The 72089-nt window shown below is 38.9% G+C and overlaps 4 protein-coding genes across 7 annotated transcripts in view; 1 reads left to right on the top strand and 3 right to left on the bottom strand.

The window, feature by feature from the left end:
- Nucleotides 1–8228, bottom strand: part of lama5 (laminin, alpha 5) — a 73479-nt gene extending 65251 nt beyond the window's left edge. For both annotated transcript variants that reach the window (XM_058643255.1, XM_058643256.1), the window contains exons 1-2: nt 7713–8228; nt 1710–1862 (exon numbers count right to left, since the gene is read on the bottom strand). In XM_058643255.1, the coding sequence (XP_058499238.1) occupies nt 1710–1862; nt 7713–8000 (441 nt within the window). In that variant the 5' untranslated portion in view covers nt 8001–8228. The remainder of the gene's footprint in view (nt 1–1709; nt 1863–7712) is intronic.
- An 8403-nt stretch (nt 8229–16631) lies between these two features.
- On the bottom strand, nt 16632–19913 carry rps21 (ribosomal protein S21). Of its 3 annotated transcripts, none has more exons than XM_058641963.1 (6): nt 19775–19913; nt 19260–19345; nt 19015–19078; nt 17646–17717; nt 17114–17169; nt 16632–16710 (listed from the first exon to the last, which is right to left on the bottom strand). In XM_058641963.1, the coding sequence occupies exons 2-6, from the start codon at nt 19307–19309 to the stop codon at nt 16701–16703; spliced, it is 252 nt and encodes an 83-aa protein (XP_058497946.1). In that variant the 5' UTR covers nt 19310–19345; nt 19775–19913; the 3' UTR covers nt 16632–16700. The 3 variants fall into 3 exon arrangements, with proteins under 3 accessions (XP_058497946.1, XP_058497947.1, XP_058497948.1); XM_058641964.1 differs by having other exon boundaries at nt 19735–19803; XM_058641965.1 differs by lacking the exon at nt 16632–16710 and having other exon boundaries at nt 17110–17169.
- Nucleotides 19914–26830: 6917 nt separating this feature from the next.
- Nucleotides 26831–49309, bottom strand: LOC131468464 (cryptochrome-1-like). Its single transcript, XM_058642740.1, has 15 exons — nt 49144–49309; nt 47257–47420; nt 39375–39483; nt 39051–39193; nt 38318–38502; nt 36390–36478; nt 36167–36307; nt 35410–35721; nt 35043–35194; nt 31334–31536; nt 31110–31220; nt 30860–31030; nt 30628–30708; nt 29724–29851; nt 26831–28869 (listed from the first exon to the last, which is right to left on the bottom strand). Exons 2-15 carry the CDS (start codon nt 47412–47414, stop codon nt 28861–28863), a joined length of 1992 nt encoding a protein of 663 aa, XP_058498723.1. The 5' UTR covers nt 47415–47420; nt 49144–49309; the 3' UTR covers nt 26831–28860.
- Nucleotides 49310–56916: 7607 nt separating this feature from the next.
- Nucleotides 56917–60483, top strand: tmem81 (transmembrane protein 81). Its single transcript, XM_058643669.1, has 6 exons — nt 56917–56929; nt 57496–57748; nt 57847–58001; nt 58536–58651; nt 59285–59484; nt 59629–60483. The coding sequence occupies exons 2-6, from the start codon at nt 57512–57514 to the stop codon at nt 59725–59727; spliced, it is 807 nt and encodes a 268-aa protein (XP_058499652.1). The 5' UTR covers nt 56917–56929; nt 57496–57511; the 3' UTR covers nt 59728–60483.
- The last annotated feature ends 11606 nt before the right edge of the window (nt 60484–72089 follow it).

The raw sequence follows: 72089 nt of genomic DNA, 5'->3' as shown, positions 1-72089 counted from the left end.
AATTATTATTCTGCTTCTACTTTATTGCAGCTCTTCTGGTTTCAGGCATCTTACGTCACTTATTCCCAGTCTAGTCATTCCCACATGGGTTATTAAGTCTGAGTCACAGTCCAATTCATCACAAAGGTGATGGCTGGGGCTGAGGTAAAGGCTTGGTGCAGGCAAGTACAGTTCCTCTGCACCAAAGTGGAAAAAAAAAGCAAAGGTTTCAGCCCCTGATATTGATATTGATGACTGCATAATCTATATATATACTCAGATATATATATACATATATATATATATATATATATATATATATATATGGGGGGGGGGGGGGGTAATTTAACAAGCCCTCCTCTGTGGTAGAGACAGGTTAACTGACATTCCAATCTCTCCCTCCTCTCTTTGTCTTTCATTCAGAGGTGGGGGGTTGAGGCATGAAACACACACACACACACACACACTTAGCCCACCTACATTCTTTCAAGACAAATCTGAAACCTGGTAACTAGACCCTTCACTTCTGCTTTTTTGGTCCCTTTCCTCTAAGATGCCACGCTACCATGAAAACATTACTACATGATGCAGATTATAAAAATAAACACCAACAATGGAGATTGAGCAATAAAATAAAACTCAAAGAAAGGTCAGCTGATACCTGTTGGGGTTGGTACATTTAGGATCTACGGTACAAGTCTTTTTTATTGATTATTTTATTAGTGCTACAAGGTAAACAGGCTTATTGAAGCTTTTACGACCTGCACACCAACCTGTCACTGCTCCCTTTTTCTCTATGGAAACTTAACCTCTGAGAGAGAAGGAGGGGGGAAAAAAAGGGATGAAAGATAGTAGAGGAACTGAATGCCACTTTTCAGGAATAAACGAGGACGCCTGCGCGCGCACACACACAATGAATGCCTCTTCACTGCTGAATGAGGACGGCACTCGAGCAAGAGAGGCCGGCACAAAAGAGACACATTCAGAAACATAAAAAGGTTGTTCAAGAGCAACGTTTGAAAACACAACAAGGTTAACTTGTTGAGCACGGGGGGACGGAGTCTGTAATGTGTGCTCTCTTCAAAGTGTCCCTGTTAGACGTTTATCTGTGTGTGTTTGTCATTCTGATGAATTCATTACAGCGTGAAAACTTTAACGGTTAGATTTTTTGACTGGCATGGCAGTTAAGAGTCTAATTTATTTCACATGAATTATCTGAGTAGAGAGGCTCAACAGTTTATCTCTTCATTTGGGCAGCAAGCAGTATAAAAGTTTACCTGTAGCCCAAAGACTGACTGTGGCTGAGAGCTAGCCAGTTTAATTTGAAGTACAGAGTCGAGATAAATGGAAATGTTGGAATGTATCGGTGATTATCTGGCAGATGGATGATTTAAACAGACTCCTGCTTTCAGGGGCAGAAATATTCTTCCAAGAAAAGCCAAGAAAACATTCAGCTCATTAAAATCAAGACAATCTAAAAGGCTGAAACACCGTGAAACCACACCAGCAAATCGACAAGGCTCGATTGGTGCAGAACCACAATGGCAGATCATTTTTATCTTATCATTCTGACATTCTTGAAACCTTTGCAATGTATTGATATTCCACCAGCATTTCAGAAGACAATCAGATACTCTAGTGTACAAAGGAAGAGCAAGAACAGAGACAGAGAGTGAGCCTTTGTGCAAACATACTGTACATCAACAGTGTATATATTCAGTGAGTCCTACCTGTCCAAGGTCCAGGGTGACGTTCAACTCATTGTACTCCGTGCTGCGGGACAGAGGAGGACTCTGCCACCATCGCTCTGTTCCATCGATGGCGTTAGTGATGGGATGGGCACGATCGGTGTCTCCCTGACTGCAGATGTCACAATACTGACCCTGAGAAGACAAAGACAAGACGTTCATCACATGTCAAGTATATGAGATTTAAAAGCGCGCTGTACAGAAATCCAACTTACTTAAAGGTTTTAAGGTCTACATGTTGGAGGGCGATTCGCTTGCCACTTGTCTCTACATATTTTGGCTGAAATGCGTCAGTGACATCAGATACTGCTGCCAGTGAACACCCCTGTCATTACATTTCCCTTGCTACAATGATTGAATGAAAACGCTAAGCAAAGCATTCTGTCATCTTGTCCTCCAAAAGCCACTGAATCAGTCACACCTGGACTTTTACATTTCTTAATGATGTTTCACTTCTCATCCAACTTCTTCAGACTTCTGCCGTTCTGGGTTGACTTTGCATCACGTGACATGGTCCAATAACAAGTTTCAGGATACAATGCCTACGGTATGAGCTTTTCTAATGACACACTCAGATTGTGTGCGGCATTGAGTAACCCGACCGCTCCTTATCTTGGGTGGTGCGACGAGTCAGTAAGCTGTGTTTTTGATTGTATGATGGGCAAAAGAGGTGAAATTTTAGAAACGTAATTGCAGTGCCATGATACTTTGGTTTTCATACTGGGCTTCACACAACAAACCACAATTGATACCATCACCTGTATAGGTGTAGGTGTAGGTGTTTTAACCGAGGGTCTTTCTCTGAGGAGATTGCATGTTCTGCCCATGTGTGCGTGGGTCAATTCCGGGGAACTCCAGCTTCATGTCACAAGTATTAGGTTAATTGGACACCACATAGGTTTGAGTAGTTGTTTATCTCTCTATCTTGCCCAAGGTATATCCTGATCTTTGCCCTATCCCAGCTAGGATTGCTCCGGCTCCTCCTTCAACTATGACATTCAAATCCAAAGACTGACCAGACACAGGTCAGCTATAGAGAAGGTTTTAAACATAGCTTTCTTTGGTGTTTGAGTAGCGCTTTGACAATGAGTTGTTTCAGCAAACCCCATAAAGTGCACACAAAGCTTTCATTAGTCTCTCCAGAGTTTAATACACCAGGTGGCATTACTGTGTGACGTAAGTGGGAGAGGAGGAGGTAAATACCTGCAATACCTGCACACTGGCAATATGTGATTTGATCTTTCATTATTCCTACAGTCCTGTATGGACTTAATCACACTACCAGATTCACATTGGAGAATGAATGTTGGGGTGACACACATTGGACATTGTAGTGTCTGACCCTTTGGGCTTTAAATTTCAGCCCAAAGAGAATGGACTGCAACTTAAAGACTTAACTGCTGCACAGTGTGTCGGAGTCACAGTAAACACCTATGAAAAGGAGGAGATTTATTTCACAAGTGTCTGCCCCTGAGGCTACCTGGGTCAAGTTTCTTACACCTTCACAGAAAGTTGACTCCACGTAGCTTAATGTTACAGTAACAGTGAGGTTCGAGCTTGTATTATTTTCCTGCTTTGTGGGTTTTAGTTGTCTCATAAATTCTATCCCTTTGCCCCAGTCAGTCTGTTCTGTGCTAAATTCACAAATTCTATTCTCACTTATCTATGCTATGCTGTGTTTTTATTTGCATCTATCTGGTACTGCATGGTACAATAGTATCCACCAAACTGCAGCAATTTTAGCAATTACCATTTCATCAAATTATCAAGAAGACAAGTTTAAGGGTCAATTTCCCCTTAAAAGACTAAGGCTGGACACTAATAAAAGCCTGTTTATGTTGATGATGACTAACATCATCTACTCTCTGCCTGTTGCTTTTTATACTACAGTCAAATAAATGGAAGTAAATGATCCATGCAAAAGTTCACTTGAACTGGCTTCTCCACCTCTTTGGTTTTCTAAAGCTTCTTCATTCTCAGCTAATACCAGTCTGGTTGTCTAAGTCTTTAACCCAAACCCCTGCTGGCTGTGTAGGTGCGAGTATAAACTAAACAAGCATGGACCCGAACAAAAGGCCAGGTTAGTAGATGTTATCACTGCAGGTATGAGGTTAGAGGTCACTATGCACCTCCTGACTCCACCCCACTACCCCGTGTCCTGTGGTCTGTCATCCTGTATTTGTAATTCTTTTTCCACGCCACTTTTCCTGCATCAAACTACTTATCTATGCACAAATTACTAAAATTGAAAATTAATTTGTGCACCCATTTAGTTCCACTTAACTCTATCAACATGTTACGTCAACAACACCTATCCAGGTGTTCAGGGTTGTCTTTTTTTTATTAATTTGCACAGCTAACCTATTTACCATATTCCTTACTTTCTGCAAAGCTGTTATTAACTTAATGTGTCATTCAGTATTATTTGCTCAGAAAAGCCCACAGAGCTTATTACAGCACTTACACAACATTTAAGGGCCGGAAACCATCTCCAGTCGACAGATGAATGCAGAGAGATTAAGGTCTTTAATAAAGGAAAGAGGGTGGGTGTGCACCAAAAAAATATGGTGATTTCCCAACCTGGAATTAACTGGCATCTCTAAAGGAGCATGTTTAGTGTAGTGCGATATCAGGAAATCTAACCACTGTGTCTCTGCCGGTCTGCCAAACTCTCTTTGTCGCTCCTCTTTACAAGCAAGGGCATCAACAAAACGGCCACCTGGAAAGGAACATGTCTCATCTCTCTGTGTTACATGTGCTTTCATTCAACCTTTTTTCCATCTGTCCTCCTTTCTGAATCATACCCTTCAAGTTTATGTGTCTGTATCCACTTAATGTAATTTATGTTTTTTCGGTCCGAACGTAATACACTACTTTTCTTTTCCATTTCTATCTGCACTGTTTCTCTGCCTGATCATCTCTAACTTTCCTCCATAATCTCTCACCCTCTCTTACTGACATCAAGCCAGATATCACTGTTTCGTGATATTTAACAGATATTAGCTGCATCACTGTGTTAGATGTTGCGGTGAAAACACACACAGCCTAAATTCCAAATGACACAAGCATCTCTTGTAACTACAACTCCACCAGTATCAGGCTCTTAGATTGTGCTGGTCAGACTAAAGCCAGCTAAAAACTCTCCACCACCTCCACCCTCAGGAGAGGAAATGGCTTAATAACACAATCTCAATAGGATTTTTGGATAATTAAGGGCACTAACAACTCCACTGATAAGACTTTAAACTTTAATTATAGGTCCTAACTAGTTAAAATCTACATGTCATTGATAAACAAAAACATACTTTTTTCTTAAACAAGATTACTGGGAAATAAAAGTTCAACAATTTCCCTCTGGCCACCATCTGGGGCCATTACTGTATAGCAGTTTGAAAATCTAAGAAACAAATAGAGAAAACATAGCAATGGCAAACCATCGAATGTATGTATTTGACAAAAAGTGGTTGGGGGTGCAGATACAGGACAAGTGGGTCGAATCACAATAGCTAAGCAAAGTGGGATAAACCTCTTAACCCCAACACATAATGCACCATTCTGTGAGCTAATGACCAGATTTTCTTGGCTTCATTTTGGAGATTTCCTGAGCTAATTATGCAGCAACATGGCCACTTCAACCAAACGGCTGTGAGCAGGCAGCTCAGGAACCACTGGACTAAATAGAAAAGGAATATTTTAGCCTAAATTCTCACTGTAGAGAAAGTGAAGTGAGTATAAAATGTGATCAGGCTAATTATTTGTCACATCTATCAGCTCATCTTAATTAGCAAACATACACAATTCATTCTTTCTTGTTCAGGAGGAGGACTGAGGGTTTAGATGTCCTCAAGTCAGATGTTTTATTAACAAGGCCCTCAATCTCTCATGTCACCAAACAGCCCTTAGGTCATATGCTCTGATGTATTGTTGGCTTCATTCTGAGTATTTACAACCAAACATCACTTCAGATTGCCTGCTGTTCACTGTCTCCCTCAACAGCTCAATCTGTCCCCTATCTCACCAACCTTGGGCCTGTCCCACACTAGAGGATTTTTATATCTGATTTGATTTAAAAAAAATAAAATAAACAATGAACTTTGTAACCGATTTTCAACATTTTAATCTTGAGAAAGCACAGTCAAGACGCAGGACCACACACTTGGAGTCTATTCAAACCATTTCAGGGAAGAGATTCCAGGGGATTTGGAATCTCACAGAAACTCACATGATTCAATGTTACGTCAGAATATAAACAGACATGGAGGTGTGGTCAGTTAATAGCGATTGTGTGCATGCGATGTTTTGTGCTGAGAAAATGCAAAAAACTATGGAAGAAGTCATGGCTGAGAAGACGGAATCAACTTGGTTTGTACAAGTTATGGCTCTAAACAAAAGTATGCAATATCTGTTTCCAACTCCAACCAAAATCTGGCTAATTATCCCCTAGTGTGGAACAGGCTTTAACATCCCTATCATTCTATCTGATCTCTGTACATTTAAGCTAAGAGGGTGATAATGAGTGCATCATTTTGCAAACCCTAAACATTGGTTTGGGTACATGCTTAATTGTCTATTTTGGGACATTAATTTACAAAATCAACATCATGTTCTATTGAAGAAGACATGAAACTAGCAAATGAGATCACTACCTCCTCAGGGAAATGTTTGCAGATGTTATAAATCAAGTGAGAAGTAGGCTCATTTTCCCCATAAACATCTAAGCAAACATATTTCCATTTAGCAACCAACAGAGTTTCTCCCTGGTGGCTATTTAATATATTCTTACTTCCTGATTGGCTTCACCCAACAAACCCTAACACTACATCCACTATTTTTATACAGTTTATGGCTTCTTATAAAACTGTAGTGACCTCCAGAGGAAGCAGTGCCCTGCTCTATATGACATCACATTAATAGAGCAGGTAATCCCAGATTGATTGTGGAACATGGTTCAGTTACTGTGAGGAATGTGGAGAACAGGTGGGAGAGAGAAAGGGAGAAGAGAGCAATAAGCCTGCATGTTATCACCCAGAAGGTTGATTTAATGTTTAACCCATGAAACCCATAATCTCTTGTGGGTTAACTGGTGATACATGGAGGCTCAGACATTCTGCTATTGTTTTTATTTACAACCTTACAAACTCATCATCACATCAAAAACTCATCCAGATGAAGTGGTTGTCAGTGGCTAAATGTCTGCGGAGTATGAACTTATGTAAGTGTCCCGTGTTATGTGTTGCCAAGTCCCACAAAGGAAGCAGTGCATGACTAAGCAGAGCAGTTGGGGATTCGTGCACACTGCTGACCCCCTCTGTTCAACTCTGTACTCCTACTGTAAATGTGTGCAGACTGGCACCTGCACCACATGTAACATAAGATAGTTAGAAATAAATGAATGACACAATAATACATATACATATATATATATATGTATATATATATATATATATATATATATGTATACTACTCTTTGGTTAATTTTAGATGGACATTCATGATCAAACTGGAAAAGCAGAAAATAAAAAAATTTCATTACAAACCCTAAATCTGACAATATGAAGCATTGCAGAAGTAAAAATCTAATATTGTTCATAGAGAAATAGAAGTAGGAATGCAAACTAAATACTACAGGAACATCAATCATTTTACTGAGCACCAGACAAACACACACACAAAGCACTATAACAGTAAATAAATGAGTGCAAATAAACATCATAATCTCTGTACATTCAATTGTATGCACAATTTCAAATCTTCTGTATAATATTATACAGATACAGCTGTGGTATAAGTGTTTAAAGTCACTGCTGAATGACCATCATAAGTTGTATAAAAGCTGAAGTGGTTAAAAAAAAACAAAAAAAAACTTTTGTGGTCTACAGTTAAAGTTCTAATATCGCCTATAACACGTCTATTAAAGAGGCATCTGAGTATAAATAAAGTTAATGATAAGTTATAGTTTCTTTTTTTAAGTAGTTCCTTGCTTACCTGGATGGTCTGGCTCGGGTCTCCGGACACCGGGCCTCCGACCAGTTTACAGTACAGGTCTTGCACCGTCCTGCCGGTGTCGTCCACTCCGCAGGTCGCCGTTGCGGTGATCTTAGTGCCCTCGGCCAGATTGAAGTAGGGCGGGTGCAGGCTGTACCCGTTCACCCCGTTGATCGGCAGCTCCTGGGCCAAAGCGACCCGGCAGCAGGTCACCAAGAGCGGCCAGAGCAGTAGCCCGACTCGCGCCTGGGCGCGCTGAAGCTGCAGCGCCGCTCCGCTCGCCATCATTTGTCCACCTGTCCCCGGGATCCTGTCCGACTAGAGGGAAAGTTTTCGAGGAATGGAGTGATGCGTTTGCGAGGAGAGGTGGGTCGCTAAAACTCTGCGGGACAGAGGAACATACAGGGACATGTGTGGAGCAGAGGAGAGAGGAAGGAGATGCGGTTTTAGTTTGGGAGAGCCGCGTGTCGAAGCTTCTCTCTTTCTCTCCCTCACCCTTTCTCTCCGTGTCGCTCCAACAGGCACCTATTCCTGCCCTATCGCTCCCTTTCTCCCTCCCCCTCCTCCCCCGACCCGTGGATGGAGGAGGGGACAGCTTCCTCCACTGTTTAATCTTTGAACGCGTTAACTCATCCTTAGTGTGCCTTTTCATTTATTTACTTGCAGTGTTGTAATGTAACAAAGTACAAATACTCCGTTACGGTATCTGTACTCTACTTTGTTATTTGTATTTCTAGCAACTATACTTCACTCCACTACATTTCCTCTAAATATCGTAGTTACTTGTTACTACCAAATAAAATCCAAAGAAGGTCTATATATATATATATATATATATATATATATATATATATATATATATATATATATAGTGTACATATCTTTCCTAACATTTGTCAACATTGGGTTAGGTGTCTTGCTCAAGGACACATACAGACTAGCAGAGCCAGAAATTGAACCTACAACTTTCAAGTTGAAAGACAACTCACCCTACCACTGAGCTACCATGGCTCCTCACTATTTGATACTTAAGTACAGTAAAGGCCATATACTACCAAACTTTTAATTAAGTAATATTAAAAAAATGAGTTAAACTTCTACCATTTTCTGGTAAGATACTTGTACTTTTACTAAGGTATCCCTTAAGGTACTTTATACAAGACTATTTATTTGTAATGGGGGGTTCAATGAGTTCAATGGGCCCTTTGCACAGCAGCCATTTTGACAAACCACTGGTGTAAATGATCAAAGTAACGATGGCTGAGTTCCATTTAGCTTCCTCAGTTTACTGGATCTCCGGACTTGAACTGAACTGAACTGAACTGAACAGAGCCATCAGTAATGTGATGAGTGACACCTGTGCTTTTCCTGCAAGAACATTTCAAAATGGCTGCTGTGCAAAGAGACCATTAGCTTAATTGAATTATTAGCTTAGAAACCAATGTTTCTTTATTGTTCCTCCCACCCTCGCCTCTGCTTACCACTCATCTCTCCCCCATCCTTACTTTCTAGCTTCCTTTTTAAAAACTATGTTTCTTTGGCCCATTTTTCCCATCAATTGTCCTTGTTCTCTCCTTCCCCTAATGCTTCCCTTCTTCATACCTGCTTATACTTCATAAATGTGGAATACATTGTGATTTTTGCAGAGCATCCACACAGTACCCAACTAAACAACAAATGGGAATTCAAACCACACTTAAACACACAAACAAACAGATAAAAATCAGTCAGACAGGTGACAAAGGTAAACACACAGACAACTACACACTCAGTGTTTCCCAGGCTTTGCAAACACACCAGGTAAAGTGTTATTGTTGTTGAGAGATAAGGTGTGTGATGTTGTTTTAGTCTTCATTTAAAGTAAAGGCGGCTGTTGACAAGTGATTTGATATCAGGATGTTATTTAGTGGCGGATGACACTTATAAACATAATCAGAGTTTCACGAAATAATCGCCATCAAGGTTTGCCCATCTAGGTTTTTGTCCCTTTGTGCTAAAATTACATCAAGGGTCATTTTGGAGTTATCTTAAAAAAAAAAAAAAAGTTGTGTGCTACTTGAGCTTTTGACCATCACTCAGTCTTTATCGCTGCATATTGTTTGCTCAGGTGTAGTTTATTCAGCTGTTGTCATGTGACCTTAACAGCTTTGGTGGTCCTGTATTGTACACTGTGTGTCACATGACTGAAGTTTCGGACTAAGGTCCCCTAGTGGCATGTAATTTGCGGATGAAGAAGTGGTTGAAATATCTGCTTAATTTGAACTTCTGCTCATGGAGGAAAATGTTCATGTTGCAAGATCTTCTTGAATTGTTTACAGTAGATGTGAACACCACATCTATACATTAGTGGTTATTTAGGAGATTTTGCCTTTGACTGTGTCACAGTTTGTCTTTTTCTCTTTAAATTCTCAGAGACATCCTTTCGTTCTTCTTCTGTATTCACAATTCAATGCAATTTGGTTTTTTTCTCACTCCAAGGGATATCAATATCAACTATAAAATGTCTGTTACATTTAAACCATTTTCAAATGAGTTCACATAAGCCTATCACCTCCACATGACTTTCAACACATTTCTCAGTATTGGCCTTATTTTATTATTATTTATTAAGTGTCTAACTTGTTTATGTACTGTTTTTGTGTGCTTATGTAACTTTTTTTCCTCCACACATCTGTGAACGGAGAAAGTTCTTGACAATGTCTTGCAAACACTCGTAACCATAGATAACAAATGGAAATGGCAGGTCAGTTCAATGTCCGTGTAATACTGTGCCTCACTGGCCATGAACCTCAGCGCATGTCACCGTCTAGTTTAGTAAAGTGTATTTGTGGACAAACTATATTTTTATTTCTACCACATCTCAAGGAAACACCAGAGCAGCTGTGTGTGTGTGTGTGTGTGTGTGTGTTTTCTCATGGCCTCCGGAACACTGCTATCTAATTAAAGTCCAAGAACCACTTTAGAAGATAAAAGAGTTTCTCTACCACACACATGCGAAGAGAGAGAGAGAGTTAACAGCTGCTCAGGTGAGTCAAAGAGTAATATTTACAGGTGTTTACGTTTCAAAGGATTTTGTTTCCAGAAACAAATCTCCTCACTGATGATTCTGCATGGACGTGGGGGTGGTTTTGGGGGAGGAGACAGATCAGTCAGGCAGGCAGGTGAATGTTGCCATGTTTGCATGTCATCTACACTGTCCAGAGTCCAGAATCCTCACACATCCACTTCCTCCATCATCTGTCAAACACATGCCGAACTCTGACCTGTGAACACCGATAAACACACACGGCCCCTGGCCTCGGGCAGTTTATAGGAGTCTTGAATGACTGTGTAAATGCGACAGAGCTTAATTTACTGACACACTACAACATTCCACAGGTTGTTTGCGGACTCAAAGCTCACACTGAAGACATCCCCTCGTCTATGACTGCAGCTATTGACATTTTACATAAGAAAATGAATGAATGAATCTTTAAAACATTAAACACGGCCTGTGACATTTTTCCAGATGACAACAGCAAGAGCCAACAGCAAAGGACAAAGAGGTTTGGTTTACAATGACATAAGACAAGCTGATTTCTAATCCATTTACTCAAATACAGCAGGGGAGGATTAAACAAACGAAAACACAGTAAGAGGTGTTAAGTTTCCAGTCTGATGTGGAAATTAAACATGTGATGTGGAAAGTAAAAAAGCAGCTGCATAAAATCTGGATCACAGTTTGTCATTTCACCTCACTAATCCTCTCTTTCTCCCTGAACTAATTTACTTCCTGGTTACCACGGAGACCTGAGGCGAAGTAAAGGATCGGTCAAGTGCTGTCATGGTTACTGCTAAGGGCACCATCAATGAACATACTTGCCCCCGGCTGGGCCCTACACATGCGTGCACACAAATGCACAAATGAAGAGGTTGTGATTTTTGTTTTTGTCTGAAGAGAGAGTAATAGATGAATAGATGAATCGGAGGGAGGTAAAGAGTAAGAGGAAATGAGGGGAGAAAGGAAGTGTGGAAGTGAGTAATAGATGATTATATTTAGTTGTGAAATGAGAAATCTAGAAGAAAGAAGAAAAAGAGTACAGGCAGTAATGCAACGTTGCAGTTGCAAGCTTGTTGTAAAGTATTACCACAGACCAACCTGGAATCTACAGGTGTGGCAAGTTTACACTTACTTTAAAATACCAAAACAATGTGGAAATCAACAGCAATCAAAAAGCCCCTGCAGGATGTGAACAAAAGAGGTCAAAATAAGATACTTCTGGGTTGTTTTTTTTCCCACTGGATTTGCCAAAGTGCAGTTTTTCAAAAGCACTTTTACCCATACAAATAAAATTTAAACTTGATATCATCAAACTTCGCAAGCCCAGTGAATAAATTGGACATTTTAAAAAAGAAACTGCTCACTGACATTTAAAATGTGTGACATCTTAAATTTAGAGTTTCTGTCATTATAGATGAAACCCACGTCTGGTAAAAAAAAATAAAAAAAACTGGTCCACATTTGTGGATGCGGGGCATCTGCAGCTCATTCACTCGTCCTCGCTCTTTAGTGGAAATCAGACGCTTCCATCTCAATCTGTCTGCCTACAGTCAAAACTTTGCTTTAATGCTCTTATCGTGCCGCGATGCACACACATACAGACAAATTCATGAATCCAACAACAGTAAATGATAAGTGTATTGAGTAAATATGGTTTACTGTCTATTCCGAGCATTCCTCAGATGCTCCATCTCCTGCTCTGGATCAGATAAGACACAAATGACACACACAGAGCTGAGGCGGATATGTTTGAAGTGCTGTGGGCTGGGGAGGGGATGTTTTGGGTTGACTGACTTAAGTGTGTGTGTGTGTGTGTGTGAAGCAGGTAGCTACATGCCCTTCGCTTTGTGTCCCTCGACAAAACACTTCAACCCACACACTCCTGGTGGGGCCTCTCTCTCTCTCTCTCCCTTTCTCTACATTTTGTTCCTCATATGAGTTTTGCTTTTAGTGCCTAGAAAAGGATCAAGATCCAAATTCACTGATGTCTGCAGATCAGTCGGTCCAATTTTGCTAACTGCAGGACATGCGGTGACCCCCTGACTTTTCAGTGTTGCTAACATCCCAAAAAGAACTTAAGTGTACAAAATAGGAAGCCAACGGCATTTGAAATCAAAAGGATGGCTGACATGACATCATCATAGCTGCTTTTCTCTGACCTCATACAACCATACTGTGAAATTTAAAAATCACTCACTCCATCACTCATTATACACCTTTTTCAATCCAAGTGACATTTTCTTCATTTGATCAATCACTTATCAATTTCTTTGCCAAATGTCTGCATACTTCTTTTTCCTGCAATGACCAAATACAACTCTTTAACACATCTGTATGGTAATATTAAAGATCGTCCTCCATTTTGAACTTTTCATCTCTCCATTCTGTCTGCTTTTCCTATTGTATTGTCGCTTTCTCTCACCTCACCCTCCTTTCCCTGCATAGATCTTGCTACTACTTTGAAGTCTGCTGGCGTCTAAAAGTGGACAAAGACACACAGAGAGAGAGCGCGAGACGAGTCGGGCTGCTTCTGAGGACGGACAAAAGGATGAGCGACAGAGATGGAAAAGATAGAGAGGGGAAGGCCAAGAGGGAGACACGGTAAAAGGGAGAAGTAGGACGGAGGATCAGGAATCAGGGACATGGTTTGATGTAAAGAGACGGTGGTAGACTGCAGCTATAAAAGATAATAAATCATAACACATTATAACAGGTTGGGGGTTCACCTGGTCTAGTGGCCTTTAAAGGAACTGCAGGTGGAGGTAGAGGCATGTGTGTTGCTTTGAACATGCAGCTTTAGTTTCTACAGATGTGACTCAGCACAGGAGAGGACTGCTACTTGAAGAGAAAGTGCTGAATCACTCCTGTGATGAAATAAAATATGTAAACAAAGCAGCTAGCTTCACGGACTGTCACGAAAACCTACCGGCAACAAAGACTTGCTGTTATATATTAAAACAAAAGTATAAAATAATAAAACTGATGTCCTGCTATGGGACCATCATGACTCCATGTCCCGTGTTTCATGGCTGAAACACAGTGTTCTTTGTCTGCATGTGCACGTGTGTGTGTGTGCGTGCTGGCGTATGTGTGCATGTGTGTTCAAGGTATGCAGGGCACCAGGTGGGGGAGTTTGGGCGGGGTGGGGGGGGGGTGCAGCAAGAGAGAGGCCTCCATCTCTTTATGTTAAGATCATTGTTGGACGAGCTGTGACTCGCCGTGTGTTCCCTGCCAGAGACTCAGAGACAGCATACATATTTAGCATTTCATTCTGAGACTAAGACTTTGGTTTCACGACGAGATACAGTTTGAGCGTGTACCTCGCATACCAGTCAGAGGAGCAGGGGAACTTTAATTTGAAATAAAAAGACCTAAAATTGACAACCTCTGCTTATTAAGTTGACCATACATCAACAAGTGAACTGATTAAAACTGAGCTCCCTTGATTTATAAGTTGACTCGCCCCGTGTTCTCCAGTGTAAAAACGTAACTCTTTGGCTGTTGAAAATGTTGATTAATTTGTGTTATTTGTTATCATCTATAACAATTGATGATTCAGTATTAAGTTCAACTGTAAAATTTGAAACCTTGATTACTTTTTTTGATCCATGTATGAGCCAACACTCCTATATTGGAAATGTTTTACTCCCTAAATGGGTAACAGAATCAGGCCCCTTATATGTCAGGCTGTAGATGGCACTTCATGGTGCTGTCGTAGTTCATTATTAATGCTGCAAAGTCTGAAAACTTCAGCCTCCATGTTACAATCCCCTCTCCTGCTTAAAATCCTAAAACGCTGATACCAACATTACACTGTAGCATGGCTCGGTTTGATAGCAAAGTAGACTTTTTCCTATCAGTTGTGGCGAGTATCAAAGATGTGGCCTTTGTGCAGGCTGTAAATCCAAACCACTGTCTTTCTCAGTGTCTCCACACACCAACAGCGAGCCACCCCACTCCACAGCTCACGAGTGTTTCTCACGACTAACACACTTAAAGGACTTCCAAAGACTACTCATTTTCCCATGAATGGGAAGTGATGCAACTGAAAGGCTTAACCGCAGAGCAGTCAGTGGACTCTTTCATTACACCTGGGAGAAAAGGAGGAGAGTGATAGTCTGCAAGTAGCCGACCGAGAAAGCTGCATTTACTAAATCAAGCTCCTCATCATTATTCTTTAAAACTGCTTTTTTGTGATGAAAGATTAATCCAATTTGGATTATGTTTCTCATGCCAGTTTATGTGACTATTTGTTCTGAGTAAAAATTGAGTAACCACACACATACCTCTGTGCTCATCTGAACAAGTCTTGTGGGAAAAAGCCAGTGAAGGGGAAAAAGAGAGGAGGTGTTGAAGACATTATGGCGTTTGTCTCATTTGCACGGCTCCTTACCTAAAGGGGGGAAAAAGAGGGAGAATGTATGGGAACTATGCAGTAAAGTAGCAGTTGATGACAGCGATCGTTAAGATTGTGCAAGGTTAAAGATGCCCTAAAACCGCTCTCACACCACCGTCCCTTTACCTCAACACTGTGTTTAGCACTAAATGACCACTGTAACCTCCCCATGCCTTCACCTGGCCCTGTTATTCCCAGCACGACCTCTGTCCCAATAGCTCGGTCACTCTTTGAAAGCCAGATGGTGCCGAGAGAAGCAGAGGCCTGTTACACGCCTCTCCAACAAGATCTTTAATAAAACTCCACAGCCATTGTCAAACAATCAAAAATTCAGGCTATAATATAAGAAAGGTGCAAATAAGACATTTAAGAAATACAATCACATGATATTATACACAAGTGTCCTACGTACAGTTACTGCAGATAATTTGTCTTTTGTGACTTGAAATAGAACATGTTGAAATTTGGATTCATTAAAACATAAATGTCCAATTCAGGCTTTTTAACAAGTCCTGCATTTTTGAATTTCTGCAAACTATTCAAACATGTATGGAGTGCAATTTTGTTTTATGGCCATATTTTCCATGTTTTCCAGATATAAAAAAGACAATATCTGTGTGAAAGGAATTGGTTCCCTTTGTCGTATAAAAACATATTTTATAGTTCCCAAGTATTAAGAATTGAATTCTGATACACAGCCTAAACTTCTTTATATTTCACTGACAATAGCACTGCTTTCTTGTGTGCTATCCTGACAGAAATAAAAAAATGTTCTGTTTGAGGGAAAACATTTCTTGTGCGATGGTGCTCTCTGCTGGCCAAGATAAGATACAGCAAAAAAGGACCTCTTAAATTTAGCGTGATATTGTTGTTCTTGGTTCAACACAAACGTGTCCTTTAAGTCGCAAAACGATGAGCTGGTTACACAAGTACTGAAGTGAAACTCACTTTTTGGTTTCTACAGTAACGACTCTCTGAATAAAAAAACAATGACTTAAGGGAAAAATTTTAACCTTCTCATAGACAGAACCATGTATCAATGTTCTCATCTTTTTAACCATGCTGCTTCATTGTTCGGCACCTTTTCTGCTTTTGGATGCGTCAGATATGGATTTCATGTTCATATCCTAGTCGGTCAGTTTTTATTCTGTATAGTTGCTGTTGGAACATACAATAGACATTTTATGCATTGAGACAGTTCTTAAATTAAATATTTATTCTGTACAGACGTTTATTTTAACAGGAATCACTGAATACCTCATTAATGAAGGTACTGTCCTCCCAAAGGTTTAATTACTGTGATAAAGGAACACAAATTTTCATTCTACATCGTATCAAAATAGTTGCTGTGAAAAGATGCCTGATGGACAAGCTCAAGTTTAATCCACATGTACCATAGACTCACCAGTGAGACAGTCTTGAAGTCAACACCTAAGGACAAACTGAAACTTAAGGCAAAATAACATTTTTCATGACAAAGAAATTACAACAGCAGCAAAGTTTTTATTCCACCATTTTATTTTACAAAGTTCCAACAGCTCCAGCGTCACACTTAGATGTTCCTGGAAAACAAGACAAAAAAGGTTTAGATGCAAAAGCTAACATTTTGGCCTCAAACACATTACAGCAGACAGAATACGAGTGTAAAAATAAATGAGTGACTGCTGAATTCCATTAAGCCGTTTAAATTTTTGGATCATGATATAGTACACGTCAAGTCACAGTTTTTATCTACAATGTCTGGCTAAAACAGTATCTAAAATTGTGTGAACTTGTTTTATTGGACAAATTAATAAGAACTAGATAGCACTATAAATCATGCACTATATAAATACAGTAAACCATGCAAAACACCTAAATGATTAAAAACAATGAGCCTGTACAGTGAGGATTTTTATTTTATATAACATATTCATTTATATAACATGTTCAGCTAAGCTGCGAAACTTTAGAACAGGTTCTTACTTTGCGACAACGCCGTCATTCTTTGCCAGCCTCAGGATGGAGTCATCAGACTCACCCTGTAGGAAGAAAATAATACCATAAATAACACATCTCAATACAGACTGTAAGGCACAAGCAGGTCAAAGTTATTAGTCCAATTAAAGTTTTCAATTTAAACAAGTAACCAAATGCCACACTAGAGGCAAAGTCATTGCAATTGCAGCTAATACACTTCACTTTTCTTTTTTTTTTTAAAACTACAGGATAATTGGTGTTACATTCACAAAACAAATTGTTCTAATTGTAGCTAAAAAAAATAATTCAAATTATGTTGAAATATTAAGAAAATTGATTATCCATATTCAATAAGAAAGAAGGGTGGTTTAGACTGGGTGCTTTGATTCTTTAAAACAATTTATTTAATTCAATTCAAACATACTGTTATCAATTCTGCCCTGGTAGAGTAATACATTAAAGCAAGTCACTCACAATAATTACATGTGTTGTGTTGATGTGACAGTAGATTAAGTATAATGGAACTGACTCTACTTACCATTCTGCGGATGGCGCCACAGATAGCATAGGTCTTGAACTGACCATTGAAACGACCAGTCACCTTGTCAACCTGCAGAGGACAGAGCAAACTCGGTAAGAACTACTGTTGTACAAAGGAATATCTTGTGGATTTAATCTTAAGTAAAATTCTAAAATACAAAAAATGTATCCACTAAATTAGATGTCACTGGACTATTTATTGCCATTTCAAAACCCTGGCGATAGCACAAACTGCCAATTCAGAAATACCACACAATACTACAATCACAATTCAGGAAAAACTCCAAAACCACTTTTTTAAGAAAAATATTTTTCAGTGGTTTGAAAACCACTTACATGAACTAGAGCTGAATAATCCATCACAGTGAGCAAACAAAAGTAATGCATGCTTGGTCTTCATTGTGAAGATTTGAAAAGAAGCAAGTTTGAAATTTGATTTTCACAGTGCAGAAATGCCAAGCAATTTGTTTCATGTAACCATGACCAAATACAGAATTTTAACAATGTGAAAACACAGCAGCTTGACAAATAAACAGGAACACTTTCTCCCAATAGAGCATTTTTGCAAGGGCAGTATCTCCGAATATATGAACCAATTCATCCTGATACTGTTGAAGCCATTCACAAATCTTGACAAGAGCGTATGGATCAGTGAACTAAAACTTTATATTTCAACAAAAAGGCTTAATTGTTTTACTCGAGTACTCAAGCAGAAAAGTGTCAACATAATGATTAATGGCTTCAAAATAGGGATGGGAATCGGAAATGTCAGCATGGTTATTGGTCCGATAATCAAAATCACTGGATCTGATATGACAGATAATGGAAAATCCAATTCAAATGCAAAAATACTATATATATATATACATACACACTATATAAGTCACTATACACGGACTGTAAAAATGTAAATAAAAATCAGCAAAAGCATTTTAGTCTTGTGGGCTGTTTATTTCTTTTCGGAAGAACAATATTTGTTACACAGTTGGAGAATTATGTCTTTGAAATTAACTCAAATGTGGTAACGACTTCATAGTTTAACATGACTATATCGGACCAATAACGGTATCAGTAGATACTCAAGTTTGGTGTATTGGACACAAAAAAGTGGTATCGTCCTATCCCAACTTCTAAAAAGGCAAACTTTGTATTTGTATTACAAAAACAAGATGTGCCTATATAACTACAAGAGTAAGTATAATATTAGAAAACAAAAGTCTTCAGTGATTAGTGTATAAAATTAATTCACACTCTGGACACCTAAAAACAACAATGGGAGAAACAAATATAACTGCTGCATGACAAAGTTGACCAATGGTTTCATTATTCTACCAATTTAGCATTATAAGTAATATATTCTAACTTACCTCAGCAATGTTCATCTGGATGGAGGCATGGTCCTTGGCTCCAATGATTCTGTTGCTAGCAGAGCTGCAAGACAATTTATATTATATATTGTGGCCTTAATATAAATCATCTTCAATTTTCCAAAGTTCCTTAGAAGGTTACGAACTGAACTGAAGACCTTTGTGGCTATGTATTCACCGATCGTACAATTGCGAACCAAGTGTGAAATTTGATTTCACGTAATTGCCGCCCTTAAGATACTCACCATTTACGGGGGACGTAAAGGTCCACAAATTCACCGGCGTCGTTCTGCATGTTTACAAAAGGTTGTATGGGTGGTCGCCTACAAATCTGAAACAAATGTAAACCAGACAGAATTCAGACGAAATGTTAGACATCCAAACTACCAAATGACAATTTGCTAACCTTTCGGGTAACCCGTATTAAAACGACGCAGCGTTAACGGCCGTATATACACCTTTAAAACGCGGTAAACAGCACTCAATTCACACATACAAACGACAGATCCTCAAAAAAATTTCGGTGCTACCGATTAGCACCAGTTAGCACACCGAATCTCGACCGCATGTCTCACATACACACGCACCCTTGACAAACGTCGGTCATTTATACACATTCTATGCGATAAGAACCACCAATACACACATATATAGCCACAGAATCACGTCAACTCTGAAAAATATTAAACAAACGACTTCTATGTCAAAGAAAACGCTCACTTTTAAACGTTTTACAGCAAGAGCGCGATGAAATACCCACCGTATACGACAAATGGCCGACAGGAAAGAAAGAATGTTTGACCAGGAAGTAAACACCCCTGTTCCGGAATATTTATGTCGCCACCTGCTGGACAACCTGAAGCTTTACCTCCACCAACCTCCTTGGTGGAGGTAAAGGAGGTAAACCTACCTCCTCCGCCTTTGCATAAATACATTTGAATATAAAATAAATGTACCGCTGATGTAATGCTGACAATCAATCAATAAATCAATCAATCACTCAGTCATGTAACATAACACAAAGTACTTCACAGTTATGGTTACTGTAATACTAAGTCTTCAGGAAAGGAATGTAACCAAGTTTAATATAATACACAATAAAACAGAAAACATCATCACCATGTCTGATAATCTTGTTTTAATTGTCCACAAATTTTTCAGTGTATGTTAGAATACAATAAACATTTACATCATTATTCCCTGGGGGCCAATTTGACACACTCAGATGATTTCCACAAACATTTATTGTCAATAAGTATGTCAATATGATGTCAACCATCTAAATAATTAATCAACCAATAATGTATTTTTTTAAGATTACAGATTACACTTTAATACATATAGTAAATGGTTACTCATAATACAATTTTAGGTTGCACATAATAAATTAAATAAATATTAACATTCCATGATACATGGAAAAAATGTGGTGGTATTCATAAGCTGCATATATCACACCACAAGTCAAGACAATGTCAAAAATAGTTATATATAAATGCAAGTACAACACATGTGAAAAAAACATGTTATCGAATAAGTTCATATGTCACTGACATACATAAAGCTGCAGCAAAGATCTTTTCTATAAAGAAACTATAAAGTTACATTAGCCTTTATCAATCCTGAATTGTAACCCAAAATAATCAAAATAATTTGATACAAATAAATGAATAGTGACGTTATTACATCAGAGACAATGCACGGCCTTGGTGTCCTGTGGTGATTGCTGCTTTTTCATGACACACGTACATCCGACTGCCAGTTCGAAGGGACACCTGCACCAGGTTGACGTGTCCAACTCTATCCTCTCGTAGACCCAAATCTGGATGGAGATGGTCTTGGCCTCCATGCCGTTTTGAATGCATTTCTTGCACACGACATATGGAATGGCAAAGGGTAATCTACCCTCTTTTTTATCAAGGCTGAAAACAAAATTAAGGAAGAGGAAACCATTAATAAATGGATTTACATATGAGAAAAGCACAGAGATGAAAACAAGGTTTTCCGATTTCTGCTTTGATACAGCTAATTTGTGTACTCTGCGCCATTTTATGCAAACCTCAATGCGATTCAGACTTTATTATTAGCTGTACTATTTTTAGTAGCAAAGCTCTACAATTGGCAACTCGTTGTGTAATCTAGTCAATTGTGTGACACAGACACCCTAGAAAAGTCCTTCCTCTATGATTACTTCATTGGTTGACACATTAAAGCTCCAGTAAGTAATTGACAATATGCATTGTCATTACCTGTTTTCAATAAACCAGCGTGTCTATTTCCAGTAAGCTGTCAGCCAAAGATGCAGAGAGGTTCTACAGTATTTTGTGATCAATTAGAGAATTTAGCGGAGGCTATGCACAACACTGAAATTCAAACCCCTTATTCATTTAAAGCCAAGTTAAATCCCTTGGGACTAACTATTAAAACAACCATAATACAAGGTAAATGTTTTCAATCCATATAGGAAGTTTTCAATCTTAAAAGGGAGCTGGCTTATATTTTAGTGGACGTTGTAACTGACACTGTGAACATATAGTCAATTGACCACTAGATGTAATTCAGTAAGAAACAGATAAGCCACGCAGTTGCTGTGGCTGCCTTTGTAGGTGGTGCTCTTGGAAGGCATGAGCTTCAGAAAGGAGAGAATGGGTGTCTAGAAAAACATCTGGAGGACGCCTGACGTTCTTTTAAAGGAACCAAGTGGCTGAAAGGGATCATAAACCCTAACATCTTCTAAAAGTTTGATCTTTTATGTCACTGTTTTAGAGGAGAAGAACATCCTCTACATTAACAGAAGTAGAACTCACCCCAAGCTCCAGGGAGCAATTGAAGAATTATGCAGGTTTGACACGTGTTTGAAGCTCGGCGGAAGATATGTATCAGCCACTGTGCAGTCGCTTCGACAGAGGGAGGACACAGGCTTGCTGTACACTGTCACCATCAGTCCCATTAAGCTCTGGAAACAAAATACATAGGAAAATTAGTCACTAATAACTATTTTATCATAACTACCTGGCTCTACAGTCTATAAAATCTTTTTTTTCAGTAAAACTATCCTTGGAAGATATTTTCTGGCTGAAGTTTATCCGTCTTAAATATGGTTTTCAGGTCTTGCAGGAGACATACAGTACACTCTAACATTATCATCGTATCATCATGGCATATGAGATGCAGGCATGGCCAATGAAGAAGAGAAACTGAATGTCTTGAACAGATTGGCTTTCTACTTATTACTCAACGGTGTCCACGGTGATGGCGATAGTACTCACCAGAAGAACTGCGAGGTTTGTGCTATGTCGCGAAAGCAGAAGCATCTTGAAACCGGAGTGAAGCAAGAAGTGTCCTCTTTGTCAACAACGTCAGTCTAACTGTGGTTCCCTTCTTTTTCAAGGACGGCTGGTGTCTCCTTCTTTCTCAGTGCATCTTTGCTGTTTTCATCAGCCCATATATATTAGGCAGTGACAGAGGACAACATTTGCATCACGGGGAAAACAATGGAGGCGGCAGAGGCCAGTGCCTTGACCTGTATGCGTGGGAGATGGGATGAGTCAAGGGAGGGTGAGTTACTGGGGGTGTGGTGAGGTGTGGCGGTGGTCTGCTTTGTTCCTATTTTTTTACTTTCATATTGTCAGAATGAGCCGTCTATATGATCAAACATAGTGAGTAGCTTCATCGAAAAAAACAACCATTTATGTGTCTAATGATAATAACAATACAATAATAACCATACAACCAGGAAATGAAAAGTACATTCTGTGCCAGTTGTGTTAGTATAGTCAAATTTATTACCTCCATGCCATCCATGTGGTTTTCCTGATGGAACAAACCACAATAAACAAGGGGGAACACACAGAGGGAATACTCCTGGGTGTGTGGCGGGGGATGCCGCTATATAAATAACTTGAATAACACACAACGGCTTCCCCCAAATTTGGTTAGGCTATGCAAGAGACTTTCCCCTGGTCGGCTCTCTGTGGTGTGTCATAGTCATTCTCTATATTGTCTTCAAGTGAGTTCAATTTCAAATCCTTTGTGCTCTTGTCAAGTGCAACATCATTTAGATGGTAAAAGACTTTGACTTGAACAAGTTCACAAAGTGTCTGTAAGCAGCCAGCATATGGACTAAGCTGCTCACAGTTACATTTGGCATTTTGTCCAACTAACTTCAAGTAGGAAAAGAAAACACCACAAGGATATTGCTGGTCAATTACATGGTAGCCCCCTGCATTTAGCCAAATATTCATTCATTAATTTGCATTTTGCCAGATGTCTTGAGCCAGCAGTCAAAGGATAAAATAAAACACAGGATGAAAAAAAAAACCCCACAAAAAAACACTACATTCTTGCTTTACTAATGCAATATTGCTGCTGCCTCTGTCTGTTTGGATTTAAAATAAATGACATAACTATTTGACAATAGTTTGATTGTTGCTGTTTATCTTCAGTTTTAAGACATGGATGATAACAAATAATACAATAATATATATATATATGTATATATATACATATGTATGTATGTATATGTATATGTATATGTATATGTATATGTATATATATATATGTATGTATATATATATATATATATACATACATATATACATATATACATATATACATATATATACATATATTCAGTAGTTTAAAATTCTAACACATGAACAAATATTGCGACACTATTAAGCACTTTCCTTCCACCATCAAAACATGTCAGGTTGGTCCCTTGTGGTGGCGTCTTCCATCCGCCCTCAAAATTTCGTTCGCAATTTTGGTAATATAATGACAATAAAGATGATTTCCATTCCATAGAGTGTTTTTTTTTGCCTTCTTAGAAAAGCCTTTAAGTTGAATAATGAGAGAAACCAACTACTTACGACAAAAAAAAAAAAATGGTCAAATGTCATCCGTTTGCAGCAACTTTCAAAATAAACACGAAACACATGTACACACATACACAATGATGAAATGGGGTGGAGTGGGTCAGTGGTTAAGACTGGTACCCTGTGTACGAAAGACATCATGCTTGCAATGGTGATAATGTCACAGTAAAATGTGATTTAGCTGAATATACAGTGTGGTTTATTTATAGCAATGAGTTTCTACCCCACTGCAATACATAACAGTCTTTTTAATCCTTTAACACCGAGTTAATACAGTATGTTTTATGCTGTTCAAATTTCAGTATCTGGTGTTCATGTACAACTACAGGTTTTCATTTTTATTTTAAATTGTTAATACACTATTTTAACATGTAGTAAGTTGTAAATAAATGCCAGATATTGAAAGTTATTCTGGAAAATGTTCCTGCAATACCGCAAACTGAGAAAGATCGGCAGTGAGATGACCAATGAATTGATCGATGTGAAGGTGGAAAGCGCAATAACAAAGAGAGTCATGGTTGGGCTGCGCTCCGACGTCTCCACAACCCTCGAGCACGTGAAAAGAATGGAGAAGCAAAGCTAGGCGAATCCTACGGATGAGATGGATGACTAAAGGAAAAAAAAAAAAAAAAAAAAAAGATGCATTGACCTCTATTGATTGGATTATTTTGTGACTTTTGGGAAGTTGAATATGCCAGGCAACACGTCGAGACTGTCACTCGCGACGGAATATCATAGACACATGTACAGACACACATGGAGTCTGATTTGACTGTCTAGAGCTAGACTATATCTCTGAGTGCTACCTGATGCTGAAACATGTTTTCTTTGTCAAATGTCATAAAAAAAAAAAAAAAAAATGAAATGAAATGTATGATGATAATGGGGGCTGGACTAGATAAGCTTTTGCTTCTCCCGCGTTCCCTTTTGGTTATGTGTATTGTGTGAACTGCACTGTTGTGTGATGAGTGATCTAAATGTCATGACCGAAATAAACATATAAATAAATAAAATAAATAATTAAACAAATAAATAAATAAATAAATAAATAAAATGGGCAACTTACTCACAGGACATTTTCTGGTCCAGAGGCACATTTTGAGGCAATTTTGCATCAGGACTGTATCATTGAACGTAGCATGCATGCACAAACCAAAAGAGTGCGAGTGGGTGAGTTTATTTCTGTATGTCTCGTATTGGCTGAAAATGTCACTTTTATATTTTATAGTTGTTTAATTATGTACACACCACAAGGACTGCCAACCCATTTCATGTACCCCGTGCAATGTCAATAAATTACTCTATTGGACTGCAGTCATCTGGGGACAGTGCTAGATATTTCTGTGTGTCATCAGCATCACTATGATGGTCGAAATTAAATTTCGGCAGAATTTGACGCAAAGGCAGCATATATAAGATAAACACAAGGGGTCCAAGAATCAAGCCCTGAGGTACTCCACACATCATAGCCACTTAACCAGTTTCATAACTTCCAAAGGCCATAAAATAACTCTGCTCCTCCAAGTAGGACCTGGACCAGTTCTATGACTGTCTTGGACCACAGTATGAACAATGAAGGAGGTAAAACCAAAAAGGTGTCAAGTTGTAACAATTTTAATTTCCTGCCATGAACCCGATCAAGCACAAGAAAAAGCCTTTCACAACACGAGGAGAGACACAGAAAAAAAGCACAATATTACAGAAATGTTAAATGGCTTCAGTTTTCGCCTTCATGTCATAGAAGAGAGAACAAAAATAAACAAAACAAAAAATAAAGCAAGAACAATTCCCCCCCCCACACACACACAAACATTATTCCTGAAATCAAGGGCAGCATAATCACAGATGAACAAATAGACTTTTGTACACGCCACTGAAACCAGAACTCATGTTGACAACCCCAATCTGGAGACCCCAAATTTATTGAGATTGTAGGGTTTTTCATTCATTATATTAAGTGCTTTGAATGATTTTATAAGTTAAGGGCCACTAAATGTTAATTTAATTTCCTATTCAATCTGCTGTGGAACGTCTGTGGATGGCAAGAGTCAGAAAATAGAGCGATAACAGAGATAACAGCACATGAGTCTTTCATTTTGATTTCCAATTTGCACTCCACGAACTAGAGTGTGGCATATGTTTCATTTGAATATTGTGTTGCAGTGGCATGTGACTGTGTTTAAGGAGTTAAAAAAAAAAATCCTGATAAATGGCATCTATGTGTGCATGAATGATACATTCCCAAAGATATAATAAAATAATACAATTTGAGAGACTTTAAAGCAGAACTATGCAGGACTTCAGCTTCTGAGTCATTGAGTTGATTAAATGTCTCGTTGCGGAGAGATTAAGGGCTGTCTCCACTCGCCCCCGACCGATAGCGGCAGCCAACCCGAAATCATACACACACTCAGACACGCATGCACGCCTCCCAGCCAGGTACCAGCTATACGATCAAGGCGGTGAGAGCATTATTTAAGACAATCATCAAGCAGAGAAAACCGTTGTCAGAGGGACTGAGGAGGAGGAAACAACTGTCTGTCACACACACACACACAAGTAAAAATCAGACCGTTTTTTGAATGGCACCGTTTACAACACGGTTTACAACAGTGAGAATAAATCAGTAGAGAATGGATCGATGGATATTTACAGTGGTGGTGCAAAAATATGCACTACGAAACTGTAGGGGGAGCTCCATAGAGAAAAAGAGGTCTTATGAGGTCGTTTTGGCTGGTCCTTGGGTATAAGTGAAGTTCAAGGTTAGGCATTTAGTTATAATGGTTAAGGTTGGGGAAAGGGGCTAGGAAATGCAATACATATATATGTATATATACATATACATATATACATATATATACATACACATATATATATATACATACACATATATATATATATATATACATACACACATATATATATATATACATACACATATATATATATATATATACATACACATATATATATGTTAAAGCTCCTTGTACAAAAATCAATTCTTTATTTGGAGGATTTACCGGTTTCTGAGGAATGTTGGCTTATATTTCACAGACAGAATTAGGATCATTTAAATCAGATCCCTACTTTGTTGTGTTGACTCAAATCACTGTTTTGTTTTCCTCCTTCCTTTTTGAAATGTTTTTGTTCTTTTTATAAAAAACACATTTGAGGAGACTGGAACCAACTGTATTGGTTATTTTTATCTCTAAAACGCATCCTGTCCTACATTAACTGACATGTGTTTTGGTTGTTGACCGCAAAGAAACAAAGTTAACATTTTATAGCAACGGAAACCCTGTTGCTATAAACCCCAATCCCCAGGGGTTTATAAGACCCAATCCAGAGTGATACTCTGGATTGGGTTTTATGTCTTGAAACTTCTTTTATTTGTCACATGTATTTGGAACAATGACAGTTGTATGAGGAAACACAAAGGTGAAATGTGACAGACTTTTGAATGACTAATATTTAGAATATTCCATGGGCTGGTGCTGACAAGCTGTGAGCTGTCAGATAAAAATTTTACTATTTCTGTGAATTTGACTAAAGGCTTAACTACAGACTAAAACCAGAGACATGATCTGCAAGTGAAAACATACTGTAAGAAACAGTTCCCAGTTGACAAAAGCCACAATTTTAACTATATAATTGTAATTCCCAATAACTATACAGAACAGGGCCTTCTCATATTTGTCTGTTGACAATGCAAATTGTGGAATATATTAATGAACATGTGTGAAAACAACTTAAAAAGTGTCTGGATCTATGTGTCTGCCTCTGAAGATGCCATAACGCCTGTCACAAAGAACTACAATGACAACCACACTTGTCACCATGATTCCACAGTCTAAAGGCAGTTTTACAGCCAGCGTGAAACTGACAAAACATCCCCTGTCTAATCTAAAATAATCTTTAAACCGTTTCTTTAGCTGCCAATATAAATCAAACAAATCACATGTCATATGCTGACCAGGCAATGGTATGCGTTACAGTAACAATGAATAATGTGTGTTAAATTGAAGGATCTCATGTTCACTTGCCAATTAAACCTCCGTGTATGCGCGTGCAAACTAGTGATGTTACTCCCTGAAATGACCTGCAAGGCTATACATGTGAATACCCATGTGCATCAGGCCTAATAATAATAATAATAATAATAATAATAATAATAATACAGAAAGTAATACAACATTTTAAAAATTGTCCTTGGAAATCCAGACTATTGTTTTTTGGAAAATGTAATACTTAAAAAAAAAAAACATAAAACAAACCCAATTAGCATATGTACAAGCATTTCTTTCAGACAACATGAGAAACATCCACATATATTATCACTATAATGAGTAAGTTCCATCTGTGACAAATAATATAACATCAATGAGTATTAATGACTGTGTGTTGGTGACAGTGTTGACCTGGTTACCGCTAGAGGATGTAGCACACTGGGATGCTAACGATAAAAACAAAACAAAAGTGGAGTTATGTTTGTGTATGAAAGGACAGACAATTCATTTGAGTCTTTGCGGGCTTTGGAAAACAAAGGAAAAACACTTTTATAGCTGTGTCCGTGTTTCTACAGTATATCCTGGCTGGTAGCAGCAGTTTTAAGACAGAAGTGTACTTTAAAATTCATTTTTAATTCATGTGTAACAAATAATTCATCACGCTGTATGTTTGAGGCATTTCACTCCTTTACACATTCCTGTGAGGTTTCCAGAGTTGAGTGGATCATGATGTAACTGTCAAAGAGTCAGAAATCACATTTTCATCTATTTGTTTACAACCAGGGGGGTTTTCTGACTGTGAAGGCAGAGAGCAGTTCAGGTGTTTGAGGTGGAGGTGGCAGTGGTAGTGTCTGGACCTGTGTTTGTTTGGAGAACAGGTAGTAGTGACCTTTGGATTTCCTCTTTCTGCTGCCCAGGTGGTGACTCTCGTGTAGATTTGGACGGTGTAATCTCCTCCTGCTCTAGGTGGTCTGCAGAAAAGACCCAAAACAACAGTGTTGGTTAAGAAGATGAATTATTGTACGTCTTTGCTTTTTCTGTTATAGCTGAGAGGGAATGCTACAGAAACATCCAGAAAGGAAATGCGGCTCCTTTTTTCCTGCCGTGTCTCTTTCATAGCTTCCATTGTTTGCTTGATTTGCATAGGTGGTGTCCCGCATTCAACCATCTGTTTTGTATCTTTTATTTTGAGCACAGGAATTATTTGACATGCTGACATTTACCTGGATGACTCCTGTCAAGCCAATAAAGTGACAATTGTGATCAGATGCAAATGAACGCGTACATTCTTAATGTTTTCCAGCGAGACAAGTAAAGGCAACATAACAAAACCCTATGTGTACATTGATATAACCACAGTTTTAAGTATCGCAAATAAATGAATGTTTTACCTCAGATTTATGAAATGTTCCATATAATGGTAGTGCTTCATATTATTAATCTAGACTGTATATTAATATAAGAAATTATTATCATAGTGTTTGCTCTGCATTGTAGAGCTTTTTTATTTGCAACACCGTTTCCCTCATGCTCACTTGCACAGTACGCGGTCGTGTACCCTGGCCATCGTCACAAAGATAAACAGTTGAAGTTGTTTTGGTCTGTGACGTGACTGGAAAATTCCCTAATGCTAACAAGCCAAATCAATTCCCTGCTAGTGTTCGTACACTTGGAAAAGGCTGTATTCTATTAAAACAATGTATTTCTCACTTGGTACATTCCAGTTTTCATGCTTATGGTACATAATGGTATATTTCAATAAAATCTTAACCATCAATAAAGTAACACTTAAATTACACAGACAGTAATAGAAAAGCTGGCTGACCTCTGCACTCTGCCTCTGAATTTTATGCACAGAGCAAGACGTAGGGTTTTCCTCCCCTGACCCTTCACGTTCCGACTCCCGTTCCCGTTTTCCTGTGATGCTGCCTCCTCTGGTGTGCAGGAAGATTCCTGAGGGGGGTCAGCGAGAAGAAAGACATAGACGTGATTGGAAATGATGTTGCCGATACAGTGGACTATAGGAACAATACATGGAGTAAAGTAAGGTTTGGTTTGATGCATCCTGGACCTGATAATAATGACAATTAATGTGGAGGAGTCACCCTTTTGTGGAAGTTTTCCTCTACACTGGACAAAAGGCTTGAGTTGTCTTTCTGAATGACATTCTGAAAATACTAGGGCTGGGGGGATCTATACACCCTCCGTCTTCCCTTCAGTATGATTGTGCAACAGTGGCTGTAGGTTTATTTTGGTCACAGTTGTATTTGACTTCACCCAGAGATGTGTGTGTTCAGAAATAGCTGTAGAGAGCTTTATTAGACACAGCTAAATGCCAGTGAAAGAGGAAGTGTCACAATATTCTGTGACATCAGCAGCAGCAGCAGCAAGTTAACTCTTCACTGAATGCTGCTTTAGAAGGACACGACACCTGTTAAGCCACTGGTGCAGTACCCATTGTATCAATCTGAAGCGGTCTAAATACATAAGGTGACATTATGTGCAGTTGTGGTGGTGGTGACTACGTTATTTCTTTACTACAGCTACTGTAACAGTCCTACAATATGAGATTTCTTGTTGAAGCAAGAACACATTTGTACTAGAGCAACTACTTTTCAGAGCAAAACTATCATTAAAGCAGCTCAAAAGCCATGACATTTCTAGGAAATCCTAGATTAATGTGGCACAGGAAAAGATCGCATCAACATCAGATCTGGCCGGTTTCCTACCTGGATGTTGAGGCACAGCAAACTCATGGTAGAGTCGGCTGCTGGTTATGGTCTGGCTGATGTCTGGCACTGAGTGGTATCCTGCATCAAAGCAAATTCATCAAAGTTAAGCATCGTACAGTATGATTGTAATATAACTATGCCTTGTCAGCATTTTAAAAACAATTACTGACTTTATGAGTTAGTACATTTTCACAGCATCACGCTGTTGAGATGTCAGGTTCTCGCCTACCATGCTGTTGCTTTTGTTGTTGTTGCTGTGGCAGAGGTTGCAGTCGTTGCTGCTGCTGTCCAACATTTCTAGGCCCCGTCTGTTCTTCACTGTCAAAGTTCAGTAGTATGCTCCCGCTCCCGCTCCCGCTGCCGTTGCCCTTTGTGACAGAGCTCCCCGACACTCCAGGCACTGCAAGAAGATGACACGTCAGCACCCCTTTCATGGCACAAACATTATTCACATCATTATGTGAAGAGAATTGACCTACATTGTGAGCTGTTATTGTTGTTGTTGGTCCCTGGCTGCTGCTCTCCGGGAGAGTAGGCCATCATTCCTCCATTTCCATTGCCGTTTGTAGACGGCACTGATGCCAGCAGGCCTGCGGAACACAAACAAAAATGAAGTTGTTTTAGTAAACATCAAGATGTTTCAAAACAAAAAGGCATGTTTCCATTTTTGCCATTTAAAATGCAAGGTTTGTCTATCACCCACCGAGTCCCCTGTATCTGCTAAGCTGCTGGTAGATCTGTTTCATCCTCTCGATGTTGAGTCGGCTTGCCTCGGCATGATGCACCATGGGTCTCGGGTAATGGACGCCGATTATACACTTGGCTGCCGCCTGCACGGACTCTGGAGCGTTCCACGGGTCATAGATGTACTTTGCAGGGAAACCTCGGAGGATAGGTAAGTAACGTCTGGAAGCACAGGGAGAAATTAGATACGCCAGCTTGTGTCAACAGGATATATAAGGTTAGACCTTGATATGGAGTAAATCAGGGGCAGGACTGATGCAGGGATTGAAAGAATCATTCTTTAAAATGTTATTATAGCTTTTTTTTTTAAATAAAAAGTAATATTTACACTTAACTGTGACACATTTAAAATTCAGTACATCTAATTTGTAATAATTGTGCATGCATTCAACAAAACTTTTTAGATTTGTTCTCACTGAGAAAATTATAATGATATAATTATGTTATGAGAAGTGTCACTTACAGCACACTTATGTACTGTAAAGGATAACAGCATGCTGGTCTTCAAAATGAAAGCTACAAACAACCACAACACTGCACAGTATGACTACGGTAGATGAGAGTATGCGTAACAATGTTCTGCAAATCTGACACTACTGTATGAACTTTTGGTGATTGTGGCACTGAAGTCAGTTACTGTCACAGTGCACAGTGAGGACTACAGTTCAGAAAAACAAGGGGTTGTGGTCCCAAACCACTATTACTGTAAGTTGGTATGATAGCAGCCACATCACTGACAAAAAGTGTGACCATCCAGAAAATGAAGCCAATAAAAACACTGCCTACAACATAGCAAAGAGCTCACAATCCCATTCCAACCTGCTGAAGTTTTGTTAGACTTGTGTTTCCTTGGACTGTCGTGGATTTGCTCCATGTGACAAAAAAAAGAAACCTACCTACTGCACTTGGTCCAACCTTACCAAATCCGAGGAGGGGAGACAGACAGGACAGAGGAGGGGGGCGAGTGGAACTGTGGAACTGTGGGAAGCGACACAGTGCAGCGCTGATAGAGTGGTGTGGGCAGGGGTGGTGCGGCCCTGTGGACCCGCCCCCACGCCCCCACACACACACACACCCACAGGATGGACAGCGCTCCGGTTGCTTACGGAGATCGCCCCATCGCTAGAGTGATCACTGCAGATTGGATTGATGATGCTAGGAGACGTCTACTGTAACACGCGGTTAGAAAGCAGAGTGTATTGATTCCACCCGCAGCCCTCCCCCCGCCCCGCAACCCAATCCTGACCAGAGCTGGTGTATAGTGGTAAAGTTCTGCCATCAAGAAATGTAAATAAAAATATATATCTTAATATATACATATACATATATACACACACACGTGTATATATATATATATACATATACATATACATATATACACACACATATATATATATATATATATATATATATATATATATATATATATATATATATATATATATATACATACATACATATGTACATATATATATATATATATATATATATATACACACACATATATATATATATATATATATATATATATTATAGAATATTATAGAATATATATATTCTATAATAAATAGTCACTGGTGACTATTTACAATAATATTTATGATAAATCCTCCTAGAAACTCACTAAAAAAAAGGAAAAGCTGTATAGTACTGAGAGTTCTTAGTCGATGACAGAAGTCTTCCATTATACCTCACAGCTCCCCCACCCTCCCTCCAAACTCCCCCCCATCTCCCTTCCCCATGATCAAACAGTGGTGGACTGAGAAAAGAGCTCATGCCTTCTCCCCCTGTCCCTCAGACTGTGGTGGTTGTCTTTTAAGTGGTCAGCAGGCCCAAAGCCTCCCTGCTGACTGTCCCCTCCCACAGCCACAGCACCATGCTCTAGGCTGGCCCACTAGGGGGCTCCTTCATTTCACCAAAAAGGGACCACAACCCTTTTGCCAGGAAGACCCGCAACCTGCCAGTAACAAGTGATCTTAAGAAGACAGCAGGTGGCAATTACAGGAAGAGTGCAAGCATGCGGTTTGTGATGCAGTGTGTGTTTTCGACAGGATGTTTGTTAAGGTGGTTTATAAGGTAGTGTTTTAGAATACAATGGAGAATTCTCAGGTTAATGCAGTAATTCTCGTAATCCTCATTTTGCAGGTTTTTTTTCCCATTAGATTTAACAAAAATGGTAAATAATCTGAACGCAATTCAGAGATAAACTGAGATAAGATGAAAGGTGAATGTCTCTTGTGCATGTAGTATAACAGTGTGTTCTTCTCTGTGAGTGGGTATGTTGATGTGTCTTTTTCAGTGCTACTGTATATTAGCCAGCCACTGCTCCAGATCCACCTGAACCGACAGGGCTACATTCACATAAGCAGAGCACCACTGAACATTTCACAAGGGGTTGGATGAGGGGCTTTGCCCAGCGCCTGGACAGTGTACCAGCTCGCATGGCACGGCACAGGTAACGAGTACCCATGCCAACTGTGCATCACTGCGATGGCAGAGCTACAGCTGGTCCAATGCCTCTCCTCACTACCCTCGGGGAAATGCTTCATAATCCTCTACCTAACGAATGCAGACAAGGTGTTGGCATTTCCCTACCAAGCGGTCAGAATCCCTTTTGACGGAATGAGATGCTACCGAGTTAAAAACCTGCCCAGAGGGTGCTGCTGGGGCGTGAGCAAAGTCCCGTCCCTCAGGGTTGCACAGGCAAGTGAAAACAAACGACTACCAAAGTCTCAACTCAATCCCCAACTTCCATCCAAGGCAGCCCAGGCTGGAAGCCCGGCTACACCTGGGTGGAGGGGCTTGAGAACGGCCAATCATCTTAAAAGCAATCAGTTACAATCTCCAAATGGAAGAGGGATAGCTGAACTTTTCCCCCAATCCCCCCCCAAAAAAACAGATGAGCCAATACACAAACACAGAGCCACATCAAGAGAAAGAGGAATTAATCTACACCTTGGCAGTAAAAATCATCTGGCAACAATTATATTAACTAGAGATACGCACACGCGTACACAATCACCAAACAGATAATCACAAACAATTAAAAAGACACGCAAAGAAGTACACCGTGGACACTACAATTATTACAAATAACATGCCTGATTTTAAAACTCAAGTGTTAAAATTTTAACAGAAAGAAATATGAAGCAATGGGTGAAAATAAAATGGGGAGAGGAGGGAAGGATGTTCTTTGTCATTCATTCACTTACCCAATTTTCGGGAGGTCTCCCTTGATCCCTCTATCTCTCTTTTTTATCCCTGTCTTTGTTTACCTGTCATTGTGTGCAAACTGAATGTGTCTGTGTTGTGAGTATTATCTCTATTAACTCTGAGAACCAGGACAAGGTTCCTTTTTTTTTAAGATGAAAAACATTTTGTGCTAAAAACAATTCCTACTGAAACAGTGACAAGAAGATGGGAAAATTATTAACAACTAATTGTAATAACCTATAACCTCTTTTACTATGTGTATCCTCTATAAATCTTAATTTTGAAATATCCTTTCATTTTGCATGTGCATATGTTTACAGCCTTTCTGATGTCTCTTAGTGCTGCTATGTTTTCCTTTGTGTGTGCAGTTCAGAGAGAAAGAGGGAGGAAGAGTGCCATTCATGTGGCTAGGTCAGCTATTGGCACCAAAGGGCGATGACAGGAAATGTACCCACCTGATGAAGTCCCCGTTGGGGTCGGTGCGCCTGCCAAAGCCCACGGGGCAGTAGCAGTGGAAAAACTGCTGGAAAAATGAACTGCAGGACAGCCACATCCAGCTGCCTGCGTTCACGCTCCAGTCTGCATCGAGAAGCAACTCCTCAAAGACCTGCAGAGACAGATATCTGTTTAAACCTGACGCAAAGGTGCTTTTCAGAAGTTTATTATAAACTGGATACACTTTGTAAGACAGTAATATGATTGCAGTAATCCAGTCTTGACTAAAATAATCCAAAACCTTGAGAAAAGACTCTCGCTCTATTCATATATATCAGTATGTATGATATATATGAAAATCAATGTTGCAATTCTCTGAAGGCCCACCTTCATTCCTTCCTCCCAGCTGATCCAAAGGTCACCCCTAGTGAGAAAGCAGGCCACCGCATGTCTGGCCAGGTGATGGATCCAGCCCTCCTGCCTCAGCTGAGTCATGATGGCATCAATCCAGGGAAAGCCAGTCTTGGCCTCAGCCCATTTGGCAAGTGCCTCTGGATTTTTGTCCCAGGGAATGCGGACACAGATGGGATTGCCCTCCATCTTGTCAAAGCGTGGGTTGTTGGTCGCTGCGGTGTAGAAGAACTCACGCCACAGTAACTGTCCATACAGAGAGAGTGGGGGGGAACTGTTCTTTTTTACCTAGAAAGAAGTAATAGAGGATACAAAGACTTTAATAATTAGGCCATCAAAGACATTGATGCAAAGAAGTGCAAAATGTGGAAATTTCCTACAGTACAGTTCTCTTCAGTTGTGCACAGCAGACTATGAGACATGCAGACTCATCAACAGACATTACCGTTTTAAATACAATACATTTGAAATCATTAAACTCTGATTTAATTGCCTCAACGTATTTACATTTTGAACATTGTGCCATCATTTCTGAGCATTTAATTTGTGTACAAAGTCTGCACCAACAGAAATAAATTAAGCCATGCAGTTGCTTCTGGACTATTATGTTTTGAATGTACCCTATATAATCCTACAGAGGACTTCAGTATATCACAATATGCAATTCTACTTTTAAAAGGCTCACAAATACGCTAAAACTCTGACTATTGATAAAAAGAGGTTGTAAAATTACCTTGCGGTAGAGGTCAGTGAGTTTGAAGTAGAAAAGGCGACAGGAGAGGCAGCCGAAGCGCAGGTAGGGGCTGAGGCCTGTTGGGCTGGCCAGCAACGAGTTGGCATTCATCCTGGGGCGCTCAAAGTTAGCCACCCATGCCTGGAAAAAGAGAATAATATTCTGTCAAACTACATTTTCAGAGTTCAGCATGTGAATATCCAAATACAGAAGCAGTACTAACTTTTCTCTCAAGGTGGCGCTCAATCCTCGTCAGAGCCTCAGTTTCTCCTCCTGGCCACACTGCAGAGGGCAGGCCCTCAATGTCAAAACCTGAAAATATTTGTATGAATCAACAACAGTGTTGCACTCATGAGTGGAATAAATAAACAAAACCATATACATATACTGCATATGCCGTGTTAAGAACATTTCCACATTTAAAGACATATTTACTGTAACCAGTGTAACAGGAATATTATTCAGTTATGCACAAAACAAAAGCTGGAATAACTGATGTGTCCATCTGCACACCCGCTTGTTTACATTTATACTCTCAAACACTACGCAAGCCCTTTATTAGAGGAACAGTGAGAAGACATGATAACACTCTCCCATACACCGTTAAAAATAAACCATATTCTCTTGTGTACATAAGAGATGTGTGATACAAAACAAAACTAAAAAGATAAATGTGACACATAGCATATTCTGTATAACTGTCACAATTGAATGAACTTGAAATGATTGAAAAGCCTTCCAGCATAAAGTTATATTTATGTAGTGATTGAAAATGACCCTGGTTGATTTATACAAATACACAAATCTATCTTAAATATCCTGTCAGGCAGGCATGTTTCTTAATTCACCCGTTTTAGAGGGTTCACTGGGGACAGAGGGTACAGGTGTGAGCAGCAGATCTAGGCGGCACTGTCAGGTTGTGAATGGACAGTGGCCTTCTGTGAATGGAAACCAGACAACTGAACTGACAGAGTGTAAGAGGGTTATAGGATGTTACCTGGCTATTTTAGATGACAAGCATGTTGTGCGGAATAAACCTTTAAGGAGCAAAGTCATTCACCTGCATTAACAGTACTAGGGGATTAAGACTTTAAAAATCTTCTCTATTAGTGAAACAGTTGCAGAGGTGTTAGCAACAGATGGCTACAGGGATGCCGAGTGTATGAATGGACTGTCACCATCTGTGAATGGAAAGCAAAAATCTGGACAGAAACAGTGAGTGTGCCACCTATTTAATCCAATAGTGAGGGCTTAGAGGAGCTGTACCTTCAAATAGAAACTAGATTGAAAGTCTAAAGAGGGATACTGAGAATACAGTGTTAATTATAAAAGGGATTTGCATTACATACAAATCTCAAATTTTTTTTTTTTTTCTTTTTTAAATAATAGGTAGGATTTTAATTATGACCTAATGCATTCATTCTGGTTAAAATAATTTTAAAGCTGTAGTGAATGACTTCTGGTAATTATTGTTGTTATTTTTCTTTCTCTATTTGATCTCCATGAACAGAAACACAATGTTTTTTTATTTGAAAATGGGCTCTGGGACCTGACTGAGGGAGGTGTTTATGTGAATACAGCAGCAGCGCAGGGGCAAAACATTTTTTTAGCAGTAGAATTCCCTTCTGAAACATTTTGTGGGTGCTTCTTTGTGTGTGTTTTTTTTTTTAATAAAGCATATTACAGCCACTCCAGATAAAATAAAAATAGATCAGCATCACTGTGTACTGCAACACAATTTCCTTATGTACAGCAACATTCATATTAAAATCCTTCTTAGTGTCTGCATCTTATCGCTGTATCATCCTGCCCTACACAGAATGGATGATTCATTTTGGGTTAATTTTTAATCTCATATTTGACTATGTGCATGCATATGCAGTTCTTGCATTTGACCACTTGGTGGAGCCTTAGTCCAGGAGTGTATGTAGGCTCCAGGTAATGAGCAGCAGATGAGTGTGATTTGGGAAGCACACAGTATTTTTGACCATGTCAGAGGCAGTGTAATGTATGTGATTAAATTGGTCACCCTACTTAAATACGAAAAACGTTTGGAACATGAAGAAAACCCACTTGCACTTTCCTTTAGAAACATGCAAAGAAAGTCTAGTACACTTATCAAAGTTCAGAAGTGCCTCTTTGTTTTCTCACCTAGCTCCTCCAGTGATGGGACGCCATACTTGTCTCCATGGTCATCTGAGACAGGGGTAACACAGCGACCCATTGTGGTGTCTGACAGCGTCTCCGCAGGCATTTCAGGAGGATCCAGTCGACTGATCAGAGTCTGGAAACGCTTATAGGTGAGAGGAGGCTGCCCACCATTCAGCTCTATGATCCTAGAGAGTGGCAGAAAAGAGGATTAGTCACATTTTAATCTGAAGTCAAAATCACTGTCTGCAAGTAGGTTAATAATTTTAAAACTCCACTTATAAGATTCTAAGACGTGTCAACTTTTTCCACACAAGTAGTGAAGTTGAATATACATTTAGTCTCAGCAGCCTTCATTATAAATAAAAACAACTTAAACTGTGTTTCCACATCCACCCATTCATCCCCTCTCCATTACACAGCTACAGGTGGATGATTGTGTGCATATATGGACACCAGATGGCAGTAGTGAGATATAAACAGAAATCACCATTATGTTGTTTTTGAGCACAGACTGGATAAGACAAGCAAGGACAAGCTTGTTTGCATAATCAGTGTGGTAGAAGAAAATTACATCAAGAGGCAAAAAGCACAGTTTTAGCTTTTCACTTTTGGACAGTTTCATCTAGACTGGTGAGTACTGTATGCAGCTACGCTAATGTTGTTCCACATCAATCTAAGCCCATGCACTGCATCTTTATGAGTATATAAGTGTGTGTGTTTGTCTTTTCCTCACTTGTCCAGGTCGTAGAGGGTGTGTGATATCTTGACCATGACCTCCACTCCTGCCTCCGTGGCCAGCTTCTTGATGGCTGCATCTCTCTCCTTCCCAAAAGGCTCGGAGTCGTACTCAAAGGTCAGCCGAGAGATCTTCCACTCCTGAGACAGACACAGAGAAAGGAATTATTTTTCGGAGCTGCACATTCAACCAAGGACAATGCGACTGTACAATTTGTACAATTTGAAGAAAAACTCACTTTACAGTGACACAAAACAGTGAGAGTTAGTGCTTTTGGCTTTACTGATATTGTATAAATGTCTATTTTTAGTAGATGTTGACCTTAAAGAGACGTGGGAACACATTGGCTGGTTGGCCCCTGATGACAAAAAGACGAGAGTTGAGCTTCCGAAGGCTGGCGTCCAGATCCTCCAAACACTGGAGGAGAAACCTAAAGAAGTTAAAGAAAGAAGACAAAAAAAAAATCATGAGCAATATTTAATGACTACGAAGTCACAAAACAAGCAAGCTTTGGGTATCTTTTTTTGTTCATAAATGATAACAAAATGTGAATTAAAGACTTAAGATCATAGTGTTTTAAGCTCAGATCCTTGTCCACTGTGCTGCGCATCTCCTCTGCAGTTATTTACTTAGGATTGTCAGGGTCAAGTTGTATGTCTCTCCTTGACGTCAAAAAACAATAGAAAACTGTTAAATTAGAAACTGAAACATTTCTTTTGAAAGGAATAGTGAATGTAAAAAGATGTGTGTTTGGGTGTCTGTTTAATCACTCATTTGAACACCCAGTGAAAGCAACACATGTTTAAAGCTATAATGGTTCAACCTACATCAGAAAGATAATTTACATTCTGTACGTTACATTTTGTTTTATGAAACACCTGAACTTGCAGTATGGTCATGCAGTGTCTGTGTATTAGAAATACGTTTGACTGTATTTCAATCAACAAGTCTCAAGACCAATTTGAAAGTCTGATGACAAATTACAATAAGTGAATTTCCTCAGTGTGGGATCAATAAAGTCTAACCTAGTCTAATTGCCTCTTATTTACATATGCTTTGGATGCGAGTGGAACATCCACAGTTAAAAAGCTAATATAGAACGTAAAATAAATACAGTAAGACTTCACAGGGTCAAAGTTACCGGACGTCATAGTGTTGAGCACCTTCAGCCGAGACTGAGGTTTCATTTATTGTGTCTGACCCGCAGTCCTGATCATTAGCAGAATCAGGCGTGAGTCACAGACTAGGCAGACAGCCGACAAGCTAAGCAGACACCCAGGCAGCCAGACAATATTTCCTCTCAGTTGTGTTCCCTTCTGTCTGACCCCACTGGCCTGATCGGTGAGGCAGGGGAGGGCTCACTCACAGGCAAAGCCTTATTTGCTCTCAATCCGCACACAGACGGGCAGAGCTGAGCGTCAAATGTTGCACACTCTTAAGGCACGCGCCTACTGATGCATGAGACAGAGGTATAATCTATGAAGCATGTGTAGGAGCTTCCATACCTCAGACCTCCTTTAATTTGGGGTTTCAGAATAAACTTCAATAATGAAGTAAAAAGTTATGAACCACACAAATAAACAGAGGGTTACAATGTAGCAGTGTATGATGTTTGTAATAGTTTATTTCCTTTCAAAAGAACCACATGGTTTAGATTTAAGTGAACAAGGGAAAATTGGATTGAACACTTATGTTTTCGAGGTCTGAATGATGGGTGAGCGTTAGGGTTTATTGTGAGTCATTGTGTGCAAAGACAGGCCATTATGCTAATAAAACACAAAGAGTTTTTCAGTTACACACAGTGCAGAGGTGCACTCGATGCCTCAAGGCAATAAACTTAACTGGCACATGCACATATTTAAGTAGTTGCCATAAGAACAACACAAATGTCTCAACTATAGCTGCAGTAAAGTATTGATTATTGTGACTACTGAATTTATCACCAACTATTTTGATTACAGATTAATCACTTAGAGTATGTGATCAAATTAATAGCTTTACTAATTTTAGCTAGAAATGTGAATATTACATTATATTACATGTCATTCAGCAGACGCTTTTATCCAAAGCGGCTTACAATGGAATTGAGTACAATCAGACATGGGTGGAGTCGAACTTGTGACCATGATGTCTTTTGCACACAGGGTACCGGCTTTGAGGTCATTCTCACTGAGATTCAGGACACACCAATTGACATTTTATATGTTTTGCATTTTCTGGACTAAACAACTTATCTGGAAAATAATAGATTAATCAATATTAACAATAATAAATCCAAAATGCCACTTTCATCCCTCTGAACCCAAGATGCTTCTCTAACATTACGACTTGACCTCTGACAGCACAATGACCTTTAGCTAGGACTTTCTTGTTGTGCAGAATTAATAATGTAGCAACTTATTAAAAAAGGGGAAAACGTTTTCTTTTCCAAGAAGCTGCAGGTCTAATCGATGCTGGAAAAAAACTGAACTAAACTGACTTCAAATGTTAGGGGTGGCACAATACAACCTTTTTTTGTGTGCCACGTGACACCAATATCACAACCTTGAATTTCTACAGAAACTGATATCAATCCAATCCTCTCTTTGACATTTGTGCAAACACATTTATGAATTAACCTTTTCGTGATATCTGATCCAGTGATTATGGGCAGTATTGTATCAAATGTTTTACATATTCCATAAATACAACATCATAATATGGTAGAAAATACATCCTTCCTTCTAAATCAATCTTTAAAAAAACCACAACTACAGAATTTGTACTCCTTTGTACTCATTTTTAATCCTGAATATCACAGTTTCTTCACTTCTACCTGCAGCCATGCAAGCATTTGTTATCTGAAAAGGAAATGAAGCTTGTTTCTTGATATCGGCCAACACCATGGAAACAGTTTTCGCTAAAAGCAAACTGGACATTAAGTGCATTTCTTTACCTTAAGTCACACTGTTAACAACAGTTGGTCCAGACATGTGACTTATCTCCACTGACCTCCTTCAAACTCATTGAACTAAAAGCATTACACAAGTGTTCATCCATTGGGAAGGCTGGTTGTAGCTCTCTGTGTGTGTTACTAGGTTAACCACTTCCTTCTGCCTCGGTGTGTGTGTACGCGTGTGCATGCATCAGTTGGCTACCTTGTCATTTATCACTCCATACATAACTGCCCTGGCCTACATCTGTCTCAACAGACACACTCAGGTTTGACCACACAACAACACAATTTCTTAGCCCAGTAACCTCATTGCTGGCTGTGTGTGCACACAAGCACACACACCCAAAACACATTTAAAAAGATTTTTCTTTGCTCCAAACAGTATCACAAAGAAATCATTAATACTCATGGATACTTTCAATTTCCCTTTGTGGATGAAACTATGTCTGTTTGAATTATATTAGTAGGGTTATCCTCTTTAAATTTACAGCAGATGGGGGAAACGTAAAACTGCTCTTGGTCTTGAGACACAATGACAGACACAATGTAGCTTGTACTCCGTGCACTACTGCCCAATCACTGCTATTGGAACATGTCTAGTCACAGTCATCTATATTGCAGACACATAACACACTTGCATAGTAAACAGCATTTAAATGACGGCTTGAAAGAAAAAGCAAGATTTTAATTCAAACTGAAATGTGAAAACTGTAGTGACGGATCAGGCAGCTTGTTCTAAGCCGTTAAGAAAGACATTTCTTAACTAGGGTTGTCACTTTATATTTGAAATGCGATATTATTTCAAACATGGGATGTAAAGTTCATGTTCAAACTATGATTTACTGTTTGAAATTCATGCTGCAATATCATAGACTATTTAAAGTCATACCCGATTGGATCCAGCAAAGGGCACTCACGAGGTTTCCAACCACATAATACATACTGTATGTGACCGTGACTGTGAATATATCCATGACTGTGTATAAGAGGGACCTGTGAGATTTGAGATTTTAGAAATTTCTTTGCTAAATGTTAGAGATTAATGCACGTTTTCAGGATTTTTAAGTCTTTTTAACTGATCTACAGTTCAGCATTGTTCTTAGATTTGCTGAGGCAGATTCTGACAAGTTTAACCCACTGAATATACTACTGGGCTACTTTTACCCAGAACCCAAGAGGTTCAGTTTGTTCAACTGAATGAAACTGTTTGTGAATGACACAACACCGAAGCCGCACTCGACCCTGTTCAGGTTGGTAGGCTTGTTTTTCTGGCAAATATTATTCAGTAAGTAGGTCATTTACTTTGACTATCGGTTCTATGTTTCACAAAAAAACCTCTGTGGATATCATACACTGTATTATAAAACAAACAAGAGGCCAAGTAAGGTAAGGTGTCAAACGTGTTACTTACAATGGTACCACTATAACAAAATCAAGATTGTGTTACTGTAAAAAGTATAACAAAATTCACTTTTGTTATTCAGGGCACATTGATACAATTACTGTATTATGGGTAGAAGAGTTTACAGAAGCTGCATTCCTTTGCAGTTATGATTATTGACCGATGAACTGTGCAGATTACTCATCACAAGAACAGAAGCTTAAAATGACGTGGATTCAACACAATTTTCTAAACTGAGATTTGCTCAGAGAGCATGTGATACAGGAGTTGATAACCTCGGTTACTATCTTCTGATGAGGTGTTACGTCTGATCTTGCATATTTTGGCAGATGATAAATTATGCTTTGTTTTTGTTTCAAACAGATGTGCCCACTGGCATTTATTCGCCTCCAGTGTTTTCCGCCATCATCTGTTGGGTAACAGGCCATGCCTCCTCTCAAGTAGGTCAGAATCACATAACCGCTCAGAAGTTTCACGCTCTGGCACACTAACCTACATCTCTCATTCAGACTATTCTCACATTTTTCACTACAAGAAAAAAATAAAAACAATTCTAGATTCTCATTTTAAGAATGCATTGACTGCCATTCAGTTTTCACACTAAATGTTGGTCAGAAGACAGCAGATTTCAAGGCCTGAATTTGTATCAAGAGTTAACAAGTCACTGCTATCAGATGGAGAAAATGAAGGGAAATGGAAATAAAGCCCTGGGGATTTTACAGTAAATAAAAGTTGCAGATGAAATGAGCTGAGGCTGTGTTTTTATTTAAATGATAGTCGTTACCACATTTAATAGGACAAGGAACTAAGCTTTTCTTTGGTATTTTACCAGGACAAGACAACACTAAAGCAGTGAAAAAAACAAAGAAACTGGTTCACTTGCTTTAGTAAGATGATGTTAGTTGGGTCATCAAATACGATTAGATCTTGTTTTCCATTCATGTAAGCCAAACCTACATTTGAGGCATTCTCATTTAAATTAAGAGCATATGGTTATCCAGCACATCCTTAGCATATTTTTAAGCCATGTCTGACCTTTAACATGAGATGCTTCAAAACATGGAGGAAATGGGTCAAAAAAGATAACAACAAAGCTGCATAGTCTTCAGAATACAATATACCACATATGTATTACTTTTACACATGTGATATATGACACACCTGTGTTTTTACCCCAGCAAGGTTTTAATCTTTGGATTTCTGGCATGGATGTAACTCGTACATTGTCCTGGAACAACTAACCTGGACCTCACCAATTATCCTGTTGATTAGCTAATCTATGATAATCTTTGGTGTAACTGACTTGCTCTGTTGTTGGAAACTAGACCCTCAGGCCAATTTTGTTCTCAGTGGTATAGTACAGTATAGCATAGTGTAGTATAGTATAGAAATAACACCTGACGTTATTTGCAACAACTGTGGAACTCCTATAATCTGTGAGGAGCAACTGGGTCAGTAAAGATATCCGTCATTGGTAAAGTGGGTTCTAAAGTATGTCCCATTTGCACAGGAAGAACTGAATTCTAGTGAATGAAGCTACACAGAAAGAGGCAGACAACACAACAATCCAGGGGTCTGATTGTAGTGTGATGAATGACAAGGTAGCCAACTGATGCATTCACACACCCAGGCAGAAGGAAAGTAGTTAACCGAGAAACACACACAGAGAGCAACAACCAGCCTTCCCAATTGTGGATGAACACACAAATGCACACACACTTACTCATTCCTTGGTAACCATTAAACATAATGGGTCCCCCTTTTATATGACTGAAAGCAATTAGACTTTATAAAACAGTAATGTTATATACAAATATTATTTTTAAAGCAAAGTAACATTACATTCCTGTGTTATTTGTTGTTTTGTCCTTTAGTGCCATCTTAAGATGAGTAATGTAACTTAGTACTTTTGATATCAAGAAATAAGTAATATTACTTTCTAAAAGAGTAATATTTAATAATAACTTTGCATTGTGCTTCATGAGAAACGTGGCTAATGCTTTAATCCATGCACAAAAAGACCTATGAGACTTTTTAAGCCCGAGATTTAGGTAAAAATACTAGTGGTAATTGGATGATGATCTGCCTTAGACAGACCTGCAGGTGTCGGTACAGCTGGAGAGGTGTTAATGTCCCTGGTGGTTATTAGTGCTATCGACATCTGTTAAGGGCTAACTCAACTGCTCAGTGTATTTACATACTGTATGAAATAAGCCCTCACAGTTTTCTCACAGTGTGTTAAACACATAAAAATATAAAACTATTACATGTAGTGTTTGTGTTTGTGCAAAGATCAGTGAGATCACTTTCTGCATAAAACATGTTGTAGGCATAGGATGGCTTTGAATTGACTAATCTATATTTTACATTTAGTGGATCCAGGAAGTCATTTCAAGGGAAATAATGTGAAATCACATATATGGCATGAAGCTTCCTAATCAATCCTGTAGTTTGAAGAGAGTTTTAACGGTAATCAAAAGATTAGGTTTGGGAATCTGAGACCAGTGAATGAGATGATGTGCCTTTCCTGCCTATGTGCCACCACCAGCACCCCTTCACATTTTTAGTATCACAATCAGCTGGATATCACAGGATCACTGACTTCATAACTGACCCTCCATAGGTGGGGACTACTAATAGCACAAAACCAGAAAAGAAAGAAGGAAAAAAAAATGGACCAATGAGCAATGAACATTCAAGTGATACCGAGTCTCATCCCCTGTGGAGCAGACATGATGGTTGTATAAATTCAACCTTCACGTGATCTCACATCCATTTACACAACATGGGACAGAGATTTATTTAAAATAATACACACACTTCCCCGTCCGCACTACCAATTTGTCCTGGAAGCTTGTACACCTTTTCTAAGAGCCAACCCACGAAGAGACCCCCAACTGAGAAAGTGCAACCAGGTCAGAGATGTTTTATTAGAGATATTGATCTCAATGAGACTGACTGGCCGACTAAAGAAGGATTAAAAAGAAAAATATTCCCTTCAAATCACACCACAAACAGAAGCATTTGGGGGTTTGCCACAAAATAAAGAAAAGTCAATCTCCACCAATCCAACCATTTAAAACTCTACAAGGTTTAGATACTACCAGCATAACTTCAAACTAAGAGAAATGCTGACATCATGTTGTGTTTTGAAGCATTGCAGCTCTGCTACTTCTCACAGCAAGTCTGCAGTTAGAGTCAAGGTTTCCAGTAGAGATTAAAAATTAATGTAGGAGTCATGACCATCATAACTCCCCCCTCCAAAACAAAAAAAACCCCAAAAATTTGAACTTAGTTCAGATCAAATTATTTGTGAAAAAAAAACTGAACAAAACAATAACAACATAATTCTGCGTCCCATAAATTAGATATTCGTTTCCATTTATATCCTGTTAATCATCTTATCTCATTAGACTGTGTTGGTCTCAGTCGTATGATTTGGTTTAGCTAAATATTACTACAAAAAGGTCCAGTGTGTAAGAATAACTGACATCTAAATGAGAGACTGCAAATTCCATCGATCAGCTGAAGAGGTTCTTGTAGATCTAGGTAGATCACATTTTTTAGTAATACCTTAATTAATATTCATGCAAGTTTGCAAGTGTTGTACTTGCATTACTGTTAGGGCTGCTGTAATAACATGGCGTGACAAGTGTGACCCTTGCCTGAAGCACATACAGTATAAAAGGCTTATTCTAAAGCTACAAAACACTTATACAATAATAATACACTTACATATGGGCAGTATATTCAATTTTGTGAATAAAGCCTCCTAAATGTTACGCATTGGACCTTGAAGAAACAGTCAAATATTCGAATGAAAGCAACAGAGACAAAAAAAGAAAACAAAAAAAATATTTTCTTACCTCCACCTGTTAACCCCGACATTGGAGGAGCCTGCAAACCATGGGTCCAAGAAGTAAACGCAGCGCACTGTGTCTGCCCCATGCAATGCCTCCTGTAGAGCAGGGTTGTCATGGAGACGGAGGCCCTTCCGGAACCAGTGGATGGAATTTCGGGCCATATTTTGCTGAAAAGAGAAAAGTGAATTTAAGCAGGTGAATAAGACGGACCTGTGAGGAGATGGAAGTGACTATATGCTCCTTTTACTAAACTGAATTAATATGTCTGTACGCACAGAGCAATGCTGTCATTTACAAGTACAAAACCTAAATGTCTCCCAACAGGAGTGGTAACTGAATCATCCAATGGTGTTTCATTTGCCAATAGCGTGGGATGTGTGAAGAATAAAAAAATATCAATAGGAACCACAGGTCTTCTGAATGGCCAGATACTTTTTATACCTATAGCTTATACAATTCTTCAAACTAAGAATCAGTGACAAAGCTTTGTTTTCATACACAAAACACATTCAGTTGTCTGTGTCTGGGGAAAAGACAGTGAAAATAACATTTACTGCAGTTTAAACATCTAAATCTATCACATACATCAAAGAACAAGTGTTGAACAAATGTTCTGTACCAGTATAGAAGTATAAGCACTTTAGCTTTCCTGTTGCGTGAATCCAACTGCATAGTTTTTACTGTGGGTTTTGACCACCGTGCACTTTCTTGTCAGATTGAGGATAATGTGGTGTATTGTGGATCTCAGCAGCTGGTTAGTTAACTGAACAGCAGAGGGCAGTGGAAGAACAACATAATGTATGAATGAATGAATGAATGAATGAAAGACGCAGCTTTAAAAATGACTAATTTGTTGGAAAGATAGGTGATTCTTGACTGGATGCAAATTCAACAGATCAGCCAAGGTTCCTGACTGGTGAACTAAAAGTGTTTTTTGACATGTGCTTTTTCTGCTCTCCACTGGGATTCCACTGCCAATTGTATGCTAAATTAATCCAAATGATTAAACTTTATTTTGACAGCACTACAAAGTATATATTTATGATAAGTTTTTAAATAGCATCTACAATGCAACTAGAGGGGTGAAACCTTTAATTAATAAGTAATCAACTACTAATTACATAATTGCTACTTGTTGATTACTTTAAATCTTTCTGTTTTCTTTGCTCCTATATGTCTGAGACCAGAATATATTTGGTTTGTGAGTAAAACACGACATTTGACAACTTTGTTTCCAGATTATGAGTAAATAAACAATTTCATGAACCATCAATATTGAAAAATAATAGTTAGTTGCAACCCTGGAAGAGACAGTGTCATTGAATCACAAGCATTTATAATTATTTAATTTCCAGCAAATAAAGAAATATTTTGAAAGCTATTTTGAAGGTTAACCTTCAGGAAATATTATATTAAGCACTTCTCAGCAGACATTAATAGGAATCCTGTGTTTGTTTTAATATACATTCACTGCATATTTAATATATCAGTTATTAAGTTGTAGTTTTGGCACTAAGCCTCAGTGTAAGGAAAATAATATGTGTAAATAAGAGTACAGTCACAGAGATGGCTCCTCTGACTTCTCCAAATGGAAATTAGGTCACGCTGTCTATTCTGAATGGAAGCTGATAACTGTACCCACCCCATTCAAACCCTCAACCAGAAATAACACAGAATAGCGCAGCAATACAAAGCAAGTGAACAAGACAAACTCTGTCGAAAATATAAACTGTCAAGTGGTTTAAATCTCTGGCAAAGAAACAACATCTCCGTGGACCAAATCGGGGTCACCACAGCAATACTTATGTAAGTGGTGGCGCTGTTCATAGGAAAAAAGCCACTTTAACGTTACAACAAATGCCTAAAATGCGGCGAAAAGACCCAACATACCTTGTGGTGAGACCACGGAGGCGATATCTATGTCAAACCCAAAGAAAGAAGCATTTCTTCCTATGATATGGTGCTCAGGATGTGTCGTGTGCCTAGTGGTTGCCTGTAGTTTGAGCCTGAGATTCTCTCGTCTCCCTGTACCTGCTTTCTGCTGCTGCTGCACTACTGTTTCATAAGCGTTTGACTCACTGCGCATGCCTCGCCTTGATTTTACTCTCATGGTGCGTTCAGGACACAGTTGTTTGTCCACAGACACAAGATTTTTTTTCTTTTTTAAATCGGTATAAATCGACTGATTATTCTCTTGATAAACATATTCCCACGGTCCACGCCGTGGTAGGCTTTAATATCATTAATATCACTAAAGACAACAATTACTACTATTATTTTAAAGCAACAAGTAGACTGTACATATCAGAATATCGTCTGTCTTTTGACCATTTTTATCGATTTTGTCGCAATTCTGTGATGTTTTAAACACATTTTTCTGTAATGACACTGCAAACATGACCCACGGCAAAAACAAGGCGGAGTGATTGCATTTTCCAGTCGACTGTCCCCTTTAAACGCAGCCATACATTAGTTAAAAGCATATTATTCGACATTACACCAGACAGTGAACGTAACACCAGTCTCGAGATGAACGGAAACGACGACGTGCTTCGACTCGGCTGTTCCCATTGGTCGCCGTATCTTCACATGTACTATGCCGGGTCACGTTTATGAGGCATGGAGATGCAGAAGTTCATTCACACGGCAACAAGTTACAGCAACCGAGAGTCAATCAAAGTATGAAAAGCATTGGGCAGTTTTAGCTTATGTTATCTTTACAGAAATAATACTTTAGAACAAATTCGACTTTTCACTCACAGTTTTCGAAATATAGGGCGAATTACATAATGTGTTACATACCACTAAAAAACAAACTTCAAGAAAAAAAGAAAAAAACAGTCCAACTTGTTGGGAAAAGGCAACTGTACAGAAGGGGTGGACAGCGTGAGCCTAAAATTCATCAGGATATTGCAATATATGTCATAATATTTCACACAAATTCCAAATAAAAGTGTTTGTTTTGATATGGATCAATATATAGTTCACTAAACACATATTTATGATGCAGACTTAATCTATGAATTAAAAAACATACAGAAATAACTCATTATAATGAGTTTGAGATATACAGACCAAAAACACTCAGTTTGGTTATTAGGTTAATTGGACACTCATAATGGTGTGAATTTTAGACAGAATGGTTGTTTGTCTCTATTTGTTTGCCGTGGGATGGACTGGTGGCCTGTCCAGGATGTACCCCACCGTTCACCCTATGTCAGCTGGGATTGGCTCCAGCCCCCCTGCTAGCCTCATGTGGAGGATAAAGCCATAGACAATGATGTCATCATATCCTGTCAAAGTATTTATATCTATATACATTTTTGGCAAGTGACTCCCTGTAAACAGATTGCTGAAGATCCAGTTGAAGATCCCCATAAAGAGTCTTACTGCATTTGCCATTCTTATCTCAGCGTCACTTGCTCATGTAATGCCAACCCCTATGAATAATCATCAGACTTTTCGTCATATTTAATGTGTTTTGTTCCTCATTCACAAAAAATGTGAGCAGATGCTGCTCTTTATAATAAATAAATACACAAGCAAATAAAAGGCAAATCGAAATGTTTGTTGAAGCAGAATAAAATAGACAACAGCATGTGCTCCACTGCCTCTTTTCATTTCCATTAGGAAGAAGATAAGCATTAACTTGTGCGGCCTTCATCAAAGTACATTCAGAGCGACCCAGATACTGAGTTTGTTTACTTGCGTTACTTAAGTGTGTGTGGGTGGGGCGGGGGGGGGTTCATTTTTGAGTAACCCCTGAAGGTGCTGCTGGAGGCTGGAGAGGCTGACGTCTTGCCTCAAGGACTTGTGAGATTACTTCTGCCAAAACAGCAAATCCTTTTGTCAGACTGCGCTGGGTAGAATATACAAGGTATTATTTTATGACAAAGCGTTGTAATTTACCTTTCTTTTTTTTAATAAATAATAAAAACTGGTTTTTCAGTTAGGGTGGATTACACATTTTTTGAGAACTGCAACATGGGATATTATCATGACACAGGAGGTGCAGTGTTACTGTATATCTTTGGCTTTCTAGCTTACAGTGAAAGACAGCCTTGAAATAAAGGGGGGTCCTTAGTCAGTCAGCCCCTGCACAGTTGGGAGGCCTCCTACGCTGCTACTTTCAAACGTCACGGATGGTAAGAATCAAGGCTGGGAATAGAAATAGACTCATCATCATGCCAGGCCACACTGTCATCAGCCATTCTGTTGGAAAATATTATGGTCTAAACACATGGTGAAGGTCATTCGGCCACATGAAATTTCAAGTGTTTCCTGTATATGCTAATGCTTCCCCGACAAAATGAGACACCTTTGTTTCATGAATATGGATGTTTAACATTTAAACCAGGACACTAGTGCCCCAAATGGCTGCAAGATGGAGCCGAGTGAACTTTGGTGAACATGTCTTCTGCCATATAAGGTAGTTTAGAAAGTAGATTAGAGTAGTAGTAGATCTAAAATGCCTTGATTGTTCAACGCCTATCCTATCCATCCATCCATTTTCTACCACTTTATCGTCCACAGGAGGTTCGTGGGGGGTGCTGTGCCAATCTCAGCTGACATAGTGCGATAGGCGGGGTAAACCAATTGCACTACCTAAGAGAAAGTATTCATCTATGGGCCACTTGTGGAGGACATACTTGTTTTGTACCTGAAACAAGACGTAGAAATTTGTCAGGTAAGAATTCATTGAGTGTTTGTTTTAAGATCAACACCAAACAGAAGGTTCCCAAACTGAGATGTTCTGGAATGATCTGCCCAGAACAGTCATACACTTATTGTGTGGTTACTTAAGAACAGAGTAACAAAAGCTCCAGGCAGCAAAGTTATAGTCATTTTTTTCAGGGGTAGTGCATGTGGATGGCTGAGTCACAGCCAAATTGGACACTTGCCTTCCTCCAACACAAAAATAGAAACCTACACATTGTGCACAGAGACAGAAAACCCATGCTGATATACAAAATGGATCAACTGACTCATCTTCAAACTGCTTTGTTACATTTGTTCAACAAATAAATCTCATTATTTCTTGTTTGTTGTTATTTTGCTGTTTCTTCATCAGTCTCTGATGACTGGACACACTGTGTCCTCTAATGTTTGTGGGACATTTTGCTGTTCTGGTCTATGTTGAGAACATCACAGCCTTGCAGTATTTGCTCAACAGGTTGATTAATGACGGCACTATAATGTAACCGCACAATAATAGTACATAACCACAACTCCTGACACAGGGAGGTTTAGAAACGTATGAACAAAAAAATTGAACAAATGAGAAAAAAAATTAAAATAAAAAATCAGCAGCAATTAAAAAGCAGTATCATGCACCAAATAATATGCATTTCATTCCATTCAAGTAATTATTTTGTAATTTGACTAAATCTAAATTACATAGGCCTCCATAGAATGTATGTGGAACACATCATGCAGTTCTGTGTCCCTGCAACTGCTTTTGCATGGATGTGTTACCATTTCACCCTTTTCTGACTCAATGGATGTGAAATTCTGACCATTGAAGTTGTTGTTTGTCTTAATGAATTAAACTGCTGTGGTGTTATAACAGTATTACATATCAGACAAACTCAAAGTGTTCCCATGTGAGCAAAAAATAAAACTACAAAATGGCAACTTGACTGATTTATTTGCATTTTCCCCGATTATGTCACTAATATCAGTCGTGATAAGTTCTGACTTTCTCTGCTCTGCTGTCAAATGTGCATGATGACAAATCAGACATGTGTTTTGCATGTGTGATTTCTACAAGGCACATGCGTATCCATGTGTCTATGATGCACACAGACAAACAGCTCCTATACACCATTTGCCTTACTGGGATACACAGCAGATGCACAAAAACACACACCACCCCTGAATGAAAGCACGGGGACACCATGTGCCTGATTGTGTCATTCCTTGGCCTTGGCGGCTGCACTGATCACACTCCACACCTCGTTCTCACACTGAGGCCTTCCCTTAAACAACCAAACGCACACCTTCCCCTGCTCCTTCTGCTCCTAATGCCTCTTTCTCCTCCTCGTCCTCAGTGTCTAATTCACTGTCACTCAAATGTTAACAGTTTGCTGAGAACATATTTGCTGAGGGCCGTGTCTACTTTCTCCAGAGAGTACCTGTCAATAAGACAGTAGCGCGAGGTTTACTCTCACTGGGTATGCAGGTTAGGTGGTAAAATAGATCTCTATTCTGGGAGAAAGGCAAATAAAAATGACATTCATTCACAGATAAATACCATGAAAATATCAATACATTTGTAAGTACACAGTTTCCAAGTGTAACCACATGAGTTAGTTTGTAAACCTTTATTTATTTATGTAAGAGCAACGTACATAATAGCTGTCACGTTGGACTCTGTTTTCCTCCATTTTTTTAAATCTAGCAATTTATTAAAAGATAATAATTGAGTCATAGTGTCCAATTAGGCTTATCCTTCAGATCCATGCAGAGACACAGCTGAACACCAAAAAAGCTGCTACCTTTTTAGTGTTGAAGTCACCAGATGATCACACGATATAATCGACCCTTGCACCAACATCCAGAATGCTTTTAGTTGCCGGCTGGTTCTTTGTCTTGATTACTTCATTTAGTTTCGGCAACATCCATCTCCTCGACTGTAGCTGTGCTCAGAGTTCAGCTGAGGATCACTGCGGTCTAGGATGGATCAAGTAAAGACCTGACTTGAACAGAGAGGATTTTCTGGAACCAGTCACCTGACAAAGAGTATATTCATGTCATTGATCTGTTTATATAACAAAAATGTTCAGGGTTATCCTTTTCTTCATATTCCCTTGTGAAATAACCTCAGTCATACTGTATCATATGCTCTATTTAATGACGCCATAGGCCTTGATGAACCTCTGTGCTGTTTGTCTCTCACAACCCACTGAGTGAGGTCACACTGTGGAGAGACAACAGACACAGGGCCAGCAGGACAGTGTGATGAATGGTTAATAATGGTTTTGAACTTTCCTCTCTCCCACTCAGTTAACAATGCAATTTTAAAGAAAAGATCAGCATGTCAAACACACACATATAAATCAAATAATGTACAGGTAAATTACCTTTTTTGTTTCTAGTTTGTTTTGAAAATAAATTACACATATTCTAATCAAAAATCCAAATGTAAATTGGCTCATTTCTAACCCTGTTTAAGATTTTTATATTGCATATAATATAATATAATATAATATAATATAATATAATATAATATAATATAATATAATATAATATAATATAATATCCATACATCTTATAAACATGAATACTGACATGACATTGTTTTTAAAGTGACAGTGTCTATGACTTTCATCCTTTTTAACAGTATATTATGGTTGTTATTACAAATTGGCCCCAAGAAATACTATTATAGCCCTTTGTATCCCCTTGTACACATTTGAGCACACCACAAATACAATCATCTTACAAAATTTGAAATGAACTTGAACAAACAAGAAAGTTAGTAAGCTAAATTAACAGATTATTTTCTTTAGTCCGCAATTTTGATATGCAACAATCACACCTGTAGCGGCTGAATGTATTTTGCACAGGAGTCAGATGACACGGCAGCTCCCGAATATCATTTGATCACCTCCTGGTGGCTGGCTGCAGTATATGTCAAACAGTCAGCGCCTAATGTCAAATTAATATTTGACATTTGCTTTGAGAGCTTATCACAATGATGTATGTTCAAGTGAGAAGTCTGGATGTGTGATTTGATGGGAACAATATGGGGTGAAACACCAGTGCAAGATCGTTTTTGTGCAGTGGAAGGGAAGGAACTGGAAATGTACTGTTTATTTTTTTATTACTGCCATTGATTAAAGCCAAAATTATCAGAAAGATATTAGCCCACGGGCCGTTTTTTTTTGCCCCATGTTCCATCTGTTAACATGGAAGCAGTGGTGCTTACATTGCAGTCAGCCACCAGAAGGTTCCTTCAGGGACCATTGTGTTTTAAATTATGATTAAATGTGCATCAATTCATTGTGAGAACACCATTAAAGCTTCAGATCATCACAGCTCTACTGAATTATTAAAGCACTATCTCATCTTGTATAATGTCCAGGCTGTGCAGTATTTTCCAGTGTGTCTAAACAATTCTATTTCTCTTGCTGCGCTGAAATCAACAAGAATGAATGATACATAAGTACATTTGTATTCATTAACAGAGTACTCCAATATTCATTAGTACATTATGACTTGATGTCTTCTGTTGTGGGACATCAAGTCGTAATACCTGTGTAGACTGCCAGGGATCACATTTATAAAGTAAAACGCTGCAATGCAAATATCCTAACTAACTACAGGTACATACATAATCAGTCACCCACTTGATAAAAGTTGAATAATGATCCTCTATGTGATGCACCACAGCTTCCGCTGGCATTGATGGCACAAATTTGTCCAAAACGGATGTAAATAAATCTCAGTGAGCTAAATGGTCACTCCTCCTCTTCCTCTCTCTGACCTACTTCATTCTGGAATAATTATCCTACCTCCTCCACCACGTCATACCCTCATCTGTTTCATTCCACCTCCTCATCCTCATTGTTAATTTCTCTCTCTCTCTCTCTCTCTCTCTCTCTCTCTCTCTCTGAACACACATGCTGAGACATGTGGTGTTGTTAACCATCTACAGTTTTAGTGGTCTGCCAACGGGGCCACTGTTACTGGCTACTGAACAAATTACAATCCTCCCACACTGAAGTTGACTCATCTTTGTGTCCCTCCATGATTAAATACTAACGTTGCAGTATGACTCATGTGTCTATAACTACAGTATTATTCATCTTTACATGCTCACTCATGCGTTTAGTGTCCAGTTCCAATGCCTGCTCAGTACTCCAGTTCATTTTTATCCGCACACATATGTTTGAACATAAATGACACATTTCAATCAGGTTGTCTGAATAATAATAAAGTAATACATACTACTACTACTACTAATAATAATGATAATAATAATAATCCTAATAATAATAATAATAATAATAATAATAACTAACTGAATAAATAAATGTCCACTAAATCGTTATGTACATTTTAATTTACAATCTTTGTTATGGTTGTCAGTGGCTGGTACACAGATGTTCATTTTGCCAACTATGTTTGCTTCAAAAATGTTTTTTAAAATCTGCAATCAAACGTTCTTTCTGTGTTATGTCTTACATCTAGTGGTCACATTATGAACTGCAACATCAACAAGAGGCAGCCACGGTGTGGAATCACAGTTTATAGAAAACCTTTAATTTACCATTTAATTAGGTTAAGTGTAAATGTAAAATGACCAATGAAGACTATTTTCAAAATGTGTTGGACCCTATTTTTTTTTAAAAATGTTTAAACAAGTGTTCCCAAAACCATCATCTTTAGTGTGAATGCATGAATAACAGTGGGAGTAGTTAGTATATCCAGTTACTCCAAGTAATCAACTAGTTTCACCCATGAATTCTTTAACCCATGGAAAATGAATGAGATGGACGCCTACCACTGATCTAAACATGGGTTGCCAGGGTGACCATGGTGGGTAGTTTCAGCTACCTTTGATCTGTGCAATGCACACTCCATGCATCAAAGGCAAACTAGGGTAGATACTTCCAGAAATACAAATCTTAATTATATCAGAAACTTTCAAAAGTAAATGGGTAACTAATCGGTGAGTGAAGTCACAATTACAAATGAGACTGAAAGGTATTGTGTCTGCTGGTTATGCAAATATTCAGCATACGATTAGCAACTTTACAAAGTCAACCACATTTTCAACAGTTTTTAGTGACATAGAGTTGAAGAATGAAGAATTCTGCTTAAAAAAGATATATTTGTTGTTCATTTCAGTGTAACTGATGAACAAAATGTCTACATTCATGTGAAACCATAATTTAACAAATACCAATGCGGCATCACTTTACATTACAGTCCAGTAACAACATGGTCATAGTATAATGGTATTTATGTAACAGGGAAGTAATATTATGGTAATTCCATCTTATTTCTAATGCAGTTTCCATTTTGGTTACAACAATGGTGTGGTTCTACAGAAATGTATATTGCAGTAATAGCATGTTATTTTTAAAGTAGTATCCAGTTTTAGCTTGGTAAGGAGAATGACCACAGGTGAAGTGTAATGCCTTCACATCAATATGTTTATGAATTAAGATTGATAATAACCATATTATAATACTGACATGAATTGAAATACTTTTTAAAACTTCTTTTCTACAGCTCATCTCACTTTGAAATGGAACATCCATCAGTGGGACTTTGCCTTCCTCTCCTCCTCTTCCTCCTGCTTATCCAGCCTCTGACCTCAGTTGAGTTGGAGGACGCGGATGACGTGCAAGTGGAGGTTATTGTCCGCAGCTCCCCCTGCAGCGCCACCTGTGGGGTGGGGCTTACCACTCAGACCATGTGTTGTCTGAATGACAGTAAGAAAGACATGGAAGAAAGTGGGAGGAGAACAAACAGGACATCACAGGTATCACAGTGACATCACAAACATGTAAAACTAAATGTATGATGAATGTCACGGGGACATACTGTAATGAGAATATTGTGGAAATGGCTAAATCGTAGGTGTCAAAGGTGTCAAAGGTGTGCCGTGTCCGCAAGGTGAAGTGTTTGGAGTCTTGGCAGTGCGGCCTCAGGACGATGACTGTGACTTCAGGAGAGAAAGTGGAGCTTGACTGTCTAGGAGAAGTCATGGAGGCGATGGGGTATTTTTCCTGGCGGTAAGAGAGGAGGGCAGGCTTTCTTGTCATTGTCTTGACTGAAAACAACGAGACTAAAACATAAAATGTCTCCTGTTTAAAAAAAGAGTACGATTTTCCAACGATGGGAGATGCAGAGTTTAGCTCACGGTTAAGCTCTCACAGCTCTCATCAACACACTCAGTGAAATAGTTTATTAAGCAAAAAAACCCTTCAGATGCATCATCATCTCAATTTCATTTTCATCATGTTAAATCAGTAATTGCCAAGCAGTGAATCTCTTGAATCCAGTGGCCTCCTTCGTCAAACTTTGCTCAGTTTCTACTCTAACATTGCCTCAACATCATCAGTGTGTATCATTTCTAACACTACTTGTAATAACTGTCCAAAGTCTTTGTTTCTGTAATTACAATTATTAAATAGTCACATTCTCAGCAGTGTTAAATGTGATAACCACACAGTCTGGAGGAACAAAGCAGTGAAATCAGTTTGTTTGGAGTTTGATGTGAAATGAATATATTTTTTAATGAATGTATTTTTTGGCTCATGGTTTAGGGTGCTGTGGCGTTACGCACATGGAATCATCACCTCCGATGACACTCTGTTTGCTCGCTGGAAAGCGCCTCAGCTGGACAAAGTGATCCTGGACCCGGTCAGAGAGGAGGACGCAGGTAAACACACCTGTGCACGAACACATGAGACATTGTTCAATATGACAACTGAACATCCAAACACACAATGATTCTCCGACAAAGACTGAGTATAAAGGACATGTAAAGGGAATGCTGATGCAGCCTTTGCCTTGCTGTTACCATGGAGCTACATCACCTCAATAACAAACTATTAGTATTAAAGGTCAGCTGTGTAAAGGTTAGGTGAAATTATTTTAATTATGCTGAAACCTAGGATTATATTTAATTTGTTGTGTGTACAATCAACTGATTGGATGAATTGTTGTTGTTCATTACTCCAGAATGAGAGTACTTTTGTATTTATATCAGAAGCAGGTTCAGCTCCAAGCTCCATTTTGGACCACCATTAGCACAAACTAGACATAATTTTTTAGTTTAACTTACTCCAACACACTTGGAAGTGAAGGGTGAGGTGAGAGATATTCAGCTGCAACATGCAACTTCACCTATAAATGTACCTTTATTATTATTATTATTATTGTTATTATTGTTATTGTTATTATAATTTTTTTTTTTTTTTTACCATATATCTGTTTCACTATTCTATAAAAATATAATACATATTAATATAAATACAAAGACACAAGTGGCACTGCCTTGTGTCATTTTCAGGTACTTACCGCTGTATGGTACAAGACGCTAAATATCGCCGGGTAAAGAGGGTCTACTGGGGCATCCGGGTTTTACCCACTGAGGTGCTTAATCTGGACTATGAAGGCACTCTCACCCAGTGGGAGTCAACTCCAAACGAGCAGAACCAGCAGAACCAGACTGTGTCTTACCGGCAGGACCAGTGGATGATCCTTTACATGGTACAGTTTATAATTATTATTACACACGTTAAAATAAAACACTACAGCATTTTCATCACACTCGCATATGTGTTCTTTTGTTGTTAATGCAAAAATATTGACCATTACTCATCAGCTGTGCGTTTGTCGTGTCTGAACACACAGGTGCTGATCCCACCGAGCCTCGCAGGTGCTGTTGCGGGACTCATACTGGGCCTCTGCTGGGCAGTGAGGAGGCGACAGCAGGGGGGAGTAGTAGTGTAGCTGCTTTTACAGCTATTGCAGTTTCATTTGTGGCCCACATTGTGATGTGATATCTGTACAATGCTAAAGTCCCAAGATATCACCAGCTTTGTTGTTGTTAGGTCTGTTTCACTGGATTCAGATGACGTGACTGAAAGTTGGTTTATATTAGCAAGATGTCTTGAATAATCCTGATCCTGAATAATCCTGAAATAGAAATTTTGACTGCAGATATTTAGCAACATTAAATAGTCGGACAAACACTGGTTACACCGTATTCTTTCAGCTTCTCCTTTTAGGGGTTGCCAGAGTGGATCATTTACCTCCATTTTGCCCTATCCCTTGTTTCCTCTTCTGTTACACCAACTGTCCTCGTCTACTTCTTCACAACATCTATGAACCTTCTCTGTGGTTTTCCTCTTTTCCTCCTGTCTGGCAACTTCATCTTCAACATTGTTAATCCAATATAATCGCTATCCCTCCTCTGCATGTGACCAAACCATCTCAACCTTGACTCTCTTACTTTATCTCCACACCGTTCAGAGCTCAAATTCACTTATTTCTAATCTTGTCCTTCCTGGTCACTCCCATCAAAAATCACAGCATCTTCAGCTCTGCCACCACCAGCTTCTTCTCCTGTTGTATAGACAGTGCTTCTGTCTCCAAGCCAAACATCATAGACCTTCCCTTTCACTTTCGCTGGTATCCTTCTGTCACACATCACCCCGACACTCGTTTTCACCCACTCCACCCAGCCTGCACTCTCTTCTTCACCTCTCTTGTGCACTGCCCATTGCTTTGGATGGTTAACCCCAGGTATTTAAACTCATCCACTTTCTCTACCTCTACTCCTTGCATCTTCACTGTACCACCTGTCTTCTGTGTTGCTTCTACTAACATTCCTTCCTCTTCTCTCAAGTGCATACCTCCAGACTCTCTTCCACCTGTCCCCTACTGTCACTACAGATTACAACATCATCTGCAATCAACTCCTCCCTGACCTCATCTGTCAACCTGTCCATCAGTTGAGTGTAAACTCCACTGTTTTACCTGTCAATCCTTATATGTTTTCAGTTGTACATAATGACGAGACACTCCATAGTGTCAAGGTCCTCTGTTTCCCTAACTCAACTTACTCATAAGAAATTATTTATAATTTGTCTAGACCCACACAGTGTTGGGATGATGTGTAATTAAACAAATTAAAATGTGCGAAAACAGCTGTAGATGTGGTCCAATAGGCGTTTATGGACAAACCAGAGCATGTTAAAAGATGATGTAGTGAGTGTGTGTGGTAGTAATAATATTGGGCCAGCAGATGGCAGTGTTGCTTCAGATAAAGGTTTTGAAATACACCATGGGCTGGGTTGGGAGTTGACGAGGACCATTCGTGCTACACTGTGTACTGGGACTCAGCTGTCGCAGTGGATCCAACCCAATTAAGAGTGAGAGGAAGAAATGGATCCTATTGGAAACAACGTGATGCTTCAAAGTGTTGATGCATAGACCTGCGGGATGGAAAAGAAACTTGGAGATACAGGTCCAGATCTTTACCACTCATTTACACCATTTTGGGTTAAATGTATGATATGAACATCTGGAGTTATTATGTGTAAAGTTAATTTTATAGCTAATTAATGGTTGTCAGAGATTCTGGTTTTCCCCTGAGAGTTTGTCATATTTATGTTTGAATCTGTTACAACTAATAAACTGCCCAATCAAATATGTGGATCATCTGCTGTGGTGACTCCTAGGGAGATAGAAGCTTAAAGACAAAAAAGTAAAGTCTAAACAAGCTCTATGTAAAACATGTTAAGCATAATATTGAGATGAGCTCACCCTGCAGCAGTGGTACGTCCTGCCTTTTGGTGCAGAGTACATTCGTTAATATGCATCGCATTTACATGAGCAACCTTTGCCTTCTCCCATCAATGAAATTCACCTGGAGCCACAAAAGCTATTTGTTAATGAATGAAATTAAACTACAAAAACATAATGTACTGCTGTTTTTAACAGCTTAAACTCTTAGGTAGAGAAGTGAGAAATGAATACATACAAATGTAACCCACTTTGAAACTTTGGATTTTAGTTTTTAGTTAAGTTTTGTCAGGAATGGGAATTTTTCAATATATAACCTGGACACCCATGTTTATCAGCAATGTCAGCCAGTTCAGTTTCATGATCATGTTGACTCGCACCTGTGGACGGACTGTATAGACATAGGATGTGACACATAGGATGTGACACCTTTTTGTAGCTTTTATTTACTTTCATCCGTTTGCTGCATGTTCTCAGGTGTTTTTCCTCTTGCTGTGTAGCTGCTTTCACAACAATAACATTATGTCAACATCTTCAGAGTAGCAGCAGACAGGAGAGGTGGGGAAATGACAAAATAGTGCAACATCTTTGCTGATGAAAATGTCTATTTGTGTGATTTTTGGGAGGAGCTGAGGCAAAGAAACAGGAATGAAATTACGATGATGTGCTCACTGAAATTCATTCATTTCCTTGTGGGGGTTGTCCCACAAAGCCCCGAAACAATGTCATTTCCGTTTATGTGCTTATTTACAACATCCATTTTGACAAATATAATTGTTTTACCAATGCTCACTGCACAACCAATTTAATTACAGCAGTGTAATGTGTTTTATGATAGCATCATAATACACATTACACTGTTAAACATATGATTCCCTCTGCGTTATTGTCTCCAGAGGGAGTCTCTATTTAAAAAAGGAACAAAAACACTGGATGTTTAAGGTTTAGCCCGACTGGGGCACAACTGAAGTGATATATATTATATGACTTATATATTTATTTGAACATACATCTACTTAGTATTTGTTGAACTATAATTGATTCATTCATCACTGCAGATGTAGTTACATGAAACTTGCGAAAATGATCAGGTTTTATTTTTTAATTTGATGGGATAGAATGTGGCTACAAGAGCATTTTCATTTTGAGTGAAAATCATCCATTATTAAGGTCAACCTTCCCTCTTTGATTCAATATCTTGGTTCAAGTTGTTTCAGAAACATTCAGAAACAATCTCAAGAGGGAACTCTTACAGACACTAGCTGCAACATCATGTACATCATCCAACAACTCTATGATGAAAATACAATTTTATTCATTATTTGTTGAAGGTTATTGCCGACACTGTGATGGTGGCGTCAAATAAATCAATGTATGAATCTGAAGCAGGTTCAAGGATGTCAGCTGTGAAGGAATGAATGTGGCCCCGGATGTGTTTGTGTTGACACTGCTACAAGACTGTGTGTGTGATCAGAAGTCAAATGTGTCCATAGTGCTGTCCAGATGGTCAGGATCTCACTCAGGATGGATTTTGATGCCGTGTCTGAACAGGTACTGAATAGATCGTGGCGTCAACACTACTCAAGCTACAGAAACAGAATTTTTATTTACAATTATATTTATATTTGTAAATATTCTGATTTACAAATATTCCACTTGTGTTCATACATTTGTCATATTAAAATATTTACAAAGCATATACTCTGAATGTTAGTATTTATAAAAATGACAATAATAATTCAAAATGACTGACTTCCTGTTGAGTCATGGTCCCAATTTACTTTTTTGTTCGTCTTGGGCAATTACAAGTTCCCACAAAGTTTCGTGAAATGCGGTGCAACTTAATCTTGCCTTGCTCCATCCACGTTTCACCTTAGGGCGCGCTATAGAGCCCTGGTGCAAAGCAGGGGTCACATTGTCACATTTTTGCCTGACATGACCTCCGTGCAAAGTTTCAAGAGTTTTTATGCAACCCCCTCAAAAATGGTGAGAAAGCCACGGATATAATAATAATCTGAAGGATAACATAACAATGGGTTCCTCGCATGAATTCGTGCCAGGCGCTGTTTGGGAAAAACAAAATAAGACACACGCGCCTGAGGGTTCTGCACAGAATCTTAGCCCTATCGTTTTAAACGACCTTTGCAGGCGTTCTCTATCCTGGGACCTCCAGTCCATACTCAGATCTTTACAGGGTCTTGTTATGAGATGTTGCTGTGGTCTGCTTTCTGGTCCGTCAGCCGCTGGCACAAATCTGATCACACACACACACACACACACACACCGACACAGACGGAATACACATTTGTAGAGTCTTGTATCTATTCCCAAATCAAATTTGTGAATTATTTTACATATTTATAAATCTAATTATTTGTAGAAATAATAATAATACTACAGGCGGGAGAGGGTAGTCCCTTTGCAACTACATCACATGAAGACACATTGAATGCAAATTTCTCAAAGATGTAAAATTATACAGAATCAAAATGCTCACAAGCCACAATTTCCACATGACCTGATCCTACATGCAACATGACTCTAAACGAAAAAAGAAACATCAAATACATCACGTCTTTGTTGACAAACTCATAACCTTTTCCAGTGCCGCACACCCACCGTTATTTGTTTTTTCTGCTGTCGTCTTCTCTCTGGTTTCCATGTGCAGGAGTAGCCATGACCTTTTTGAGCAACACTGCTCCTCCTCTGTGGGTGACAGCAACATTTATATTCTTAACTAATGTGCCTAGAAAAACTGAAAGCGAGGGTGTCACTTGTGATTAAGAGCTGATTGCACAACATAAACTGGCATTTGTATGGAGCTGGTTTGAATCATGGGGTGGATTTAATTAGTCTGTGTGAAGAGGAGATAGCAAAGGAACTAACACCTTTAAACACTGGCTAACCTGCGCTCTAAATGCTACAATAGGAGTCCTTTGTGTCCATATGTCAGCATGTCCTTGGGCATTACATTCAGATGGAAGTTGAGTGTATTTCGATTCCGAGCCACCAGAGTAACATTACAAATGTTTGCAATAACAGAATCAACAACTTTTTTCAAGTTAATTATAAACCACAGTGCAAAAACATTACTCAAAAAGGAGCGAATGCAATAGATATACAGGATTTCACTCAGTGTCACATGCAACCCTCACAAATGATAAGTGGTAGATAATGGATGAATTAATGAATTAATTTAGCACACTTAAATACCTGTAAGTGGATTTCTTACATTCATGAGTGAAACACAAAGTACTCTACCAGTGTAGATTCTGAGCAGGTCGTCATAGCAGTTGGGCTTGTGGATTTTTTTCAAAGACATTTCACGTATTTAACCTCAGTCAAGTATTTGCAGTGCTGACTCTAGCTCCAGTCTGTCCTAGCGACAGGTGTCAGGCTGCTCCGGGGGTGCATCAGAAACTGTCACGACTACAGGCGCTGGAGAGACTGCTAACGATGGTCTATTGAGCTGTTAGAGTCCCCAAAGGTTGCATGGCATGCCCGTGGTCACATGAGGCGAAAGTAGGTTGTTTAATTGCCTGGGAAGGCATGGAAGGACAGCAAACAGTGTATTTCTCACCTTTGACATAATATCTGATATCTGATTCACTCCTCTTTCAAACCACCTGTCTAAAATGTGCCCACCTGTATCCTCCTTTTTCTTGCGGATGCAGGTAGACAGCTCTGGAGGCATTTTTTATTCTCTATAAAGTTTCTTTTCCTCCCCGTAGACAAATTGAAGCCTAAATATAACTATAACAATAGGATCATGGATTGGAGCTGCCCAATTGAGGTGATTTCTGCTTTTTCTCTCTCGACTAATCAAAGCAGAATGACTGACAGTGCAAATGATTGTAATCTTCAGCAAAAGTTACACACACACACACACTCACACACACACACACACACACACAATGACCTTTTCTAAAAGTCTAAAAGACCTGCTCTGGTGAACTTGCTCCATAATTGGAGACAGTCACAGCAGGAAGTCTCTGTGTGTCCTGCAGTGACAGAGCACATTAAATTAAAATTTTGAGGTGTGACATTTACTGTTGAGCGCTGACCATTCGAGTATGTGTGAGAGTGAATGTGTGCGTTTAGCATTAAGCCATCGAAAGGATTCCAGACTTGTAATTTGATTGTCTTGATTTGGTTGAATCACAATTTCCTCCATTCATTAATTTGCCCGATGACACTTGTCGCTGTCTCTTTGAGCATACTTGCAGATGTGAATGAAATAACATAAAAAAACAACCTGTTGCCTCTTTGCTTGTGTTGAGAGTTTGCTGATATTGGACTCCGCTATAGTGACTGTCAGTGGAACTGGGGCTGTTATCTAGGAATAAAGAAAGGAATTACCTCGTATTATTACCTCCGCCAAGGAGGTTATGTTTTCATCAGTGTGGGGTCCTCGTCTATTAGCAACTTCCTTTTTTTCCTTTTTAACCTGTCCTGTGCAGCAGCAGCAGGCAATGTGACTGACTGGATGCCTTATGGTGCAGGAAGGAATACTCTCTGGATATTTAACATCCAAACAGATCAGGATACATGTTGTCATGCTAGAGTAAGATGGTAATAGCTACAAGCAGGTAAAGTTCTATACAGACCCACAAGGTCTTCTGGATCCAGTGGATTCAAATGTTAAAAATTCAATTCATAGATATTCATTTATTAAACACACCATAACAAGAGCACTCGGAAAGTGCAGACCTCCGCCAAAGCGTCTGTGCTCTCCGAGTGCTCTTGTAATGGTGTGTTTACTAAATGAATATCTATCACCATTAGCACTTTAGTTAAAAACAGAATATGATTACAACGTGTTGTGAAGTGATGTGTTATTCATTCACAATTAGCATTAAATTAGTTTACACAATGACTAAACATAAGCTCAAGGACTCTCCATTTTCTTGTCTCTCTTGCCGCTCATCGTCATTTAATTGATCCCTTTCCATTTTTCCTGCTATTTATCTCCCTTTGACTTTGTCTCTGTTTCTGTCACCCCCTTGTCTTACTCAGGCAATGTGTAATTAAGAGAGAACTGTCTGGGGACTGTGTTAAAAGCACTGCGGTGTAAGAACCTATTTGCATAATTTCTTTCAATAGGTCATTGTCTCCTCTGTGCTCTCTTCTGCCACAGAGGATGATGATGATGCAGTGTTCGGTGAATGATTATTGTAATATCCACTCAATCCACGCAGACATCTGTCAGGTCATGTCTAACGTCATGACCTGTCATGTATAAGGTTTTCTCAGAGATCGGTTTACTTTTATATATTCAGGTCACAAACACATTTGTTATTTTTTGTTATCATGTGATTTATTTTCCAACTTCGCTTGATGTAACACCTTTTATTGGTTTGTTAGTTTCTTAATGTACACATGGGCCAGAAAAGGCTACTGTAGACTTAAATCCTCCATACCTTACCAGAAAAATTGCTTGTGTCCATTTTTCCAGAATAATTTTCAATATCTGGCAGTTATTTACAATTTTAAAGTTAAGTTAAAAATAATGTATAAACAATTTAGAATGAAGAAGCAAACAAAGTTTTATTTAGAAAATACACTGTACATACTGTTTTGCATGTTTAATGTAAACATTTGTCTTTGTCTCTTTGTCTAAAGTAATATTGAAGTAAGTTTGCATGAAGAGTCTCATCTTTCTTCTGGTTCATCTTAGATGTGCATTGATGTTTGATATTGTCACATAATACCGGTCTGAACTATCTGTTGCAGATTTTAAAGTCAGTTTGATATGCAGTTTGTGTGTCATCCTCAGGCTTTCACCATCTGCTACTTCAATCTGTCATCTAACGTCTGCAATGTGATACTTAGAACCCCTCGGAGTCCTCAACACCGTCTCCTAACAAGAGCTTGGGTCTCTTTGTCTTCTCTGTTACCCTGAAATTACAGACAAATATGACCACTCGTATTCATCAATGTTTCTGCATCGCAGGACAGACATTCACTCTCACATGTACTCCTACAAGCGCTACAGCATGTAGCTGTTGTGCTTCTGCCTTGCCTCCATCAATCGTGATATGACATGTGTCACTCTTTGTGCAGCGTGCAAATGTCACCACATGACATGGAAACAAAAGGTAGAACACGAAGAAAGGCACGTGGAGCTTAGGCTTGATTGGCATTGTGTAAACTCATCTGGCAGTGGTTTGAATGGAACAGAAATTGTACAGCTGCTTTAAAAACAGAACAACTCACAATGATGAAAGAGTTAATCGTCTTTGGTTGACAAACACTGGTCTAATCAGAGACCTGTTTGGGGACTTTAGTAATCACTGGTGCTTCTAGACCAGGGGTCGGCAACCTTTGTGACATGGAGTGCCAGTTTGAAATGTTCTTGTCATCTAGTGTGCCATTATCAACAATAACACAAAGTTAAATTATGACACAAAATACAAAAACATTTCCAATATACCTGGAATTGTATTCCATTCATAGAGCACATCTCAGTGCTGTATCTGCTCAAGCATAATAATAATAATTTTAAGAAAAAAACATCTTAAAAAAACACTGCATTTAATAAACATATTGCTCTGTCTGGGAAGTGAGGCCAAACCAAAAGTGAGACTACAGTACTTTGTCTTAAAGCCTGTATCTGCCGCGGCTACAGCGCTGTGGCGGGAGCTCTCACTCAAACCCATGAAGTGAGTGTTTATGCCGCAGAGTGCCACCCGTGGCATGAGTGCCGAAGGTTGCCTACCCCTGTTCTAGACAGACATCAGTTTACTTTGTTGAAGCACTTTCTGTTGAAGCACTTTCTGCACAAAATACATTTCCATTACCTAGACTGCGCTGCTGTAGGATATGCCTCACACAACATGTGTAATTAGGCCTCCATTTAGCATTAGAGACTAAGGTAGAGTTTTCATGCTGCGGTTGGAGCTCAACTCAGATCGTCGCTTTGAAAACCACAATTATGGAATTGTAATTGTACAATTGTAATGTTCAAATTATAGAGCACAGCAGCGTGCTGCAAGGATGATAGCAGGGTGAGGATGGCGCCTTACTGGTGTGACGATAATGAACGTTCCTCATTTAGCTTTTCACTGAAAAGTTTCTTGTGCATGAACAGATGAACATACATCCATCACACTAATGACATAAGCCTGGCTGAGTCAAAGATGAAGGGCTGAAGATGGGCAATGTTTTTTTCAGGTGAAAGGAAGTTCTGTGTTCTGTGATTAATGTGCTGTTTGAAGGAGAGGGTTGGATCAAAAATGACACCAAGATTACAGATCTGTGGAGAAGACGAAACAGTGGAGCCATCAACCATTTAGATGCCTGTGACAGATCACATTTTGTTGATCTGTCACATTTATCTTGCAAATATCAAAGGCATTGGTGAAATTATGGGTATTGAACTAGATGACTATAATGATTTAATGATTTAGACACAAGACATGTATGGCAGGCATTTTGTTGTTGTTTGAGAAGTCTATGGACAAGCACTCAAACTCTTTTGGTGCTTTTTCTCCACATGCACATGCACAGCTCGACTGTACACGGTTTGGTTAGTACCTCCTCAGCGGGGGCAGGTTCATCACATCACAGCTGCATGAAACTGCCATGACTTCATTTCATAGGCAACACAGACAAACTAGTGACTAATGACATGTAAAGCAGTTATTTTATCGATTTACTGAATCATTAGAATCAGTTAATTAAAAGATAACTTCCTGCATGACCGGAGCACTGCTGTCATAAACTAATGATTTCAATCACTGATTGCATTTATAACTAAATCTAAATTATATCATTTCATCAATCTCCTCTCTTTTTTGCAAACTAATACAGTGGTAATAATATGAGGTCTGATTTTATGCAGTTTGATCTCTTGTTTTCATTGATGTGCTGGTTTGTGCCTCCACTTGGTGTAGGTAGAGATGTTATCTTGTTAACAGACATTTATTTTTAAATCACACTCCCAGTGTAAACAATTACACTTCATTTTGAGTGCAACTGCCCTGACAGAGCTCAATGATTTATTCCGCAAAGCTTCACAACTTCTCTTCTCAAATACGTTGAGTGCTGCTCTAATTTATTCCAACATGTTAATCACAAGCATTGATCGCACTGGCCTTGAGGCAGAGGCGCATAATTGAATGGCTTGATCTTTGTTTACAACAGAGGAAGTGTATAGAGAACAAGTGTGTGTGGGTGAAAGAGGCTTAATTTGTACTGTCCTTGTAGACAAAGACACGACATGACACATGATGCACACACTCACCTGTGTTTATGCCAGCAAACACACACCCAGAGACGGATAAAGAAAGATACATGATGCATGAGGAGAAAACTTCAGAATCCTTAACTTCCAAAAGCAGTGATTACTCATTAGCTCACATTAAATTAAATGAATTTGTCTAAAGTTGATCAAGCACCTCATCAACATAACAATCTGTGATTGTTTTACATTGATTGTCTACCACTTTATTCTCTCCCCCCCCCATCCAACCAACGTCAATCCAATCCTGGTTGATGTATGCTGTGTTTGTTGGTTTATACATGGTTTGGTTGGTTTTCCATTACAATATAGCCCCTCCTCAACGTGGATGGGGTGATGAAAGCAGTTGCATGAAACTGTACAAAAGTACCTACACACCATGAGATGCTTAATTTCTTTTATTGTAGAAACAAATGAAGTAAAATGTAGTGAACTGAATGTAGCACAACTTTCCAAGCTCAGTATTTACTGTTGGAACCAGTCAGAATGGCAGACAAGGTCTGTCCTGTGATGTGATGGTCAAATGATTTATAAAAACATTCGACTCAAAATATGCTCTCTTCTTATGCAGAGATTGTACGATGGGAATTTTCACAAGACAGTTCTCAAAGCAAAGCAGTGGTTAACCTTGATTAAAATCACAATTTCTGTCACTGTCACCCCAGTTTTACATCAGCTAACCTGCACCACTCATTCATTACGAGCAATAATGGATTTGTAACTTGAGAGGAAAAAGTTTATTTATTTTATTATTTATTACCTTTGTATGTACCAAGGAGCAAGTAGCATCTATTCACGTCTGCTAATGTTGATGATGTTGATGTGATTCTTTTTGCATTCTCTGTTTAAAAGTCTTACATTTTTTTTTAAGAAAGTTGACTAAATTGTGGTTTGGCAGGAGGAACGTTTCGAGTGTTGCGGTTCAGAATATAAGAAAAAATGTCATGGTTAAAACCGTTATATCTTCTGGATGTTTGACAGATGACAGTAATATATATCCCTTGATTATGTGAGCGATATGAAATGAAATTTCTTTTGCACAACTCTTCTTCTAGCTATAGATTATTAATATCTCCACCATTAAATGGATATACTGAATGGGGGAAAACTGGATAATTACCTAACCTTCAGACTGCAAAGAACTACAAGTTGCTCTTTTGTCACTGTCATGTTCCACAACTTATTTTTCCAGCAAGGAACATTCTGTCCTCCATCCACACGTTTAGAGCAACAACATTCACATGTATTATTCCTTTTGTAACGGAGCTGTCATGGCTTATTAAAAAAGATGGATGGCTATTGTGTGCAGCCAGCGCTCATTCATCAGCAGGATATTGATCAGAGAACAAGGCATTGTGACATGATCCATGACACCATCAGTGTTGGCACAGAGGTGTCCTGGTGGACAACATGCTCCTAAGTCCTAATCATTAAAAGTGAAGGCGAGGACAGAGAATGAGCCAAATCTCTCATCTCCCAAGTCTCATTTAAACTTGTCAAAGCCTTCCAATATTTTACCACCACTTTAAAAGGCAGGGGATTAAACATTCATTGTGGTGAGCCTTATATAAGAAAGTGCTGTTTTCTTGTGAGCTTTAGAACAAGTTTCGCCTGACAAATGTTAATGGCCAGTACTTGCAATGTCCACATATTTGACTTCTAATAAGAAAATACCTTTTCTGTTTTTAACATAAAGGCCAATAACATGATAACTGGCCAGTAAGGTAATGAAACTAATGAAACAAAGTGATATAGCCTTTTTTTTTCTCTTTTTTTACTAACAACTATTGTTGTCATTGTAATTTGTGTTTTTTCATTGACAATAACACTGTTAATGTTGTTTGTGGTACTGTATGTATATGTATATGTGTGTATATGTATGTATATATATATATATATATATATATATATATATATATCAAATTAGAATTACATCCAAGCTATTTCAAGTAATGGTAAAAACTAAATTAAATGATGCCTTCTACCCTTGAGGTCGCATTGAAACACCAATATTCAATCAAACTCACAGCTCCATGTGGTAGTGATAGCAAATGCCATGCTTTAAAATTTGCCCACAGACCTTGTATAAAAGAAAAAAAGGATTGTCTTCAAGGTCTTCTCAAAAGCCACCCAGGAATTGAGAGTATATTGAAAAGCCACTTGGGCGCGGACTCCCCTTTCTGCAAAAATAACTATAGAAAATGAAATGATGAGTGAAAATAGGTGATAAAGCGAGGCATTTCTGAATGGACACCAGTGTGATTGACAGTTGATATCATCCAATAGCTGTTAACGTCTTTGGGGACAACAGATGGAAACTGGC

This window comes from Solea solea, chromosome 11 (genome assembly GCF_958295425.1).
Source record: "Solea solea chromosome 11, fSolSol10.1, whole genome shotgun sequence".
Lineage (NCBI taxonomy): Eukaryota > Metazoa > Chordata > Actinopteri > Pleuronectiformes > Soleidae > Solea > Solea solea.
The sequence above is the reverse complement of the archived record's forward strand: the minus strand, read 5'-3'. Positions and strand labels throughout refer to the sequence as shown.

Bases quoted from the DNA above. Each gene is read 5' to 3' on its own strand.
- tmem81 (XM_058643669.1), top strand. From the start codon at position 57,512: ATGGAACATCCATCAGTGGGACTTTGCCTTCCTCTCCTCCTCTTCCTC. The intron at 58,652-59,284 runs GTAAACACACCT...TGTCATTTTCAG, and splicing joins GGTCAGAGAGGAGGACGCAG to GTACTTACCGCTGTATGGTA. The intron at 59,485-59,628 runs GTACAGTTTATA...CTGAACACACAG, and splicing joins AGTGGATGATCCTTTACATG to GTGCTGATCCCACCGAGCCT.
- LOC131468464 (XM_058642740.1), bottom strand. From the start codon at position 47,414: ATGGCCCGAAATTCCATCCACTGGTTCCGGAAGGGCCTCCGTCTCCAT. The intron at 38,503-39,050 runs GTGAGGAAAAGA...GCCACTCTCTAG, and splicing joins ACCCTCTACGACCTGGACAA to GATCATAGAGCTGAATGGTG. The intron at 31,221-31,333 runs GTGGGTGATAGA...TGTGTTCCGCAG, and splicing joins TAGCAGATACAGGGGACTCG to GCCTGCTGGCATCAGTGCCG.
- rps21 (XM_058641963.1), bottom strand. From the start codon at position 19,309: ATGCAGAACGACGCCGGTGAATTTGTGGACCTTTACGTCCCCCGTAAA. The intron at 17,718-19,014 runs GTAAGTTAGAAT...TGTCCTCTGCAG, and splicing joins TCCAGATGAACATTGCTGAG to GTTGACAAGGTGACTGGTCG. The intron at 17,170-17,645 runs GTAAGTAGAGTC...TTCTTCCTACAG, and splicing joins GTGGCGCCATCCGCAGAATG to GGTGAGTCTGATGACTCCAT.